The following is a 54,851-nucleotide window of genomic DNA, read 5'->3' as shown; positions in this document are numbered from 1 at the left end:
GACGGTACATTGATACTCTCATAGAGGACCCTGCAATTGATATTACCCCAGCAAAGTTATTTACCCATTTTATTTATCTATAGAGGAAGATAAATAAAGTTGGTGACAGTTTGTCTGGGAAATTATGACATTCCAGGATGGATTCGCATCCGAGATTCAATGAACCCTCCATTGCTGCACAACTTAAATTGCTGAATATCAATCAGGAGTAGAAACTAATCGAAACCATGTGTACTTGTCGTCATTGGAGTGCAAATTCCAGCGAGAAGAGTTTTGTACCTTTGTTTTGTCTTATTTTGTCTTTTACTTGGCTGATAGACAACGCATGTAAATGTCTACGAGACTGTATAATCATGACTTGTGACTAATCTGTCTCGTACTGTAGTTCAACGATCGGACTCTTTTTTTTTTCCAAAACAAACGCTACTTGAGATAAATTTATGCTGGGTATTGGCATTTGCAATTCGCCATATTTCAGTGCATCATAAAACATTTACATTCGTCAACCAAACCGTTTCTATCTCAGGACTGTGACAATCGACTTTAACAGAACTGACAAATGCAAATATAGGGGGACAATACAGGACAAGAAAAAGATGACAAAGGAAATAGGGATTAGAAGATAATGAAATATATAGCGACTCATGAATTCTATCAAACAAAAAATCATAAGATAGGTAAGTGAGAAGAGGGAGATAAAGAGAGAGAGAGAGAGAGAGAGAGAGAGAAAGAGCGTGAAAGGAAGAGAAATATATCAAACTATGAATTTAGGATGATATATCTATGCCACGGTATCATACATACACTAACTGCCTTGTTTTTACTGACACATTCCTGTCAGACGGCAAAAATTTGAACTGGCTTTCCTTCCCATATGCAAAATGCACTTTAATTTTGATATCATGCATAATGATGCTGTCTCGTAAAACGTCAAACTAAATGCGTACGCAACTGACTGCATAAGTTGAATACAATGATTGGTTTTCATTGTTAGAGGCGGTTCAGTTAAAAAGTATGGCATAAACAAATGTGAACTTTTAAACTACAGTACACTAGATAAATTATTACTGATGTTACAATAATCTTTGTTTGGTGACTACAAATAGTATATCATTGCTAATAGATAATTACCGGGGAAAAATAGGATCTGATCCATGCGAACAAATAAACGAAGCTATCGTGACTCTCTTTTTTTAAAAAAACAAATACTGAATCTGACATTTGTTTGGAATTTTTCTTCGCGTCACTCATTTTGATATGAGGATATAAGAGTACTTGAGGATGATATAGATTTCACAGTGATTAGAGCAAAGTTTCCATGAATCCATCAATAATTAATAACTTTGCTCCTAGTATTAAAGATCAAGGTACAATCGAATTTCGTCATGTATGTCATGCACATTTCTGAGAAACCATGCTCTTTAATTCGACATGATTTCACTAAAAGTCACATGATTTAATCATTAAGTGGAATCTGGTATTCGTCAAGTTTATTATCATATTTACAGACTTAATGGATCTTTTTGAAGTTGCCTCGGTTCACAGACATAGTCACAGGGGGGTAGGATGTAAATGTGCCCCTTTTTGTCAGAACGTGATATGCGTCGCAATGAAAGAGTAATGATTTCTCAATTAGTTTAAGTAGTTGCATGAAAAATCATTGAGACAATCACCCCATAACATCAGCGACATTGGATTACCATCGTAGGAAAATTTCTGTGACTTCATTTTCCATCAATGTGCCGCGAAACTCGTTTCGGATGAGGACACCAAACTATCGCCGGCCCAATACGCGTTGTTATCGGCGCTCGATCGACGCGACCCGTGATCGGATGTATCGAAATCCCGATTTATCGGTATCGTTTCGGCCTTCTCGTCGTCTGCCGCCCTGTTGACATGCTTTGACACACGATGCTTGTTTGCGGGGGATTCGTGGCTGTACCTTATTCCGTAGCAGAAGTAGACCAAGATCCCTGTATATTGGAAGTTTTTGACGAATACAGCATAACGTGGATTAATATTATAGTGGAAATGTACTCGTATATGGCAACCTCACTGGATCTAGCCCTGAGGTGTGTAATGAGATTTATCACTGTTGACATACGATGACAGTATCAATATTTATATCTAAATTTGTATATATATATATATATATATATATATATATATATGCATGTAGGGCCTTATATATATATATATATATATATATATATATATATATATTATGATCCTTAAAAATGACAGCTGTATATATTCTTCGTCTTCTTCATTCACAGTCAACAGGAATTCCACGAACAATAGCCCACGAAGTTGTCAGAGGTTTTTAAACTCCCACTAAATTCAACGACCACTTATTTTTGACAATATTTGGATGCAACGTCCTCTGTTATTCATAAGGGCTAATATGGAATAAGTCAAGTTTAAAATTCATAATATATACAGTGTTGAAGGTAGGCTCCTATTATACAACGTCCAAGTAGATCCTTGTAATTTGATTGGAGGAATGTTGGTGACGTGATATTCAATAAGTACTCCATTCAACGCGCCGTGCAGTTTTGGTTCTATTTTTGCGTGCAACTTGGTTCGATTTTTTCGTTCTATTCCACGGTTCGAGAAATTGTACGGTACTGCATGTACTGTGTGTGTTGCATATTGAGGATCGTATGCAGCTGGCGCAGTGTACTGTGCGGTACATGCATGCGCGTATGTAGGCCTACGTAGTGCTGGTGTACGTGTATGAGCGATAGCTGTGACCTGTATCTACACTGATTGCATAAGCCAGAAAGAGAATCGCAGTGGATCCACATGTAAGTATGGCTATATTTTTCATACATATATAGACTTCTAGGCCTACTTAGACCTACCCAACAATCCTCCAACCAAATAAAGATCTACTTGGACGTTGTATAAAACAAATAGTGTATGGTCTTTACTCGTGCAATGGAACAAGATTTCGCACTCGGTGAAAGATGAGGCGCACTATTCAACTCGGCTTCGCCTCGTTGAATAGAGCGCCTCTATCTTTCACCTCGTGCGAAATCTCGTACCATTGCACTCGTGACCATTCACTATTTGTATACTGCTGACCATTGGGAGCTGGCTGCGACCTGAAAAATGTGCGAGATATCACATTAATTTTGATGCATATGTGCTGGTCAGTTGTATTACAAAATATTCTACCATCTTTATCAAAATTTGGCAATAAAGACTAAAATAAAAGGAATTATCACTATTTTCACCACTAAACCATAACTGAAGATGGTTTAGTCGAGAAACATTTTTATTACTACTGTAGTTGATATTGTATATTGTAAATGTTTATTGAACAACACTTAAAGGCATAATTTAGCATTTGCAGATGAAACGAAAACCCAGCATTACTGCTTTCAAATAGTTCTTAAGTGTGAGTTAGGGATAGAAACAACCACTGTGAAAATTTGAATCAGTAAAATTGATTCTAAGTATTGTTAAATATACAAAGTGAGAACAATAGTTATAATAAAAATATTTCCAAACTAAACCGTATACCGCTACGGTTTATTGAGAAAAATGTTGACATCTCCTAATAACTTAGGCTTTATTGCAAAACTTTCACATGGAAGGGTGTTTTGTGGTACAACAGACCTACACATATACATGAAAGGCGATATCTTGAACATTTTGCAAATGACTGCTCCCAAAGGTAAACTGGACCTTTAACATTGATTGTACTGATTAACAATTTCCCATTGGTTGTTTCTATCCCTAATTCAGATTTTAGAACTGTTTTGAAGCACTAAAACTGGGTCCTCGTTTTATCTCCAAATGGTGAATAATGCCTTTAATCCTTTAATCTTCTCACCTATTCCAGTCCAGACGAAGAACTCGATAAAAGCGATGCTGTTGAACTGCACCATGAGGAAGATGTTGGAGACAAGACTGAGTAGAGGTAGATACGGCATCAGCGGGATCTGTAAAGAAGACATCGTATGTCAATAAAATTCTCTGCCGTACCACGATTATGCATCCTACACTTGAAAGTCCTATAAACGCAACCTGCCCACAACTAACGTTGATAACAGAAATGAAGACTGATAAAACAAAAGACCATGATATAGTCACCTTTGTGTAACTTCTACGTAACATATAGATGTTATACGTAGATGTAACATCTACCTCTGAAGCATCCTGAGGATTCTGCCATAATTATTATCCCGAATTTCCAGCATCCATTTAACACTTGAATGAGGAGCGATACATTTGGGAGAGGGCGGGGGAAAAGGGAGGGAGGGTTTAACGTCTTGTCTAATTTTAGCAAAACAATTCCCGAAAAGTTATATGAATGCACAAATGAATGAGCTAATGACTTCATCACCTCACATTTTTCCATCGATTGTGTAAAAAAAAATGACGAAAATTCAATTATTTAGCTATAAGAGTGTGAAACATAATGTTACTCCTGGCTGAATAACTTTAAAATAATTACCGGCCAGATATATTGGGGTTTGAGACTGAGCCATTATTGCGTTTGACCCCCCCCCCAAAAAAAAAACAACAAAAAAAACAACAACAACAACAACAACAAAAAAAACACAAAACAAAACAAAAACAAAACAAAACAAAAACAAACAAACAAAACAAACAAACAAACAAAAACAAACAAAAAACCAAACCAAAACAAAACAAAACAAAATAAAACAAAACCCAACAACAACAAACAAACAAAAAAGGAAACAAACAAAATTTAAGATCTCTTGCAAAAAGATATATGGCAAGTTGTGAGGCGATAATATTGTCAAATCACTAGTTGTGTATTCACATGACTATTAAAGAAGTAATTTTTTGAAAATTAAGGAAACTTCTTAAATCTAATAACTTCACTATTTTCACCTATTGGTTCATATTTTCACTGTTGTGTGCTTATAAGATTTTACTCTTTCTTTTGAGACTAAGTTTTATCAGGCCCGGAGATGCACGTCCTTCAAAGACATTCTGACATCGTGATCATGGTATACATGGATATGGCTCTGAGGTTAGATACTGGGGATCCTTGGATCGAGCGTGACCAAATATTGTTTTTACCCGAATTTTCCCACATTTTTCCTTCTGTATTACTGGGCATCTGATATTGATAGTGTTATTACGGGAGAACCATTTGTGGCCATCAGCCCGGTCAAGCTTTGCTTATGCTGACGGTCTTCTGCTTCCTTATTTAATCAAATGTACAGCCTTATTTGTATTATGTAACTACTAATGTTTAACAAAGATTTTTGTTATGCACGTAGTATAAACTGCACTCTTGTTTTGTATTGCTCCTTTGTCATTGGTTATGTTTGGTTTAAATTTGTCACGTTGATGTTATTCATTTTGATTTGATTTGATTTGAGAAGCACAAAAATAAATACGAACGAACGAACGAACGAACGAACGAACGAACGAATGAAAAGATTCGCTAGCATTAAAAACAATCATGAGTTTTCTTGAGCTTAAAGGGGTGGTACAGTAACTGTTCTGGTTGAGATGCGGATTCAGCTTTTAGTTTTTTGTGAGATGATTAGAATCAACTTATATGAAATAATAAAGAGCATACGATTCGAACAGCAATTACAATTTATTTGATGAAAATTGATTTTAAAATGGATGAGATAATAAAAAAGAATTAAACAAAGTAGTCCTAATAAGATAGGTGGGACCACCTTTTATTAGGATTACTTTGTTTTTTGGACATCTCAGCCATTTCAAAACCAATCTTCTTCAAACAAACTTTTAATTGCTCTCAGAATCGTAAGCTCTTTATTATCAAATTCATAAAAAGTGGTTTAAATTATCTTACAAAAAAGTTAAAACCTGAATCCCCATCTCAACCAGAACTATACCATCCCTTTAAAGTTTACGAATGAGATAGGCAATCTAATGTTTGGTCTATATGTTTGTCGGATCCAGGACCTCTTCACATGCATCATGCAGCACCCTTGGTTTGCGTATGTCTTGGTCTTTGTTTAATGTTATCGTCACATTGTGCTGTCTGTGTTGTTAGTTTTGTTAAAAATGCTTTGACTATTTTTATATATATCCATATTGGTAATCAAGGGGAAACATAGAATATGTAGGTTTGGTTTCATCAGATAAGGTGAGAAGCTTTTTGCACGGTTGGGTTGTCCATCCCCTTACTGTAATCTTTGGATGTCAGTCAATTGTCTCGGCCTTGTATGATTTCTTGTTAAAATATACGATCGAAAGCTAACTAAATAATTGATGGGGGTACAATTTAATCCCTTCCCCTTAAAACCAGTCCAAATCATGAACAACCAAAAAGAGGTGAACTGAAAGTGCGCACTCTACACTGAAAACTTAAATTGGTAGCTGGACTAGCAAAATGCAAGTCCAGTAACTCTACCTTGAAGGGGATATTATCATTGTACTGCGGCAGCTTGAAAAGTGGTATGGCGGAGAATAGAGTTAGTGCTGCTAACACGGCAAAGCTGCAGACGTAGACCACATTCCCGGAGCTGATTTCAGAGATTTTATGCGTCAGAAGGTACATCGCTCCGCAGGAGAATCCGATGAAACACAGAAGGGAAATCGCCACGGCTCGGCCGGGTCTCCGCCTCATCGCGCTGTCATGGTAACGTATCACTGACACCTCCCTAGTCGCACCATTGTTGTTGGTGTTGATCAAGGGCGTGCCTTCGGCACTGTTGTGGTATCCGTTCGGAGTGCTTCCGTTCTGGATGCTCCCGTTGTGAACTGGGGTGACTTCTGTGACCATGGTGTTGCCTCCGTCGAGCGGGGCGTAGCCCGAGGTATCCTGTTGCGGACGATACCGCAGCATGATGCACGAAGCAACAACGATGATGAATTCAACGAAGGCCACCAGGGACAAGAACTGGATCAGAGAAACGAAGTCGATGAAGATCGTGATGAGGACTGAGAGTGATCCCCCGAAGAGCGTCGCAGGCACCGGTGTACGGGATACGGGATGGGTGTATCCTAAGAACTTGGGCAGGAGTCCATCCCGGGCCAGTGCGTATATGCATCTGGCCACGCAGTAGACGCAGTTGATAATGCAACCAGTCATGCTGCACAGGGCACCCACGGCCACGATGTACTGCATCCAGTTGGCTCCCACCGCGGCGAAAGCGCTCACGAACGGGGACTCCACGACGATTTCGTTGTAAGGGACCATCGACGTTAAGGCGAGAAGTACGCCCGAGTAGCACATCATGGACACGATGAATCCGACGATGACAGCGATGGGAAGGCCTCGGCTTGGATTCTTCGCTTCCTCCGCGCTGAATGCCACGGCCTCAAATCCACAGTAACCCGTGAAACAGGCCGCAGCGCCGGTCATGACGCCAGGAACACCAAACGGGAAGTACCCGTCCGGCTCGGTGAGCGTCTCGAAGTCTGCATACACCAAACCCGCGACAAACACCATGATGACCGTCACTACGTTGATGGAGACGAAGAAACCATTAGCCCGGGCTGATATGGACGTTCCAACAGCCACCAGCACGCAGGTGAGAATAGCTATCCCAGCAGCCAAGAAATCGGGATATTTTCCAAGGATGGCCGAGTCCCAAGGCTCGCCTTGCAACACGACATCAACTGTCCAGTTTCCGACAACGCCATTCAAAACGTTGTCGAAGTACGCACTCCAGCCACGAGACACTAAAGCAACCGACATCACTCGGAGGATGACAGCGTTCCAGCCGATCATGAAAGCGAATATCTCGCCGAAGCTGACGTAAGCATAGAGGTAGGATGCCCCTGTCTCCGGAAGCCTGGTTGCGCACTCCATGTAGCAGAGCGCTGCCAGTAGAGCAACCAGACCAGAAATGATGAAAGAAACCGTACCTCCAGGACCTGCCATTTCACCAGCGATCTGAAAATAACAAAATAGAAATCTAAAGTTGTAATAATTCTTGAAGGAAATGAACAAACCATATCATGATGACTGAAACAGAGACAATAAAAATCATACTTTGTGATACTTGAATATCATTTAAAACTCCCACTTTAGTAGTATTACTACAGACATGATCAAGACGATTGAAAGATCAATGTAAAGCTTTCTCTTCCAATTATACGTTATATTCTTCTTTTTCGTTATGGTGACGTAATCGGTCTGAATTATCTTCTCTAACATCATTATATTTGTACTAGCAGTCATAATTTAAACGTTTGCTCGTTATTACACAGATGATTGCTCCATGTTCTCAATGCAATCCATGTTGTCAACAGACCACTCTATACAAGAGAACTTTATAAATGCTGAAATCCATGACATCATCGTGGTTTGCAAAGATCATTTGTCTCTGTTTAATTTGGGGAATGATTTTGGTAAGTAATCAAACACATTTTGTTTATGTTAAGTTCAAGCTCATGTCCACCTCTGTTATCTCTCTATAGGATGCGTTGGATCACGATTAGTATCAATGTTTCAGATATTTTGTACGCATCTATAGTTTCACTGATTAAATGTAATGAATGTAATTACAAAGTACTTCATTAATTGAAGAAAACAGCTTCTCAAAAGCGAAAAAAAACACTCTCCCTCTCTCTCGTGACAAAATTACTTGTCCCCCATCATCAATCAATCAATCATCAATCAATCATCAATCAATCAATCAATTGTTATTATTTTGTCAAAGTAACAGTCTTCATAGTCTAGATTTATCAGGACTGAAAAATGGCGTTAAGCATTCACCTCGCCAGTGAGTACGTACACACCGGACCCCAACATGCAGCCGATAGCGATCAGCGATAGATCGGCAGTGCTGAGGCATCGATCAAGTGGCGTCGAGCTCAAGTCGTACTGCACCTTCTTCTGCCGCAAGATGGCGCCGCAAAACTGAGTGCTCCCTGGACAAGACATTGTTGTTGTTGTTGTTGTTGTTGTTGTTGCTGCTGCTGCTGTTGCTGTTGTTCAGTCTACGAGACAACCTGTGCTGAAGGAAATGTAGCACATTTACCGATTAGAATAATTCCCTCTCACTCAGTACTATCAGTTTAGAACTCCTCTAAAATCATGTATTAATACGTTATCATTGAGAATGACGAGAGAATGTTGCTGCATGTCAGAGTGGTTCGCACTGCTTTTCCTTGCATAACAGGCCTTTCCTTTTTCACCTGCTGACCCCCCAGAAAAGTTCGTACTGTATCTGTAATGCATGCTGCACTATAATATATTCATTTTGCTATTTAATTATGGCAGGTTGGTAAGTAATTTCACAGACATGCATTTGACCCCCCCCCCATAATCAAACATACATATGTAAAGGAAATACGGAAATAGTTCTTTCAATTTTTAAGTGGGGCGGTGGATATCATCCGTTTTAGCCTTACCAGATGTCTACGCTCACATGATTAAGGCATACTTCCGATCAACTCCAACATTTTCAGGGCCTTGGGATATTTGGAAGTTTCGACCGGAGTGTTTGCAAGCAAAGTGTAAAAAAAACGCTGTAATTATTTTTTCCCCTTTTCGTCGTAACAACTCGTATTATATGGCATGAATCTTCAGGGGGAAAACACGAGTGTCACTCAAAAGCATCAGAAACAACATTTTTATAAACTAAAAGATTATCGAACTACATCGTTATGAAATCAACATTGCCTTGACAACGTACACCTGTATTCAATTTCGACACCAAAAATTGCCGTGTTGCAAACGGCTTTTAATGCCAGTGATTATGTATGATAAAGCAATCTGTATCCAAACTAGATGATAAAACTTAATCAGTTTTATTCACAAGTAGTCTATAACTGATCATCCACTCTGTATGTGACATTAAATCAATTCATTCATCCATTTATTCACATGTTTTGCAATGAAATGAAATCAGATCGACAACTTAGCAGATATCTGGATAGAATTGATTTCAGATAGAGACCTGTCTTCTTTATGGTGCCCTGCAATATCAATATAAGTTACACTATACATCCTTCAATCACACGAAACAATGCACAGTATCAACACTGAAATCATCTGATATAATTATTACTTGGATTCATCAAATGAAAATAAATGTTACATTCTTCGACTTTCTTTCAGCAGACATTTTTAACATGCTTTAATGCATGACTCTCGTCGGATATTAATGACGACTGAAAAAAAAAAACTTTAAAGTTTATACCTGCTTTATTCTGTTGGCACATTAACCTAACAACATCTAAAGCCACAGTAAAAGGTTTACCTGTTCAAGCCAAGGAGGTACAACTCACTGTTCAAGCAGAACGCAGTTGATAGAAGTAAATATTATGATCTAATATGTTTGTATAATAAAGACAGCGCGAGGCTGAGAAGCGTACATACGTTTATTTATCATGTTTTTACCTCCTTCACTTGTAGCTATCACCAGAAATCTTCATGCGAGAACTTCGCTGTTGGGAGTGTTTTCATACGGCATGCTAAATTTAGCGCCAATTATGTTCTTATCATTTCTAATATTAGAGTCTCAAACGACGTGTTATCATCGAGACATAATTTGAACCAGTTATCTGACCTCTGGTTGTTGTGCTCGAGCACGCTGTGAATTCATGGTCTGTTGGCAAGATGCCAAATTATTTTACGGCCAACAGCTGGTAGTTAGCTTTGTTCCAGATAAGGAATTTCACACAGTCAAGTATCAATGAATATTAAGCATGGTGAAATTGATCTTCACGTGAGTTAAATCAAGGAGGTACTAAGCGAGCTTGTTTCTGAAAGTAAGTCTTCTGACGAAAGAAAAAGGGACAACAGTCCTATTAGCTGAAACATCTGTAACAACAATTACTGTGTATTTACATCACATGTAAAGAATTTCATCAGGTGTATGTAACGACAATACATTTAATACTTCATAATGCTGTAACACAAACTTTACAAATTTTCAATAGAAAAAAACAAACAAACACTCAGTCATTACCAATGGCAACCTTGAGCATACGGTATGGACGCCAAAGCAATAGCATTTTCGGTATTGGTTTATAGAGAGGTAGCTACACGGTCATGTAAGCCTACCAAAATACATAATGATCCACTCGTTGAGTACGAGCTGATGATACAACACGTAATTTCCTTTGGTTTATTGCCACTTGGTCTACTATCAGATGGTCTCGTCCAACACCACTGCAGCTAAACTCATTTGGTATACTATCACTAGTTTCGTCTAATGCCAGTTTGGTCTAATCCTCGCTTGGTCTGATGCCCAGATTGGTTAATTATCGTTTTGTCTAATGGGCAGATGGTCTAATTGCAATTCTGTCTCCTTGGATTTTCCCCCGTTTTGTGTAATAAATTGTGGGTATTAGACGAAATGGGCATAGTCCGGGCATAGCCCATCTGGACGTAGACGAACTGGTAAAGAGGCTAAGTGGCAATTGGACTAAATGGTCATTGAACTAACTACAGTTGTAGACAAAACGGGATTAAACCATGTGGGTTCAGACTAATTGGCTATTATACCAAGTGATAGATCACCTTTCCTTAAACAGACATGCATTGCCTTGCCTCACTTTAGTCGGGACTGTACATCGGTCTTCAATGGGTTAAAGGTGATATCAGGCTTTGCTGGCTTTAGTTTAAGGGTTTTTGTAAGTGCATCTTCTTTTTTAAAACTGACCTAGGTCTACTATGCAGATGTCATCTCTGTTGTTTAGAGCTAAAATAATTTTACTTATTTGGTTGTTGTCTCTATAGTCGACATGATCATCAGATCGAAATCTGTAATTTGTTGCTATTTTCTCCGTTATCAGAAGAGAACTTAGCTCTAAACAACAGAAATGATACTTTCTAATAGATGTAAGGAATAAAAGAAAAATAAATACGAGATACACACAAAAGTGTTGGAACAAACTCATCGCATTACAAAGGTAAGGGCAACGTAACTCGAATTAGGCCTGTTGCAGTAAGCCCGATGAGTCAAAAATGGCGCGTTCATTCGTACTTGCCACCCTCGACTCCTTGTCGTTATGCAGTATATAGCACTGATTTTGCATGTGCTTGAAAGCAACGATTATACATATCTTTGTAAAATATATATGAAAAAAAAGTTAGTTCATGTAAGCATATAATATGTCTAAACAGATCCTACCATGGAGTCAGTTTCACCTTATAAAATCATAAAAAGCCACCCCAAAAAACAAAACAAAAACCCAACAACAAACAGGTGAGTATCGCATACTTGTGTATAATGATGTGATCAAAACGATTAATCTAACAATACAATTATTATTCACGCAGATCTTGGCACGTCTGTTTCGTGAGAACATTTTGAGAGAAAGGACGAATCTAAATAGCTTTCCAAATTATTTTCGTATCTCTCGTATCATTTCACTCGAAATTCACGGCTATCTCTGTTGCTTCGGTGATATTCAAGCATTGTTAACTTATTGCTTACTTTCGTCATATCGGGTAATGCGTTCTGCCTCCTTTTCTTTGCTCCCCCTCTCTCTTTCTCGCAGACTAAACCAAAAACCTCAAAAAGACGCACGACGTTTCAAACACAGTTCTCTCCCAATACAGCGTATCATGAAATCAGGTAACGAAGAAGACGAAAATAAACTCGAATGAAAGAAAGGCAAAGAAATAGGAGGGGTGGAAGTGCTGAGGTATAAGAATTGAAGCTGCTATTAAACCTTTACCCTTGTTTTGGACAAAATATCACAATTCCATTCATTTAACACTCAGTTTTGCTGGCTATAGGTTCGTAATATGGGTCCTATGCAACTTAATATATTGCATACTTTATGTAATTCATGTATTCAATTTCTGTGAAATATTTATATGTTTCTGTTGGAAATGGAACAAATAAATGAATAAATGAATGATGTACAATTTAGTTTTTATTCGGCGCAGTGGGAGTTTAACTTTTCTTGTTTCTTTTATTAGCATGATCAACTTCAAAGCAAAGACGAACAATGAAGTTTGAATTAGTATTCCTTCCCTAGCTCTTATGTTTGGACACTGTTGGAAATTTACTTATGAAAAGACTGTGCAAGACTTTGTTTTATTTTCACAAGATATAGTGTTTGGACGAAGAAATGGGTTTGCAGGGCAAAATCTAATCATTGCTGGATATCTATTTGTTTGTTTATTTTAGCCATATAAGTATATTGATACATATAGCCATTGCACTGCCAGTCATTCTAGACTTACTTGGTGCTAAGACGTTACATTAGTTTTGTGTACAACTTACATTTGGTGCAGTCTGTCTACTGCAGCCGCACTCCCCACAAGCATATAAAACAAATGAATATCATGTTTGAATCAACCCTCCTCGCTCGCTTCGCTCTCTCGGGTTTGGTCCATATGCTCCCTCGCTTTGTGCCCCCCCCCCCCCCTCCCCTTTATGAAATTCCTAGATCCGCCCCTGTTCTGATATTGCGCTTCACATCAAAGTAATCACTCGTGGTGAAGATTTTTTTCAAGATGATTTTTATCACGACACGTGCTGGTGGGTGCACGCTTGTCATTATTTCGAACACAGAGCGAGCGTGCCTGCGTCGTCAATTATAAGAAATGTAGTTTGCGCACGTGTTTCTTGCAGTTCCGTTTCGTCTTCCTGACAACGAAGGAAACCAGAGTTTGATGGTAATTCACTCAACAAATCTTAATGTCATTATCTGAAATAAGGAAGCCCTTTCCAAGCAGCCTCGCATCTTCTTGTTACGGCACCGGTATTATCAACGAATGGCCAGTATGTATAACAGAACAGATTATAAAAAAAACTGTAATAACATGACACACACACATAGTGTGTAGATTGATATAGCAATACAAATGTGCTGAAAAACACTTTCGCATACAAGAAATCAAGTCAGATTTTACAATCCAATTTATTTGTATCGGGGTCTTTTATTGGTTTGTGATAATTCGTATGCGCGTCAAATTATAAAGCTGAAAATGTCCTTCACTTGTTCAGTCTCAATCAATAGAAGTAGCTCCCCCAACCGACGTTTGCCTTTGATAACGGATATCACCTTCCCCCTTTTTTGTGTTTATGAAATGTCGACCTTTGTTTAAGCTGAGTACAGGATCTTTCATTCATTCATTCATTCATTCAAACTTTGGGAGGTTTCCATTGGCTGTACTGCAAGCTCCAAACATGGTCTAACAGCTTACAAAACAAATGTCGACTAAACATCGACTTATTCCTCCGAAAACATACAGCAAAACACCAGTGGTGGCCTTTCTGTAAACCTGCAAACGATAATATCTGAACACTAATTATGCGGATGCTAAATGCTAGTTTTCACAAACGATTAAAAGATGCTCTGTCTGCTTGTTATGTATCACATCTTTCGTAAACTTACAAGATGAAAGGGCATCAAAATACATCAAACGGTTCCATGACAGTTGCTCCTGCGAAAATCACGCTAAACCAAATACAGTGTCTACCCACAGACATAACCCTAAAACTTATCCTAATCCTCACATAATGGACTAAATCTAATAACCCTAAGTCCTAGAAGAAAAAATAAGACTGGAGTAATTGTTGCAGGAGCAAATGTCGTGTCACCATTGCAACCATTTGATTACATACTTCAGAACGATTGGGATTCTCTCCGTACATAACACTTTAGATTACATGTATTTCTGATTAGTTATTTGTGATTCATCAATAACAATCACGAGTGTCACTTGTGGAGAAAGCAAGTTTTCCATCGACAGATTGGATGTGTACTATGACGCAAGAAAAGAAGAATGAAAAGTATGGAGTACCCCCAGATGGATTAAGGGGGGGGGGGGGATGCTCTTGTATGGCATAATATTATTTATAAAATAAATTTATCCTGAAATCTTTTACGTATATGAAACTCAGCATTACGAAATAAAGGCTGTAAAAGAGGCAATGCTTTAGGTATGTCCGACTGTACGTATGCCTAATATTCTTTCTATCCATCGCAATGTATGCGTCATAAATCTCTGGTTCATCTCTTTTTCTTAATCATTTGTCTTATTATTCATTTATCTATCGATTTATTTATTTAATTAGTTATTCAAGCTTGCATTTATCAATTCATTTATTCATGTAATTTTGGTACAAAGCAGCTCCTCTCTGCGCATTGCTTCAGTGATTATAGCACTGACATGATCTGAAATCAGTGATAAGTGCGTATCGGTTGATCGTGCTTTTCACTCGGTAAAGAATTGGGAAATCGTTATTCATTATAATGCAGTGCATCATTCTGTTATATGTAAAAGAACTCTGTCTCAAACATGGTTCTTTAAGGATATAGTCGACCTTACCTGCGTCACGTTGAAGAAGTTGTACTAAGTAGAGCTGGAGTATTATAAATTGATGAATCTCGTAAGTTTTCCCTCAGGATTTTGCTCAAAAATCTTATCACAGCCACTGTCAGAGAAACGTGACATCCAGGAGAGCAGACACCGACATCGTTCCGGAAATCGTACCGAGTTTAGTGTTTCTCAAATTATTAGCAGATGATTTGGTGTTGAGAAGGTCGTGGTATTACCGACGGGCGACCAAGGTCACTATTTCGAGGTCAATTGTCCCCTCTGACTGAAGCGCACTGCGTACGGCGTCTTACCGCAGAATAGGACCGTGAGCAGAAGCGCAAGTATAAAGGCTCCGCCCACACGGTATGTCACGTGATGATCACAACCAGCCAATCACAACGGGCGAAGGAGCTTATCTCTGTCACGAGCTATCTGACTCCAGGATCGGACTGACCATGGTTTTGGCACGCTTCCATTATCTGCGTTCATGACGATATAATAAACCTTATACAGTAATTTCATAGGCCTACACTTTCATTGCATTTCAGTAAGAATCGTTATGCTTTGATAACTCTCTACATTACGAGATGTGCATTTTTACAAATTTTGTAATAAAGAAAAGGTCGATTTTCTTTCGAACCCGGATTTCAACAAAATAAGTTTTCATTCTGTGTTTCGGTTTCACCTCAGCAAACGCCTCTCCCCAAATGTTACGTCCTTTAAATGTGTATGGAGGAGTGGCAAGGAACTTGTCTGATATAGCGTGCAATAAATTTTCTTTTAGATAGTAAAACAAATTACCATCATTCTTTCTATACGAACTATTTCAGAAAGCATAAATAGAACTGCAGGTCATAAATGTATTGGAGATTCCCTTAAATGATTGAATGTTAATTCTGGAAAATTCTGGTTCCTGATCAGAATTCGACAATTATTGACAATCTTTATTTCATTTTATTATTTCATTTCCAACACAGTATAACATGTTACATAATGATACAAAGTTGTACGAAATCAATGCGGCTCATATCAGACTTTCTCCGACCAATGTCGGAACAACTTTGCAAATCAGGCAATTTGTTTCCTGCGTTTGTTGAAAAAAATAATTATGTAAACATTTGTTGGTTGGGATGTACGTGTAGATGAGTTATTCAAGCGACAATACGAGAATGTGATTAGTTACACTAAGACTGTATGTACTTTTAGATAGGTCACAGCATTTCTATAAATGGATTGTTGTAGCATTTAGTAATGAGAAAGTTTTAACGTCTTAGATTAGCAGCCACATAAGCCCCTCCGCTGTGATAATAAAACTACTGGATTTAATGGCTTCTGGTAGAACTACAAGTTTCTTTTGTCTTCATCAGCGTCTAATATGACTGATATCCTTTTAAACTGAAGCAGAACAGACGTATGCGTTGCACAGGCTTTGTTGTACTGTTACTTCGTGTGCAAGTCAGGTGGATCCAGAGATCACACGAGTTATTAATCGGCTTCACACTTGGCACATATCTCGCGCCTTATCTGGTCCGCTCGGAGCTGGCTCGGGCACGGCTTGCACGCTTTCCCATGACAGCACAGTCGCTACCGTTTAAATGGGACGCGGATACCATTATGCGAACAATGCCGAAAATCAGGTACTAGTAGGCATTCCAAGGCACGTGATTGTTAACGCTTAATTGGAAAAGCGCTCGCTGTTTATAATGGAACATTATGCATTGGCTGATCTTGTAAACAAGAAATTGTGCATGACAGTCATTTCACTGGAGGAAGAATTTCAAGGAGTGCAGTTTGAATTGTGACCATGGTCCGATGGCCATCAAAAATCAACAAGTTAAAAGCCATGAATATTACATATTGAAAACCTATTAAACGGGAGATCAAGGCAATTTCAAGGTCTAGCATTTAATAGTCCCCTGTCATAGTACATTTTGCCCAGTCGAAATCCAGCCTGCTCATATCAATATAAATCGTTCACCTTTTAAACGAAACATAAAACACTCCTTTAAAATAGGGACAGTGGTCTTGCTCTAGAGTAATCCCGACTAAGCAGTAACGACTGTAATGAAAGTGCCTCCATGCAGTCCAGGTGAGGATCTGTGCAGTGCTGAAACAGTATTTACCAGTTGCTAACCAGTCAAGCACCGTCCAAACCGCTTATCGACGTGTGCTATATAGTACGATTAAAGACATAATTTGTAATCCCTCATGGTCACACATTGGGAGTTCACTAAAGGCCTGCCAGTTCGTTAAAGTACATTCAATGTTAATGGAAACAATGTTCGATTCAGTTTAATACGAGTTATCATAAGCCTTTCGTTACTGTCACAATAGGTTAATAAGGACTGCTTTGGTTGATACAGACGTTTACGTTCAACTGCCAGCAAAAAAAAAAAAAAGAAAAGAAAAAAAGAAATGTAATGATATCTCGTAAAATGTCGCTTTTTATTTCGAAATGACATCTGGGCGTATATTACAGTAGGGCGCACAATGAGTGATCCCCTCGGTTTTATTTTGCATTTTTTTTAAATCCTGGCATTCATATGTTTTCTTCTCTCTGGCAAAACGCCAAATCAATGTTTCCAGCCCCAGACAGAATTAATTACAGAATTAACTTTCAGGGCTGTGGAGCACACATGATAATTATATTCATACATAAACAGATGCGATGCTTGTGTAAATACATGTACACATAAATTACAAAGTTATTACATATATGCTTACGCGCACAATACCATTTATCAAAGGAACGCTAGAACATTCTGCATTAATAACCTATACTGTGCATGCTAACAACATTATGCATAATTTTCTATGGGATCATCTAGAGATTTATCTGACCTTTCTTCAAGCTTCTCTTCTCTTCATGGACATACCTGTCCCGTCATTATCAATCAATCCACGGTGGGAGGGGGGATGGCATGACAAATAAAAAAAGTCGTATGTAAATATTTTATGATGACGGCGTATTGCAAAATAATTACGATAGAGATCAAACTGTTGACAAATTGTTGCTACAATATACAATATACAAGAAGCTAGATGAGATATGAAAAATATCCTAATGATCCTCTCTCCTTCAGGGATCTAATTCTTGGTTCTCCACCATCCTGAACATAATAACACTCTTATACTGGGCACTACCAGAGCGTTATGTCAGTACATACCATACAGATGTAGCCCAATTGGCTACTAGCACATAAAATCAACAACAGCGCAGTAACCTTTTCCCTATAGTTGCCCTGTGACGCCAAAAGTACTCAGCCCTATACAGCCCCTTCTTTGAGTTTATGAAATCCTTTGGGTTTGCTTCTTGTCAGACTTTCCTTTTTTTTCTTGTGGTCAATTCCCCTTTCCCAAGAAAAGAGATGGCAGTTTACGAGTTTAGCATAGAGATAAACTCTCCCCATAACAGGTCCACAATCTCCAGCACCAAAGCCCCACTCCAGATAACTGATAAGACAGTCTGAGAAGGCGTTTCACACCTAATTTTCATGAGCATGATGATTCATTGAACGAGGAAGTCCTTCCCATTTGCGAGAATCCCCCCTTTCTTTTTGGTCACACAGGAGTCCCAGAAGTAAATTGAGAGATATGATGACAATGTGAACACCCCTTCGAACAATGACCCCGGTTCATCATGAAAAGTCGCTACATAAAAGTCACCGCATAGATATTTTGGTTACCCCTTATCTAGGAAAAGGTAACTTGGAAACAATCGAGTCTTGTGCACTGATTCCGGTGTCTTAAAGAAGGAGTTAAAGAAATTAGAGACCGTTGGTGAGTCCTGCCCCTTGTTTAATATCGCTTTACAATTAAGCAGAAATTGAGATGAACCACGACAGCAGATTTTGCATGGAAAATAATGGGAGGAGCTAATGGGACATTAATTTACCAATGGGATTTAAGTTTCTTTTAGATCAGATTTAACCAATGAAATAGTTGTAGGAAAAGAAAATGTGAATATTTAATTAGGTATAAAAGACAATGTTTAAGCTGAGAGGAGAGAGTGACGAACAAGAGAGGAGAGCAGAGAGTGGCAAACAAAATTCGATCGAGCTCCTACACATTATGTAGAGAGGCAATTAAAAGCTGCATAGCATTTTGGAACTTTGAGAGTTGTTTGGAGCTTGAGGAGACAGGAGCAGACTTTTTGTTGGAGATCATTGTGATAAAGTTGGAAACCTCCTTCCTTTACACATCATGTCCTCTCCAAACTGATCATTAACCTGCACTGACACTGTGTACCTCGCTGACATAGAGCTTTGAGCGTCATCACGATGGTTTTGATCGGACTGTCCACATGATTTAATTCGGCTCGCCCAAAGTCAGAGTGTAATGAACTCGAGCGACAACTGGTTGATTGGCGTCATGGCCATGATGGTCGGAGCGTCCCATCCGACTGAGGCAAAGTCGGTTAAAGTGACAGCGACTGTATTGATGCGGGACTCCCCACGCCCCTAGTGACGAGTTTGTGGTAAAGGCAGATCGCCCACCGGACACCCCAGCTCATCGACGATGACGGGATCGACATGCGGCGGAGGTCTTCGTGCGTCGACCAAACAGACGTCGAGCTAAGTGGCCACATCCACTAATTTCATTTTCCCAACTAACCAAATTCCTTCCCCTCCCGTAGAGTAAAATGATCGTAAATGGTCTCCTGTTAATGAGTATTAAAGAGATGAGTGCGAAAGAGAGGTCCAGTTACATTATGTATTATTGATTAGCGTTGCAAGGGTGACAAAATGTCGATTCGTTGATATTTGCAGGAAATGTGTTATGAGTTGTATTTTTTTTTTTGGGGGGGGGGGGGGGTGAGCCATTCATAATGATTATTTCAGGCCTACGGGAAAGCCGGTGAATAAATATGCTGTTAGAAGCATTAGAGTTAATTATATAAATTGTACCCTTGTTTATATTTTGTCCTTGCCGTTGTGGAGAAATATTAGGTCCCTTCCAAATTTTGGTATTGTAAATTTGATGATGATTGGTGTCTATGTGATTACCTAGCCCCCGACCAGTGCAGAGAGAAGCTAACAGACCAGACCAACATTATTTTATCCGCCTCTGTACAACATTGGGCGCCCCTTCGGACAATTTGGGGTTTGGGAGTTCGACACAGAAAACAAGAAGTAATGCACATTAAAGTAAGGCGTCAGCCGATCATGGAACCACCTGTGACGTCACTCCTAGCTATGAAGACACCAGTGACAACAGTGACCAAGCTACAGCGTGGGGCCTGCTCAATTACTAACTTCTTCTGAATGCGAGGAGGGAGGCGACCTCCCTGATGCGAGGAGCGTGTCAAGTACAGTTTAGATCTGCGAACGCTAAGACAACGCAGCCTCCCGGGTTAGACAATGGAAACAGTTGATGTCTCGCGCATGTGCAGAACTTCATTTTCGCCTAATTAGCGTCGTCTTAGCGTCGTCTTAGCGTCTATGAGATCGCAGATCTACAGCTCGCTATGTTATCAGGCCTACGTGACCACCGGGGGCCCAGAGCGAATGACGTAAAAATTGGCGCTAACTGCAGTCTCTTGAATCAACGTAGTTTCTTAAATCATGTGATTTTAAACTAAAATTCCAATATAGTACCACTGTTATCATGATTTATCAGCGCAGTTGATTGTGTCTATAAGATTTTTAGATTATTTGTACTCTCAATTCAACGTGCTTAGGCCCCCCCCCCCCTTAGCCCCACTGTTGGTACGGGACTAAGCAAAATTTTGCAAGTGTAAAAAGCCCTTACGTTTATTCATTTTGGAATTACAACGAAATCTTGATAAGTCCTTTCATTGCCCCAAAATGAAATCTATGTCGAAATTGAAAGGAAAACCAGAAATGAAATTTGACTCGTCTGATAAACGCTGTCGCTGAGTAGTGCAAGTATGTCGGACAAGGCAAGACTTTCAATGTAACGAAGAATTAAAAAAAATGAATGAATTAATTAATACTCTCAAATCCGAATCAATGAGGAGAAATATGTGGGATATAATTATTTGACGCTTCTTCGGCGAACTGTACTACCAACAACTGTATCTACGTAGCTCAATACATGTAAGAACCGTATAGCATGATGCTGCTGCAACGTGGGGATGATGCTAAATTGAATCTAACGACTACCTCATCAAACGCTGCAATAATTGTAAAAATTCTCGCAATGTACCACTCGAATTAGAAAAAAAAACGCTTTTGTTAGCTCTGAACTCCTGAACACTGTATCTCGTCGCTTTTCTTCTCTTCTCCTCTCTTCTCTTCTCTCTACTCTTCCTATTCAGGTCCCTTATTGTCGCTTTTTTTCCTTTATACATTCCACCTTGTGCTGTCCTTTTTGGTCAAGTGACATTCAAAATACTTTAAAGAGTTACGTTAATTGTTCTACGTGTGTGTGTGTTCCGTTCCTTTATTTACAAAAAAAAAAAAAATGTTACAAGGCATTTGTGTTCAGAGGCCATTGTCCAAGTCAAGCGATTTGCTTATTGATAACGGTCTCCCCCACCTGTACACTTAAAGATCTGTAATGAAATTCATGTATTATTTCACGTGATTATATACTTGTAATGTGAAATCTTGTTTATATTTTCATGACTTGTGAATAATATGTTTGATGTTGTTATACTTATTTTCTGTTATGTACAAGTAGAGAAATAAAACTTACTGAAACTGAAACTGAAAATTCCTTTGACCATATTTTTTCTCTAATAGCTACAGTCTTATATCCACTTGCAAAAACCCTCTCTCATGTTTGGGGAAACTTTCATAATATTATACCATTTTTGCCCACATTGTTGTGGGTACCTGCTTACAGTTCCGCTCCGATTCTTTTCTAGATCTAAGGCCGATCCCTCCAGAACCTTCCTTCATCAGTTAACCGTGTCTGCCGAGTTCATATTGCATTCAAATAGACTTCATGAAAACCCATCTGCTGTCTAACTTTTAACTTGATCTATGCACCTATGATTTAGTCGCAAAGGTCCCTTGTACCAAAAGAACAGTGATGATGAAAAAAAAAAGAAATTCAATTACTATTCTACCAGGCTGTAGAATTCTTCATCGCCTTCTAAAAATATATAATTTTCATGGACCTTTACACATGACAATAGAAAAAGCTGCACATTCACTATCCTTTTGACAATTTTATAAAGGTCATCTTTCTCATTTCAAGTGAGCCTGTCTTTTTCATGCGTCAACCACATTCATGACTGGACGCACGATTTTTAATCTTGTTTCATAACCAGCGATACATTCGCCATGACTGATAATCGCAACTAAGAAAGAAAGTCTATAGTAGCTATATTTTTCCCCATGAATAGCTGCTGCGAACATTTACTCCCCTATCCATGAAAGATATTCTCCATCAACCTCTTCCGTTTTATCTGCGAGCCAACACATTCTCCCTCGGCTTTTCACGTTGCCATTATGTGAACGGGGAAGATACCAGCCACAGGAATCACTTGAATTCAACAAGTGTTTTTATGCTTTCATTCCTGCTTTTCAAATTCGCATATTCTTGGAATTCTTGAGATAGCATTTTTGCTCTCATGGATCTTCAAAATGTGTTGTTCTGAGCACACAACACTCCCTAATGGATGAAGCGCGAAGGTCCTTTTACGCCTGCAAAGGAAATAATTCAGGTATTCCAGAAATGAGTGAGAAGGGGAAAGTTTGATCGAATTGAATTGAATATTGATTCTCCACTTTTTGAAATTCACTTGCCCTGGTAGCCTTAAGATATGCTTCCATACGTATGAGTTAAAACGCAGCCACTTATACTACGCGCAAATCAAAGTTTCTTTGATTTACCTTATACATGTAAGGTTGACACGATTTTTTCCTTTATCATCATTTTAAAGGAACATTACTTTGAGTGGTAACATATAATTTTGCCCAGGCCTGTTCATTGTCTAGACAATATGTGGCAAAAGGTGATATTACCCTAAACGAAAACTGATTTCTTAAGCAAGCATTTACGTACAGCGTTATACAGTACTTGTGATACTACTATAGTCGTTTATCATGAGGAATAACGAAATGGACAGCAAACCTGTTTTTCTTCTTTTTTTTTAAGCCCTGCCGATTTTTCGGTCAACAAGTTATGCCATTTTTCATAATCACTTTTTGTGAATATGAATTCATGGAAAATTCCTCCCAGTTCTAACAGGCTGCTTTGTGTCTTGGGCAATTACGTCCCACAAGAATGGTTACACTTCGTTATTCCGAAGGTTCGTAAGTCTGAAAATGAAAACAACAATAACAGACAAATATAAGAAAATAACCGTCCGTTATACCAAAGGTTCGTCAATCCGTAAAGCGGGGTTCCCACTATCACGATTGGCGCCACGATTGAAATCGTGGTCTTAATCGTGCAGCAAGCGTGATGGTCTTATCAGATCGTATCAGATCTTAAGGTCAATCGTGGCAATCGCGTTAATCGCAGGAAAATTTTGGACGGTTCAAAAATTTTCTACGATTAACACGATTAGTTTTTGATCGTGATCATCGCATCAGATCGTCTAGGATCGTATCCAAACGCAGCAAATCTCTTCTAATCGTGCTTCTTAATCGTGTTGATCGGGATCGACTTTTTCACTTCACTTCCGCTTATTATCATTATTATTTTTTGCCCATTTGCTCTTATTTTACTCATAAATTGATTTATTTTGTATTCTCATAGGTGGTAGCCTACATCTTTAGATTATTATTTCCAAACGGTAAATTGTATGACGGTGTGGGGTTAATTGTCGTAATGTGTAAGGTACATTATCAAAATCATTTTTTTATGACTTCATAGAATGAAAATTGTATTACAGATTTTTAGATGTTTTCATAAACTATGTTAATGATGTTTTCATTAATGAGTTGCTATTACCATTATACAGACACACAAAACAGGATATGGGATAACTTTTGTAACGAAAACAAAAAATGAGCAAAAATAAAATGGCAATTGTATGTCTGCACGTATTGACTGACGTCAGTACAAAGATGAGAATAATTTAATGAATCGTGCTTGAATGGGTACATATCAATGGCAAATGATTAATTTTTTTAAGTATATTACAGAGTTGTTGGGTTTTTTTTTTGGGGGGGGGTGCAGTATCCTGCTGTTTGTGTATTGTACATAGCATATAGTAATTAAGAGTTGTTGTTTCATCAGCCATCGTTTGACCCCTTTACATCTATTTTGACACTTTTCAATGTCTTTTTTTGTATGTTTGGTAGAGCATAATTTTAGAGGAAAATTTTTATTTTCAACTCTCATTATTACTGCAAATGTAAAAGTGACCATTGTCGTGGATGTGAGATCACTCGTATGATTATGACAATGAAGATCACTCTTATTATTTTTCACAGTTAGTTATTCAATAAGTGTAGCAATATAACCCCTGCGAAATAATTTTGCATAAAACCTCCTTTTTTGTTAAAAAGTGGCATCATTTTGATTAGGGAGTCACTTTTCTGTTATGTGTGTGTATCAGTTATGTTAAACATTGTTAAGTAAAACACTAAATCAAGCCGAATAAACCAAACTTTTGATAACCCATGAGATAACGACATTTTGAAATAAAAAGGCATATGATACATACACTTTGCGAATGTGAAATCGAACACATAAGCAATACTATCCATTCGGCCAACTTTCTTATATCGAGCGTATAGACATTATAACACATAATACTATGTTACATGATATTCAAAATGATCCCATCCTCTTTCTTAGCTTCCATTTCATCATATGATTATTTTCTTCATGTATTGGAGAGAGAGGTCATTTTGTCTTGCTGGTTTTTTTTTCTGGGGAAGAGGGGCAATCATCTGATCTTATGTATTTGGGTTCGTTATTTCATTTTTGTGAGGGGGGAGGGTGAGCATGTCGATTTAATAATCTATAAATTTCTTTACGTTTAATATTAGACGAGGGAATATCTGAGGTTATGGCTGGCCTGGGTGCTGCTTTCTCTCTGATAACATAATCGTCATTAGCAATACTGCAAAGGTTACGTTGTCATCATCGTCAACCTGTCAAGCCTTGCCATCATCAGTGGTTGTGGATAAAATTAATAGGCCTAATCACTCTGCATAATTTAATGGAAACAATGAAATCCATCGTCAGCCGGACTATAATATTCCCATTCGGGTCCAATCGCGCCTTAAATGGGGGTCGCTTCTGATCCCGATCGTAAAAGATATCGTATCTTATCTCAGCAGCCCGTATTGGTTCGCGGTATTCGTAGTGGAACGTATCAGTACGTTGCTGCACGTACCAGATCGGGGATCCTGATCGTAATGGTCATGTTAGATCGGTACCAATCGTGAACTCAATCAGGACAATCTTGTCGGATCGTATTTGAACGGCAGACCAGATCGTGACAGATCGTATCGCTTGAAATAGACCAATCGTGACCATATCGCATCCAAACGTACCAACGCGTATTGACTCGCATAACCTCGTATCCACACGTGAAATTCGAAATGAGGTTAGTATAATTTCAAAGATTCGTTATTACGCACCTTCTTTTCATTTTCAGATTAACGAACCTTGGGAATAATGAACCTCGTTTCATTATTGGATCATCCACGCTTCGAAATAAAGAGCATCAGCCACTAGAATAATTTACTATGACAATAGATCTTTCGATTATAACCCCGTCATTGTCAATGACGACTTTACGATACACGAGATGTTAGACGTGATTTGCGGTATTGGTCCTGAAACGGTTGAATGAATGGGTCATCCCACGAGACCGTCACCAACGAGTCATACAGCCCACGAGTTCGACGTTGAATAAAGGTCCATAAGTCATACAGTCCAGGAATTATACAGCCCACGAGTTCGACACTAGGCAAACGAAGCTCATGAGTTCAACTCTATTATAGTTAAAATAGCCCACGAGTTTGACACTCGTGGGCCTTGTTTACTTAGTGGCAAACTCATGGGCTATATGACTCGTGGGCTGTATGACTCATGGGCCGTACGACTTGTAGGCTGTAGGACTCATGGGCTGTATGTCTTGTGGGCTGTATGACTCGTGGGTGTCGGTCTCGTGGCGTGTGAACCCGAATGAATAACATAATCTATTTCTGTAAAGGCGCATATCTTTGCCTGGCTGAGTCTTCTGTTTTTAATTTCACTGACACGATTAAGCGCATTTTCTTTTCTTTTTTTGCTTGTATACAAGGCTTATGACTTTCGACATAAATCAATAGACTAATAGACTGATAATGATGTTGTAACGTTGCAAACTACAGTATGAAGTGGCTTGTTGTGACAAGATTTTAAGTGTCTAAATGAAATGTGTTTCCCGGGATTAACGCATAATTTCTGAAGAAATGGTTCTTTTCCCCTCTCAGTACGCACGTAAAATTGCTCATCTGTTAACTTTGATTATGTTGTGGGATAAAACCGAAATATGGTAGTTCAGGTGCTTTCAAATGATGGAATACATATAATCCTAATCTATACACACAAGCATATATATATATAAATACATATATAATAATATTATGTAGGTGTATATGTAGTGGGTCTATTACATTTATTATATAACCGTTGGCATGAAATGATTTTTTTTCTCAATACACTATTTTCCACATCGGAGATTGTAATCAGAATTAAAACAAAAATAATGTGAATCATAGATTAGTTAAGGTATTGTAATTAGATTTAATGTAATACGCTACTAACCACATGTGACTAAATATAATGTTTTCGCTATCATATGAATTATATTATATACATATATGCTCTCTCTCTCTCTATATATATATATATATATAGATAGATATAGATATAGATATAGATATAGATATAGATATAGATATAGAAGTAGGTGTAGATTTAGATATAATTTTACAGCAGAAGGCAATAAAAATGGGGTCTTTACGTACTTTCGTTTATTGTCAACCTCGAATGTTTTCTATAGCCATGAAATATAACATTTGTATCAGTGCTTTGCGTGGGCTATAACGTGTTTTTTTTTTCCCTCTCTACATCGACTTAAAAAAAAGTCCAACAAATCCGAAGACTGTTATTGAAACATCCACAAATTGTCAGAGATTCAGGGCAAAGCAGGAAACTCAGTTGAATCTATGAAATCAAGCCATCCGGACCAGAGACGCGTAAAGGGTATATAAGGAGTGCAGCAAGGTCATATGGACGTTCATTCAGCAAAAAGTTAGAATATTTATCACGGTCATTCTGGAATAAAATCATTCTCTCACCCTCATTGTCATTCAGCGATAAAATTCAAAATGCTTTCCTCACACTTTCACCAGCAAGATTCCATTTGGATACCTTTTAACACAATACTCAAATTTCTGAAGGTGTCGAGAAAACGTTAGATATTTCATAGTTTCCTATCCACTCACCAATCGATGTAAAGTGCAAAACGTTTTTTTTTTCTTTTTTCCGACGTTCGTAGATTGACAATAGACTCTGATGCATCGCTACTTTATAGCAAAATGAAACCTTCCATCGATATTTCTTGAAGAACTAACGCCTTGGCTGAAGGGGAATAAGCACTGTGAAAAGAAGGAAGTTTTATTTCTGATATATATTTCTCCATATAAAAGATGAAGATACTGTCCATACTTGGATTTTGATGTGGAAAATTGAATTGATTCCGAGGCTTTCATATTGATCTGTTCAAAATTCTCCAGTATCCCACAGCGCGCGACATTCTGTTGTCGTCGAGTATAACAAAGCGTTATGTCATCCCGTAATATAATTTATTATCGCCGTGCCCATGACATTTTACTGGAATCTACCACTAACACCAGCACCACCACAAAAGCTGGTTTCTTTGATAATATATCTGCGAAGCATGAATATAATATGACAGTAGAAAAGATCTGAAATACAGCTCGAGTCACGATCTCACGATATCGCAGTCAAGGACAATCTGATTATAGGTCACGTGCAGGAAACAATCGCCAGGACTTAGAGTTGAAAAACATAAAAAGGCAAAAAAGGAGAAGAAAAGGGAAACTGGAAAGGAAAACAAATCACGTATGAGATCAAATTAACGTGTTTAAAAACGCGTTCGAAGCTGTGACGCGTTTTCCTTTAATTCGTGGGTGACTGTAAAATCATAATTATTAAGGCTGGTTCGCAATGTAAACTTTGTAAAAGCCTGCTTCAAGATGAGTTTCACTTAGCTTAACTTTACCAAAAGAGCGATTGGAGTATCAAAAGTGATAGATGATAACTCTTTTCAACACGACGTCAAAAGTCCCCGGTCACATCAACATTTGATGATGACATCGACCAACAAGTTTACCTCTTACTATATATAATATAGTAAAACTATATAATACAACGAAATAGTTTACATTGGACATGCATTTTAAAGTAAACAAAATGGAAAAATAGCATTATTTTTTCTTGTTTAACTGAATTAGTTAAATTAAATTTATTAAATGAAGAAGTCATCTGGTGTGTCGTCCACCAGTAAGCAAAAAGTAGTGCCCTTTAGTTGTTCATGGGCAATGAAAGTATCTTGCGAGGTAACAGATCGTTTTTGAGTATGTCTTTCAAGATTTTTCGTATTACTGACCCCCCAAAATTTACAAAATGTAATTATTTTAGAGTTTTTATTACCTATGACACACCATGTGGCACAGAAGGGCGTTCTTCATGTCCCATAACCCATGAAAAGCAACGTGAATAGTGTGCAGTCAAAATAATCTTCAGTCAACTTACAGTTTAAATTAAACGAAAGTCCAAATATGAATATAAATTGAGAGAAGGGAGGAATGGTAATAGAATAAACATCGTTTAAAGTCTGAGGAAAATCGGACTATTGATTCTTAAGTTCTTTTAAAGTTAATCACTTAATACTAGGGAAGACTCTTACATTTCAAGACGTTTTTATGGACAACAATCTATAGATAATGAAAGTAAAACTTAAACATATTTTTACTTTTCTAGCATATGAAAGGGCACTTGACTTACTTCTTTCAGAAAGCAGGGGGATGATATAAGCCTGAACATAATAACAAGTCGATGGAATGCATACTCTTCACGAAAAGTGAAATTTTGTTAGATTTTCTCGATATATTCATTATAATGTTTTGCACATAACGGCGCCATTAACTGTAGAAGTCTTCGTATCCAGCAATGACGGCACCAAAACTAAAAAAAAAAAAAGCTTTGTGAATCGATTGTACAATTCTTGCTTAAACTTTACTTGATGTGTTCTGTTTTAATTGCAATCTACATTCATCTTTAACACGGGCTCTTGTTTCCTTTAACAATGATCGATTCAATTGAGTATATACAGTTCATTTTTGTTTGTACACCCTGTGTAGTATGAATGAACAAATACTATCTAATTCGTATAAGAACATTACAGATAAAATACAATTTTTTTTTTCATGAGACTAAAATGGATAGCTTTTAATACACTGCGATAAATATATGAATATATAGATATGATATATGTATATATATATATATCAAAACATGTTGAGGTTTCACGTTTTGGCTCCATGAAAAAATGAAGAAACAAACTGGTAATGTATTTGTGGCCAATAAAGCATGAGTCAAGACTGCTGAAGAAGGCGTAGGACGCCGAAAATTTGAGTCGAATAAACTCACGCTTTATTGGCCGAAAATGCAATATACCAGTTTGTTTCTTCACTTGAATATATATATATATATATATATATATATATATATATATATATATATATGTGTGTGTGTGTGTGTGTGTGTGTGTGTATTTAAAATTCTCATCTCCTATGTAGCTTGATTTTGAGCTATAAGGCAGACTGGGAAGTGATATCCCTGTTTCAGACAAGTTTCATCATCAGCCTACCTTGGCAGTTGATATGAAGTTTACCTCGCAAAGTATGGCAGTGTTTGGTAAATCACTTGACAAACCAAAATGAAATTAAAGATTTAAAAATTTCGACGCCAACTTTGAATAGAAAAAAAACCCAAGAGATTCCCACACAAACAACAGTTCCCCACCTCGAGATGAAATAACAAAACTTGTCGTACTAGTAAACGTGACGTATATGGCAAAGGTTTTTATGTCGTTTAGGCAAAGGAGGACATGCCGTGAACTACTCTACGGAATACTCATCTTTGATTTTCCCCCTCTCATTGGGAGTGTCAGAATCACCGATTGGCTGCTGGGTTTCAGCATCTACCATTTTAGAGAGGATACTGCAGGGGAGGGGGGGGGGCTGTGCTTAAAATCAAAATGACCTTCTATCGAACATATAAATTGAAATTGAGACCAAGATATTCTTATATAACTGCTCTGCCCTGGAAAGCTTCGCAAGTCTCGCATATTGCTATATCGCATATCGCTGCTCCATTAAAAGATTCATCGACAATCACTCGTGTGCAAGTTAGTGAAAGAAGAAGTACCAGACGGGATAAATAGACATAAGCTGATTTCAGGTGAGTAAAATATTTCGATTGATTATTTTTATAATTTTCAAATTATGATAAGCAATAATCGGATGAAAAAAAATAAGACGATTATCGGCCTAGCCCTCTGGGGCGTAACTTTCGATCAGCACATGTTTGTCGCCGCTGGCGCCACAGGCAATCTACACTTTGTCCACGTACAGCCAAGTCATTCGGAGGGCAAACAATTTTTTTTTTTTCAGAGGCAAGCAACTCTTTTGACTTTTCAGTTAACTTTGCTTCTCATTTTCCTATCACATTTCTGTGGCAAGAAAATAAGATTCTCCGTAAATGGGAATGTAGGGATAAAACTGAATGTACTCTTTCGAGAAAAAAGAACCGTCTTCAACATTATTCATGGCTTCACAGTAGGATTTACGCTCTCCATGACGCAAGGAACTTTTTGGTACTTATGTAAGCTCTTATGGATGTGATTACAGCAGAAGAACATTACTTGGCATGTGATTATCCTATACCATGTAGGTCAAATTATTTCCCTGAAATAGATCGTGTATAATTATAGTTGATGCATGTGAGCAGATTTAGTTAATGAAATAAAATTGATCGATCAATATCATTTACAGGGTTAATTTTGCTAGCATATACCGAGTCATATCTGATTTTTCATACTTCAACATATCCTATTGATAGGTGTGCTTATAGCCAACAATTGCCACTGGGAATTTCGGGAATTTTGTGAAGATTCAGTATCGCAATTTAATCGTGACTTGTTCGATACCACCTCCCCTGTCTAGGTGTCTTGGGGTATAATTCCTTTACGTTGATAATTGCTGTTCATATATTGTTTGTTATTTGTTCAATTTCTTATCATTTTTGTGGGCCTGTTTGTATCCAACAAGCTGTGACGACAGTGGTAAACGAAAGTTTTCATTCGTTTCCCTATGATAATGTCCAATAATTCCGTTCAATTGAATTCACACTAATTACTTCCCCTTTCATGCATGAACATGGCACAAAATGGCACAAAATGGCACAAAAAGCATCGAAGTTTGAAACATGACTGGTTATGAACAACACATTAAAGAGAGTTGGAAACAGAAAATAAAAACAGTTTAGAAGCAGATATTGCCAGCTCTGAAGAAGGCTAATTCACAACTTATAAATTGATACAACCTGAAGGTTAACGAAGTTCAATAAGACGTAATAAAGAAAAAAATGGAGTATTTGCAATATTGCAGTCCCAGTGGGAGGAGCCTACAAAAAAGCTAATCACTTTTTATAGAGTAGGTTCCGTGAAAGAGAGAGAGAGAGAGAGAGAGAGAGAGAAATGGAACGTGTAGTCAAAGAGACACTGGGAAGAGTCAAACGTAGAAACATACAAACGCTAAACAAAGTACATACATAGACAGGACAACACACAAGCGTTATTTAACGAAACTTTGGTTTCTGCAGGGAGAATAAAAAGTGACCATTTCCTCTCCATGAAATAAAATTGTTGTATATGTTGCATAAAAGTAGTTGATATGTACCAGATTCAGTGTGAAGAAATGAATACGTGGTGAAAACTCTGTTTGAATATTTCTCTTTTTCAATAACGCAGATTTATTGCAAGATCAAGGAGATCATCTAAGCGTGGCATACTAAAAGTTGTACCTTGTCGAGATTGCCAACATGATCAACTATAATTTAATCTTCACGTACCTCCTGTTCTCATTTGGAGTAGTAGCAACAAGGTTTCCTGACGACCAGACGACGCTGTGGACCGTCCATCAAGACTTTAATGTCTCGGCTGGAACAGCTACCATGGAGCTACTCCAGGTGAATGCGAGTGTGCAAGAATATGAAACTGGCAGCATTCCGGACTCAGTTGCCATCGCTACTTTGACCTCTCAAGTTGTCAACTTTGCTGAGGTTCAAACTGAAACCCTATCCCAACAGCCATCTACTATTTTTCACGACCTTACATCAACAGCGTCTCTGTCAAGCAGGACGTCAGAAACGAATGCACTCCAGTGGTGCTGGGTTCCTGTGTCTTGGACGTGGCGAACCTCGCTAGAGCTGGTGTCATCCATAGTGGGCGTGGTCGGTAACTTGTTGGTGATGCTGGTCCTCTGGCAACGGCGATCAGCGCTTCGTTCGACCGACACCTTGATAGGAGCGCTGGCAGTGGCGGATTTCTGCACCTCTCTCTTTATCATCCCGCTGCCGGCGGCATCGGTTGTACCCAGCTCCATTCTGGGAGAGCTCTATTGCCGCTTGATTTATACATCCTATTTCATGTGGCTGTCTGTCGGCGCATCCATTTACACTCTCGCCTTGATTTCGCTGGAAAGACTCGTGGCTGTCCTGTACCCCATCCACTTCAATCGTTTATCAAGTAGACGGCACACCTCTTATGCTATTTCCTTGGTGTGGTTGGCCATTCTGATCCTCGACTTGTTCATAATCATCACCTGCTCTGTGGATGATACCACTCACACGTGCGCCGTGCAATTCTCACCAGCCAGCGCGCAGGCTGCCGTCGGGATTCTCATTTTTGTCTTATATTTTTTCGTTCCAGCAATTATAATGCTTGTCGCCCAAGCTCTCACTGCCTGTAAACTCCATCGCCAGTCATTCCTATTTCAGAACGATTCGCTAGGACAGAGCAAATCCAATCCGTCTAAAAACCTCTATGTGGCAAAGAACCGTGTCCTCAAAATGTTGTTTCTTGTTGTTCTCATTTTCATCATCTGCTGGGGACCGAACAATATCGCTTATTTCCTGTACAATGCCGGTCTTATAGGAGATTCGTATCTCTACGGTAACGTCAACCAAATTCTAGTTCTCTTGGCGTTCTATAATTCATGCCTGAACCCGATCGTGTACACCATCAGGTACCCCAAATTTCGCGAAGCGATTCGAGGACTACTTAGGGGATCAAAAACACGTGACATTGCAATCTTTGAAGTGAAAACCGACGACAAAGGACTTTCTGATGTCAATGGAAAACACGGCGTTTGATGCGAAGAATCAAGGGCCAAATTTCAAAGAGGTGCATCCCGCAAGTTAATTTCTAGTTTCAATCACTACTAAAATTGACAGAATAATTCTTGAAATTGCTAGAACCCATTGTAATGTATGAGTGCTATCTATTTACATCTTTTCTTTTTCAAGTCTGTTAAACGATATTCCGTACAACAAAAGGCAATACAGCTTGGACGTAATTCAGTTCAGTTCAATTGAGATTTATTTCCATTCGTTCACACAAAAAAAAACCGTAATAAATGCAAAGTATATCAAATCAACGTTTAAAATTGACAAATTGTATTGCTTAAACAATTTATAAGAAGTACAAATATACATGTACATGATGTTACACACACATACAACATACATATGTGTGTGTGTGCCTTAACTTGCAGACAACCTTAAATACTTAATTGTGTACATAATATATATACTAGGTGTTTCAAAAAACATTTCCCACTTTTGATTCTTAATAATTCAAAAAATATTTATTAGATAACACTGTCATTGATATGAGTGATAGCTGAATAGTGTACAATTTGGTTGAAGGTGGTTTAAATATGAAAACGTAAATCAATTTCATGAAATCTGTGATTAATTTCACAGTTAGGTTCCAGACTTTGCTCTATTCTCAACCCTCTGTACAAAATTTCACTTTGCACAGGGGTCAATGGGTGTGTATGGGAGTGTGTGCTTACACCCTGACAATGGTCCTGAACAATGGCCAGGGTTTGAATGCTTCATTATTTATTCATGAGAAATTCCACTATCACAACTAGTCTTTATTCAGCCTCTGGCAGTAACTGTGTAAAGGCAAACGCCTGTCGATACTGTCGTTGAGTCGCGAAATTACAATGAATCCTTCTGCTCTATCATAAACGTGATGACAGGAAGCAAAGAAAATAATTAGAGTATATAATATACTTGTGTATATGGAACCTTAAATAAATCTACTGTGAAACAAATTGCCTCAATGACAAATGCTGCTGAACTCTTTACCAAAAGTGATCTCTTTTTATCGAAAAAGCGAAAAAATTGTCAGACTATCTAATCAGTAGATAGTTGTATTAAAATGAGGAACTGAAGATCATTTATGCTTACTTATATCCCAAATTTAGTGATATGTGAAGCAAAATTTGAAAATGAGTGCCAGCTGGAATGAAATGTGGTGTTTGCAAGCACTTTACCGTGCATGAATTCAGACTAGCAATGCCCACGGCAATCCACATGAATTATTGATTAAGCATTCATGTGCCAGGGAGCGCGAGACTGACGCCTAGTGAACAGGTGGTTCAGGCATGTCCATTGTTCAGGGCCATTGTCAGCACACACTCACATACACATCATTGGTTCCTGTGCGAAGTTCAATTTTTGTACAGAGGGTTAAAATTTGACCAAAATCTGAAACCTTACTTCAAAATCAATCTTAGCTTTAATGAAACTGAGTTATGCTTTCACGTCCAAATTACCTTCAACCAAATTGTACACTATCCAGCTATTACTCATATCAGTGACAGTTTTATTGGATGAATAGTTTTTGAACTATTAATGATCAAAAGTGGGAAATGTTTTTTGAAACACCTAGTAACTATACATATGTATATGTAATGTATGTATCACATACCCATAGTTGCATGTTTTCACAAACGTTAGAAATCTTGCTTATTGTATAGTGAGAGAGCATTTTTGAACGGCTGCCAAGCTGCGTAACACTCTTCCTTGCCTGCGCAAAGTGCCCGATCGCTATAACAGTGGCAATTTATTAAGCATTGCTGAAAACAAATGTGGATACTTCTGTGTAATTTGGTGTACAATATCGTCGAGAATAAGAACCTAAGATCATGAGCCTAGTTCAAACGGGGTCATCTCGCGAGCCCGATACCCAAGTTATACGGTTCGTCATTAGCTCGACACTGTCAAAATGTCCATAAATCATACAGCCCACGAGTCATATATAGAGCCCGCGGATCATACAGCCCATGAGCTCGATACTTTGCAAAATAAAGCCCAACAGCTCTACACTAGGCAAATAAGGCCCTTAAGCTCAACACTAAACAAATCTTAAAGGCCCATTGGTCCGACACTAGGCAAACAAGCCCTAACGGGTCTGATACTGGGCAAAAAGGGCCCACGAGACCGACATTGCATATTAAACCCTGTGATGTAATGTCGGTCTCGTGGATTTTTTTTTCGCCTGGTGTTGGACTCATGGGTCTTTTTGCCTAGTGTCGAGCTGATGGACCGTATAGCTCATGGGCCTTTTTTACTTGATGCCGAGCTTGTGGGTCTTGTTCACTCAGGGTCTAGCTCGTGGGTTGTATAACTCGTGGGTTGTATGACTCGTGGGTTGTATAACTCGTGAGCTGTATGACTCGTGGGCTGTATGACTCTTGGGTGTCGGACTCGTGACGAGAACCTGTTTTAGACCTGTGTATAATACATGAGCCCTGAATCTTACCTACTGTATTTTTTTTTTCAATTTGTCATGGCGCGTCGGTCTTGTCGTTGACGTTTGACTTCAAATGTACTGCCTTATTTGTATTATATGTAACTATCAATGTTTAACAAAGATTTTTGTTACGCATGTAGTATAAACTGCATTTTTGTTTTGTATTGCTCCTTTGTCATTGGGTTATGTTTGGTTTAAATTTGTCACATTGATGTTATTCATTTTTGATTTGATTTGATTTGAGAAGCAAAGTAAAATACGAACGAACGAACTTGTTAGGACGAACCCGTTATTACAAAAGCTCATATACGTAGTTCCAAGCACATCACACAAAGTACATATGTGTAGTTATAACATTAGTATTAGTATCATTAGCAATATTGATATCATTGTCATCAAAATGCTGACTAGGAAACTGTCATTGTGTCAATTGTTTGTTTTTTCCCTCTTGCTTCTTTTTATGCTTACTCTTAGTTTGGTTAAATTGAATGAGTTTCTCATCAATGATTAAATAATGATTAATCATGTTCATTTTGTACTTTCATTCGTAATTTTCCCTTACCCTTAATTTAAGTGATTCATGTTCACTCGTGCGAAGAGACACGTGCGAAGAGCACCATAATAAGTACCAATATTTCATCGTGTCGTACATTGCAAAGTCAAGAGAGAACACTAATGATGCTTGCTACTATTCCGCAATCAACAATTATGGACAACGTCATGATATTACAGGTTTTCCCGCCCAATTTCATCAGATTTGCATTCGATTTAATGATGCGAATTTGAATGATCACCGAGATCAACATTCAAAAAGCTAAGTAGTTTATTCAATTTAATTTCATCAGCATTCGAATTCCTGATTTTGTCACTTAAACGTGTAAACAGCGCGTTCAAATTAAAAATGCACGTGAAACGCATTCAAATTCGCACCAGCACAGCTGCGATGAACATTAAGGAATTCAAATTAATGAATAGGCAAACATTTACAGCATCTGAGCAGTGCTTTTCGTTGCTGCTCATGTTCTTTGTAAATTCTTGTTGAATAACTCAGGTACAACCACTCTCAGACGTACATGCCAAGGTGCCTGGCGCGTTAACAGATCGACGGCTGAAGAGACTAAGAGACTGAACATCGAAATTATGAATGATTATGTGAAAGAAAGAATATCTCAATGCAGTGTATCTCACTAACATTTCAAACCTCAAACGTCACTGAAAACAAAATCTGTATAATACGACTGTAATCACACTTGACATATCGATGTTTTCATGTGATCTCTCATTATGTAAGCAAAGTTGGAGTTTAACCATTCTGTAAAATAATGTGATATCTATTTACTTATGGGGATATAAAGTGAAACTAGCCGAACAAAAAAAAAAAAATTAAAAGGAGATGTTGAAACTGAACTGATAACACTGAACGTTGATGAATTTGACATTCATCAACGTAAGAATATTCGTAAGAATTGCATGGAATTAACAGGACTTGGTTATGCTATAAATTGAATTTGAACGTTCAAAGGTCGAAGTTGTGTGCCCATAAATTGAAACTGGTATTTGGTGCGAATTTGAACGTCTATCCAGCTGGCGCGAAATTGAATGGCAACTTTGAGCCGTTAAATTGAATGAATTTCTCTCTAAATTGAATGAAATCAAATCTAAAAGGAATGGCATGAAATGAAATTGAATGCTCAAAGAATTGAAATGAACCGTGTGAGTAGAGCAGTGACAAAAATCCCGTGAATTTGAACGCCTTGTCATTAATTCGAATGCAAATCTGATGAAATTGGGCGGGAAAACTTATATTACAAGAGTTTGCTGATTTCTCTTGAATATTTTTTTTTCATCTCGCTAAATCATTAATATAAGGGGTTTAACATTAAGGGGCATTTAAATATTACCCATGCAATCCTATATTGCAGTTTTAAGTAACAATAAAACATTTACGATGGAACCTTTCAAAGAATCTATTACTATTTTATTGCACATCTTCAACAATCAACTCTGTTTTCACGATTCTGCTATACATAAAGATCATAATCCCTCCATTAAGATTGAATCTTCCCTGAGCCTATAAACCCTTATCTTTCTATTCATTGACATAAACAGGTTGGAGTGATCGGACAGCGATGTCTTTTTGCTGTCACTTCAGAAGCGACCTACATAGTCGAAGCAACACAGCATCTCATCTGATCATACCATCCGCAGTGCCTATTCAAAGAAAGTTGCTTTGCAAATCTCTTATTCTGTTCTAATAAAGCGCCCAAATCGAGGATTGTAGAATTTCATTTGGAGATGTCATATTTCTATCATTCTGTCATACACTATAGTCATTAAAGTAGATGTCCGCTGAAGAGAAGGCGGTGTCACGAAGGAGAAGGAAATGAATTATATTTGTTAAAGATTATGAACAACCAATGGGCGACGCTCTAACAAAACATGCATTTCCGGCCATCTTTTACATAAAGATTGCCTCTTTTAATTGGTTCGTGCAAAGTATACTCGTGGCGCCATTGGAGATTTTTGTTTTGTTTTGTTGGATGGGGGTGGGAGAATATGCTCTCGAGTTGTTTGGCTTCCTACTGGAAAAATAATAACATAAAGAGAGCTTTGTCGACCGGGGATCCTTCGGCAGTTTTGGTCATTACTTATTGAGTTGCTGTCGTTAGTGGCACATTATAATGCCATCAGTGAATGAACGGATGCACTCTTGTGGAGCGGAGCAGACGGAAAACATTCTTAGTGATTTCTGGTGAGTGTTAACGATGAGGAAAACATATCCATATCGTTTTATGTTTGTGGGGAAAATCTTCACTCTTTAATAGGATCGATGAGTCCCTTACCTTCGTACAAATTGTTGATTGAGCTGTAGGGCACGGCTCAATTGTTTTCACGTAAAGAAATACACAATACATTGTGGGATCTTCACAAGACATTTTCGTTCAAATGCCACAGAAGGTATATACTGCAAAAGTCGTACTTATGGCCATACGCTGATATTGTCAATGTATGAGAAGAGAGAGGAAAAAAAAACATGAAGAAAACGTTCGAAAAGCTTGTTTATGTGTTGATATTGCAGGTTTTGAAGGGAAAGTAGTGAGTTCTTGATATCAAGATGGATACAGGAAATGATTGAGAACCAACCAAAACGAATATGTGATATATATATATATATATATATATACGTGTGTGTGTGTGTGTGTGTGTGTGTATGTGTGTGTTTATAACACCTTGATAATCTCTGTCAGTAGTAGAGCACATCAATTATGTAGAGAACTACTCTATATTTAATTTGGCTTTGTGTTTAAAAGTTCGTCCCATGCAGTTGAATTATGCACAAAAGTGGGTAAACATCCAAATGTTAAAGGCATTCTTTACCATTTGCAGAAGAAACAAAAATCCAGCTTTAGTGCTTCAAAATAGTTCTAAAATGTGAGTCAGGGATAGAAACAACCGATGTAAAAATGTCAATCAATATAATCAATATTAAGTATCGTTAAATGTACAGAATGTGAACAATAGAATAGAATTGTTTCTAGAATAAACCGTCTACGGTTACGGTTCATCTAAAAAAAATAGTGATATCTCCCTATATCTTAAGCTTTGCTGTGAAATTTTTATATGGTAGGAAGTTTTGTGATACAACATATACACATATGCATCAAATGGTAAACAGTACCTGAAAACAAATAAAACAAAGGCTGTTCCTAAAAACGTAAAAGCCTGCCCTATGAATACCGTACATAGCAATAATCAATGCGTGCAAACGTATTCTCAATAGTTGCGTGTAAGTCTGGGTGCCAAAGGCTGAACCTTGTTTTACCGTTCTCCCAATGTTTTTTAATGGTTTTACCCTATTTCGGGGGTGCTGAATCCAAATCTGGATGATGCAACTCTTGCGTCCTTGAGGGTTTTGAAATATTCAAGATGGCCGCCAAAATGGCCGCCCAAACCGGAAATTCCCGTGTATTTCCTTCTAAATGGTGAGAAATTGAAAACTATTGATGGTTTTACCCTATTTCAAGGGTGCTGAATCCCAATCTGGCTGATGCCACTATTGCATCCTTGAGGATTTTGAGATATTCAAGATGGCGGCCAAAATGGCCGCCCAAACCGGAAATTCCTATGTATTTCCTTCTGAATGGTGAGTAATACAAAACAATTGATAGTTCTAAGCTATTTCAACGGAGGTAAATGCGAATCTGGATGATGCAACTCTTGCATCGTTAAGGGTTCTGAGATATTCAAGATGGCCGCCAAGATGGCCGCCAAAACCGGAAATTCCCATGTATTTCCTTCTAAATGGTGAGAAATTGAAAACTATTGATGGTTTTACCCTAGTTCGAGGGTGCTGCTGGCTCAGAATCTTGATAAAACTCTTGTATCCTTCAGAGTTTTGAGGTAATAAAGATGGCCGTCAAAATGACCGCCAAAAATGGAAACTTACCTGTAGACTCCATTTTTCCTTCTAAATGGTGTGAAATTGAAAACAATTGATGGTTTTGCCCTATTTGAGTTTGCTAAATTTGAAGCTGCATGATACAGCTCTTGCACCCTGAATAGTTTTGAGATGATAAAGATGGTGTAATGGTGTAAAATTGGGAAAAAAATGGTGGTTTTACCCTATTTTTAGGGTGCTAAATCTGAACCTGGTTGATACAACTTTTGGGTGGTTTTCATTTTTTTTTTTTTTGGGGGGGGGGGTGAGAATTCCAAGATGACCGTCAAAATAACTGTTAATATTGAATTTTTTGAGACCCTAATCAGCACCCTCGACATTTTTTTGTTGCAATTTTTGCACTCTTTGGGGTTTTGAGATGTCCAAGATGACCGCCAAAATAATTGGCAGAAATTGAAATCCCAATGTTAATATTTTTTCTAAAACGGTGAAAATTTGAAAATAAACTGATGTCCTTACCCCATTTCGAGGGTGCTGAAGGATTAGAGATATTAATAAATGTCATGTATAAACGGAAATTCCGTAATATTTTCTCATAAATTGTGAAATATTGTGCTCTAACTTGAAGCAAGAGATTAAACCCAAGGTGAAAAGCAATAATCAGTATCTTGAATTCAACTCGGTTGAGCAAATTTGTTAAGTCAGTCAACAATGGAATCCGAAATGACTGTCACATAATGGTGTGATACTGATATATTCCGATATGTCTAAAACGGAACTTGAACACGTAATGGAAAAAATGATATCGACATCATACTGAAACGTACAAACACAAAGATTCGACTGAAAATCTCTTTATGCGCAATTGTTATAAAGCAATGCCTGTAGTAGCCAATAAGGGCCCCACAGACTGTTGTGAAATTAATCCTTTTTGGCTATAAGAGTAATATCAAATTCTGGCCTGCTGGTATTTGGTGTTGAAATTTGTCTTGTATTGTTATGAGTCTCGCCGCGTACTCTTATGAAACTTGTGTCATATTCTGATTACGTCACTAGAAACGGTTGCATCCATGACCACTACAGTAGATATCAATATAAGGGTAATTTCAAAAGCGCTCTGCGTGATTATGATATTCGTAAGTACTGGATTATCAACTATTACATTTCATGTTGTCGTTTGTTTGTATTTTATTCTTATTTTAACGGCGCGTTCCCTGTGATTCTTCCATCCCCTCGTGTGTATTGTCGCTTGGGTGACAAGACCCTGTATCTGAAATTTTGGTGAAAAAAAGCTTTTTTGAATAAACAGTCAGATAATAGATTAATGATGTCTGGTCCAAACCTTAGCTGTCTTACCCAAAAAATGAAGCTACCAAGGCATGTCAAAGGAAAGGTTCTCTCATTTGTTATAGTGCTTTGGCTGCCATGTTTGTAAGGAAAATATGAAGCATAACTATAAAAACGTCCAACTCGTGTCTTCAACAATGTCATCAAGACCACCAATATAAACCAATTAACCAATGTGAGTGTTCATGGATGAAACTATAAACTGTTCATGGATTAAGACAGGTAATGTTGGGAATAGTGTTAACTTCTCTACATCACTATCACAATACGATCGAGATGGGCACGTCTTGTTCACTGATTGTTAGTGTTCAAAACATATCCATGATATGTAGATAAAACAGTGTAATCTTTCAAAATATTCAACCGCATCTGTAGTCTTGCAGAATTCATTGCTGGTACAGCTGTATCGTACCAACTCCAAGATATCCGGTAGAGCTGGTTTTACTTTAGAGCAAGTTCAAACTGGGATAAAAGAACTACAATATGCGTTCGTTTTTCAACAGAGTATACTTGGGTTTAGATTTTGTCATTGACGAAAACCTGAAATGGGGTAAAACCATATATTGTTATCAATTTCTCACGATTCTGGCGAGCAATTTGGCGGTTATCTTGAATACCTCCAAACTCTCAAAGATGAAAAGGTTTCATCGTCCAGATTCGCATTCATCACAGTGATCGAAATAGGGTAGAATCATCGAAAAAGAAATGTTCTCAACTTCGAGCCATTAAAATCAAAATACGTGTAAATTTCCGGTTTCGGCGGCCATTTTGAAATCGGAATAGGATAGAACCATCAATTGCTCTCAATTTTGAACCATTGAGAATGAACTACGTAGGAATTTCCGATTTTGGCGGCCATTTTGGCGGCCATCTTGAATATCTCAAAATCCTCAAGGATGCAAGAGTTGCATCATCCATATTCGGATTCAGCGCCCTTGAAATAGGGTAGAAGAATCAATTGCTTTCAATTACTCACCATTTAGAAGAAAATACATGGGAATTTCCGGTCTTGGCTTCCAATTCGGCGGCCATCTTGAATATCTCAAAATCGTCAAGGATACAAGAGTTGCACCATCCATATTTGGACTCAGCACCCTCGAAATAGGGTAAAACCATCAATTGTTTTCAATTTCTCACCATTTAGAAGGAAATACATGAGAATTTCCGGTTTGGGCGGCCATTTTGGCGGCCATCTTGAATATCTCAAAACCCTCAAGGATGCAAGAGTTGCATCATCCAGATTCGGATTCAGCACCCCCGAAATAGGGGAAAACCATAAAAAACATTGGGTAGACGGTAAAACAAGGTTAGGCCCAAAAGTGGCTTTGGAACTCAATGTGGAAATGCACCTCACCAGTTCCCCGCGAAGAAATATTCATAGCCGCTAAATGCACCAGCAAACTGGTTCAACCTGTACTGCCCAACTCCGGCAAAAGGAAACGAGTGACAATGTCATATTTCTTTAAAAATGAACAAATATTACTTTATGCTGTTGTCATCGTTATGACATCAATACACTAGTGCATGTATGACATCTTAACTTAAATACATTCTCGTGCCTTTAAAAGCAAATACCAGGAGATGGGTTCATAATCAATTATCGCTTCTAACTGTCTAATGTGAGCATATCTATGAGACTAGAAGGCTACGAGATCTATGAGGTTGGCAGAACATTTTCTATAGGGGGAGGGAGATATTCCCGCAACTCCCGGGATTCAAATGCCGATATCTTGGAGAAGGTATGATAACTATTGCTTTCATTCATAAAGATAAACATTTGTCAGTTTAGTGGCAACTTCCCTGCTCTCCTCCTTTGAATACGTAATCTTTTCTTTTTATCTTATGGATATTATTCGACACTGGTAAGCCCTATACCCATCATTCCACATGGTGCGTTATGTTTTTATCATTTTTTAGTATGAGATTTGACTCGGTATCTTAACGAAACACTTACTTGGATTCTTGTTGAGCCTGAGCGTGTGTGCATTGTCATTTTTTATTTCAGACTGCAAGCAAAAATTAGTCATCTTTATACCTGCTGCAGCTGGTGGATTGCTGAAGTATGATTCGATTCACCACTATCCCCATTGTTCTCTTGGCACTGGGAACTGCTACGACAGGCCTTCTTAAAGATCGGATCACGGCATGGGGTGTTCAAGAAGAATACAATACCACAACGAAATCTTCATTCACTTACCAAGATATTGATGAGACCAGTACAGTAGAAGCTGAGTGCGTAACAATAGCTGACTACAGGCCTACTCCTGTAACGCAATTAGGTGATTCCTCAAGTTTCACGGCGTCGGGAGCCGATGATGTAACTTACAACGAATCTGTCAAAGGTTCTCATTCCCTGAATGGAACCATCACCCTCCAACAATCGGACCACGATGGGGACAAAGTCAACGGTGAAACAACATCTAATCCGGAGAGCCAGATAGAGAACACAGTGCGTTGGAAGTGGGCATCAATGATATGGACATGGCAAACCTCGCTAGAGCTGGTGTCATCCATAGTGGGCGTGGTCGGTAACTTGTTGGTGATTCTGGTCCTCTGGCAGCGGAGATCTGCACTCCGTTCGACCGACACCTTAATAGGAGCGCTGGCAGTGGCGGACTTTTGCACCTCCCTCGCGATCATACCACTGCCGATGGCTACGGTTGTGCCAAGCTCCGTTGTGGGAGAGCTTTATTGTCGTATAATATTCAGACCAGTCCTAATGTGGCTTTCTGTCGGAGCATCTGTCTACCTTCTCTCCCTGATATCAATAGAGCGGCTGGTGGCGGTCATGTATCCCATCCTCTTCAGTCGCTTCTCCAGCAGGCGCCACACTTCCTACGCAGTCGTTGGAGTGTGGTTGGCTGTCCTACTGCTTGATCAATACATTATCGTCACTTATTTCGTGGATGCGACAACGCATAAGTGCTCGGTTCGAATCCTATCGACGAGCGTGCAGTACTTTATGGCCATTCTTTTCTTTCTCTTTTACTTCCTCGTCCCAGCGAATATCATGCTGATCGCGCAAGGCTTCACTGCGTATTTACTTCATCGCCAGTCTCTGGTCTTTCGAGACAGCTCGTACAGGTGGAACAAGTCCGGTCCCACCTACAACCTCCTTGTGGCCAAGAACCGTGTCCTCAAGATGTTGTTCATTGTCGTGCTCATTTTTATCGTCTGCTGGGGTCCGGCCAATACCGGCTACTTGCTTTTCAATCTTGGCGTTGTTCGAGGCAGAGCATATCTACAACAAAGTATTAACCAAACTCTCGTTCTTCTGGCGTATTACAATTCCTGTTTGAACCCAATTGTTTACACCATAAGATATCCCGTATTCCGCGAAGCCGTTCGAGGATTATTCCTGGGTTCGACGTCACGAAACACTGCACTCTTTGGCATGAAATCTGAAGACAAATCGCGTACTAACTTCACAGAGGACGTGTAGCAACTTACGTGCATGTCATTCATTTGTAGTATTTCGATAAAAATGTTCTTATCTATTTTTTCTTTATTTCTTAATCCTGGTATAGTGACAAATGGATGTAAATATTGTATAAGGAAGTAGAATGTAGACATCAATATAGAATTTTGAATCTAATAATAACATTCCCTGATAACACAGCATCCAATAAAGAAGCGACATTCCATACTATAGTTATACATAAACGAAGGAAACAAAAGAGGAGACCGCCAACACTTTACATAAGGAGAGATCGACATGGATGGGGCCTCATCATTCATTTGCATTACTCTGTTGTTACTTACACAATGGTCATGCTCACTGATCGAGGAGCCTTAACCTGTACATCAAGGCAACTTTACGAAACCTCCAAATGGATCGGTGACAAAATGTTGGACGATAATTTCTAATTGTTGACGTGCGTGTGCACACCAGGAATGTATTTACTACGTTTAAAATGACTACACAGAGAAACCACTGGAAGCTTCGCCAGGTGTTGTCGGTACTCCGAGGCTTTTCATCCGCCTATTCCAAAATTCAAGTCCGGACCTTCATCGTGCCTCATCTCCCCCCTGGGAGAAAAAGGGTTAAATAAGAGTTCCTGCACAGCTCTCTCTCTTTGCTTTAATTCCTCAAACAGGTCAATGGGGGAAGGGTGTATTCGAAGACCTGTTGATAGAGAACGAAAGTGTGACGTAATAGCCATTTATCGCCATAGAAACTAGTTCTAGGCAATTTCAGCTTGCCCGAAATATGAACACTCTTATGGCTAACCATGTTCGCACGTGGTTCCGACCCAAACTGCAACAAAATGTGACTTATCATCACTTCGGTACTTAACAAGGGAATACACCAAGCATGGGAAAGCACCCCCTGTCGTAGAAAATGAGCAATGTGCCGTCTTCTAAAAGAAAGAATGAAATACAACATAATATATTAGAAGCAAAATCTGTATTAAGTTTCTTGACCAATACGTTAGGCAAATATTCGATATCTCGTAGGACGTGAACGATATGACTATCTCGCCTTCTCTATACAGTTATAGGGTCTATATATACATACTCTTGATTAATCGGTGGTTTGAAAACTATGTACAGTGAAATGTCAAATAGATTGACCCTTTCTAGGGACTTAACCGATATTTGCGTTCTCTAAGTGTTTCCACTTTGACGTCATCTATAAGTGAAATTGTGAAACAGCATCACGTTAGCCCACCCAATATTGTAATTGACATGAACAGAATAGAATGTCTGTAGACCTAATGGCTGTTTAAAAATGCTTCTAAAACTTTACTGTCATAATCTTTTTAGTGATATCACGAATAGGAAACAGGAAAAAATGGATGTCAATATCAATGAATAAATCAATAAATTGTTGTAAACGCGGTACGATTAGTCTTTATTCAAGGCAGCGAAGGGAATATTTAAAGGTTATGATATCCACAGCACTTAGTCTTTATTCAAGACGGCGAAGGGAATATCCAAAGCTTATGATACAGAGTATATCCCTTTATCTAAAAACAACAACTACAAAAAAGCAATTCCTCGTGAATTTTAACGTATGTTTCAATTATTTATCATTTTCCGATGAAAACGCTACCACGCCACCACGCCAATGTCGCTTTATTTCTGCCTAACAATGAAAGAAAATGCAAAAACAATGTACCGGTACACTACAATACATTATAATAAATAATATTGTAAATGAACATAGTGATTTTTGTTTAAAACTGGTGTATTTGTTTAGAGGGTAGTATAAAAACAGTATAGATAATCCCTTTTATTAGGAACTTTAGATATGATAACGGTACATTGTTCTAGATAAAGACTAAGCGCACCGTGTGACAGCTGTAGACATCATTACCCTTTGGATATTCCCTTCGCTGCCTTGAATAAAGACAAAGAGAACCGCGTTGTGGACATGCAGAAGACAGTGCTCTTCTTTGTATAGCGGTTAGTTTCGATTCAGAAGTATTGGGATATAAAAACGAGACCAAATTGGTTAAAAATTCATTTATTATGACTAAGCTACTCATTTGGAAGTGCTATCATAGCTTGATAACCATATCTATGCCCGACAAACAAAATGACACCAAAAAGGTTTTGCCACCTCAGGTGGTACCAATAACCTATTTTTCGGGTCTTGGCCCATGGACTAACGGGCCCCTGAACTGATATTCCATGGAATAATATTTATTTGCGTGATTATCTTCTACCAGTGTATAGGGGAAACTATATAAACAATTTGATGTCTTCTCAAAGCACAAAATCCATGCAATCCGAATCATCATCGGTTTTAAAGAATTCCATATCTTATTTTTTGTGATTATTAAGCTTTTGATGTGAGAAGTGATCATAGATATACCTTATCAATATTTTGTGTCTAGTATGCAATGAATTCATCTCGAAGCAAGAGGCTTGGTCATAAAAGCACTCGGGGATCATGTTTAATTGTAATTAACAGGATTTTTTTTACAAGATTTTTTTCCCCACTATGCCCCTCTATACCTGGTAATGTGTATGCTAGGATTAGTATTAATTAACAAGATTAATCTATAGGCTTCACATGCACATTTTTCATGATGAACCCATAAGTTTATCCAGTATTTAGTCACTGTGCACACCTTTTCAATTACTACGTAGTGTAACAGGTGTTTTGTTTGTTTGTTTGTTTGTTTTGTAATGAAAATGAATATTCCACTCTACCGTTCACTTCTCAGTAAAATTACCATATAAACCCCCGGAGAAACAGAGAGAAAGGTATTTGTTTTCCAAACTTCAAACTCAGGAATGGCAACCACCACTGACAGGCACCTGGCATAGCTAATGTAATATGTACTTTTGGTTCACCATCTTCAAGCTCACCATCTTCGATTGGCTAGAATAAAGCAAGAACTTCTTTTGATTTTAGGAGCGTTCATTGCAAGCTATCAAAATTTTTTTATTGAAATGTGAGTAAGTGCGGAAGTCATTCTTCAGAGCCTGAGTGCCAGTCAAGCCGGAACAATTTGACAGCTTCGATTCCTTTCATCGACCTGCTGTATTCAGCCGCACTTTTAAAAATCCACCACGGAATTACCACAAGAGACTAAATCTTGGAGCCGAGGACAAGTAAAAGACGTCGATCGATTTTTTTTTAAAGTATAGAAACGATATGAGAACATCTTTGGAAATTGTCAAGAGCCTGATCGTAGTTTCAAGGTTTCTCTTTGAAACAGACTCTGTCGGTTTCTAAGACGCTTTCATAATAGTTAGTTTCTGGTCAAATCATTTCAGTTTGATACTTGGAGATAAACAAATTCGAACAAAAACCAAGGTAATAAGCTTGAAAAATAAATGTATGTACACACACACACACACACACACACACATATACACGCATATATATGCTCTAAAAACCGCAACACGGTAAATGAACATCTTAAACGTTGTCACTCCTCTAAACTTTTGCTCAATGTTTAATCTATAGGGGTCAAAATATTCAATCATCCTTGGTAAACACAACATTGACTGTTGAATTCAACATTTACAAATAAGTTGGAGGAGTGTCGGTATTTAGGATGTTGATTTACCAATTTAGAGTAGCATGTGCATGAAGTGGTGGGTGGATGCTGCATTGTAAGTTGTCGTGACAAAGGCGGAGGGCTGCTAGCGGACGTTACAGTGATTAACTTATTGCCTTTCATTGTTATCAGGCTATCGACCCTTTCACAGGTCTTCGTCAGAGATTGGGACATAGACAAAAAGCAAACACTCTGCAGACACTTGAACAGAATAAGGCAAAACAAAGCAAAATAAAAGAAAGCCAAAAGAAAAAAAACAGCAACAATCATGGTGACATTGAGTACACCAGTACACCAATATGACATACATTGTGACATGCATGGCGGTGAAAGTAATAGGACAGTAGCAGCAGTATGGCATAAGTAATCAATAGCAACGGGTTATAATTGCAATGAAATAAATCAAACCAGCAAAATTAGATTGCTCGAACAATTTACATTGTTCGAATTGTTGAGACCAAAGTTTTATAAGGACCACTTTGCATTACTTTGTTTTTAGACATCTCGGCCATTTCAAAACCGATTTTCTTCAAAACTAATAATCGTTCAATTCCTCTTGAAATGAAGAGGTTTCTAAGTATCTCATCAAAAGTTAGAACCTAAATCTCCATCTTGACCAGACAGATTGCCAGAATTATACCTTTCCTTTTAATGCAAAAAGTTTCAGATCAGTGTTGCTCTCTAATCATTGAGAGAAATCTATTGACAGGCTTTTTGAAAAGACTGTCACTTGATTCTTGATGCTGAGTGTAGTTGCCAGAGTCCAAAGAGATTGTCCAACGGGTGTGAAATATTTAGTGACCTGCATGCGTATAATTTTTCGTCAAAAGGAATGAAGGTGAAGGCGATCTTACAAATGTCATTTGTAGAGAGAGACAAACTGAAGAAAATTTAAAGCCTCAACCTTCACCTCTCTACGTAATATTCTTTTGCATTTTACATTTTAGTTTTCACTCAAATTTTACTTATACAAACTACAGTCATGACAGTGTACTTTCCTCAAAAAAGATTCCATGGTCATTCTAAAGCTTCATTTTTGTTGCTTGTATGGATAACAAAAGCAAAAACCCTAACCCCATTTACTCTTGAAGTAAACTACATGGCCATTTTCTCCAATGAACAGATGAAGAACCCATTCTATTCATTCCTTCATACTGTATACACTCACTTTGTTTGAGCAGGGAAGTGTAATACCCCAGTCACGTAGACATCCGGATCACCCCGGACCACCCCGGATCTGATCCGGGAGAGATCCGTGTTGTGATCCGGGGAGAGATCCATGTTGACGCCTGGAGGCCAACACGGCAACTTTTGGAGGTCAGAAACATCCGGCGTCATCCGGGGATTGCCGTGTTGGCAGAGCAATCCGGGGTGGTCCGTGTGGCTGCCGTGTAGATGCCGTGTTGATCCGTGTAGCTGCCGTGTTGATCCGTGTAGATGCCGTGTTTGTCCGTGTAGACGCCGCGCTCTTCCGGCCTTATCCGTGTAGCTGCCTAGTGGATACCGTGTGTACAGTCATACCAAAATCCCGGATCTCCCCGGATCTCCCAGGACGTCCCGGATTTCCCCGGATCACCGTGTAGATCCTTGAGCATCCGTGTTTATATGTGACTGGGGCATTAGAAAAGGAGAGACAACTCCTGCTCTCCTTTGAAGGATGCCGAGAAGTTATGCGCCTAACTACAGGTGGAAATCAGGTGCTTTGACAACAGAGAGCATCAATAATCGGGACTAGCGCTCTCACATCTAGAAATACTTGCCCCTACTGCATTTCGCTCTCTCTCTCTTTCAATGTGATGGCAACAATGAATTTGTGTACCTTGAATTGGAGCAGCGAATCAAAATGCAGTGTAAAACTGACAATTTTAACAGCAAATAGTTTAAAAGCACGCTGGTGCACGCTTTAGCGGAGTAATTTATTTGGAAGATCAAAATATCCCAGATTAAAGGATAGAAAACTAACATGCGGAAATGTGCGCATTATAGAAAAATATTAGGTTTTAAGAGGGCCTTATTTTATTTCATTTCGATTTGCGCATTACGAAGAAACTGGAAATACATGTTTATGATATTGAATTCTTTCCTAAACTACTCTTAATCAATTCGAGTATTTCATTTAAAATTTCACGGGGGAATAAAGCTTGTAATTCAACGAAAGGTGAAATGCGTTCTTCGTCTCCGAACTTCGCCTTGCAACTAGAGCGGTGCAGAGCATGACTTCAAAGCGCAAAGTGGAATGATAGACATCCCATTGTAACGCTTTGAAACCAAACACGTGTTTGCATGAATTACGAACGAGATGGCTCTCCTTTTCTTACACCTCCCTGGTGTCGTTGACGTTTGACTTGCTAGGACGAACCCATTATTACAAAAAGCTCAAATACGTAGCTCCAAGCACATTACAAAAAGTACATATTTGTAGTTATAACATTTGGTGTTAGTATCATTAGCAGTATTAATATAATTGTCATTAAAATGCTGACTTGTTAGTTGTTTCCCTCTTGCTTCTTTTCTGTTGACTTTTAGTTTGGTTAAATTGAATAAGTTTCTCTTCAATGATTAATTAATAATTAATCATGTTCATGTTGTATTTTAATTCGTAATTTTCCCTAATCCCATAATTTTAGTGTAACATTATTTTTTTTTTCAAGTTCAGTGATACATTTTCACACTTACGAAGAGTGCTATATAAGTACAAGCGTGCCAATATTTATTGTGTTGTACATTGCAAAGTCAAAAAAGAACGCTTAAGATGCTTGCTATTATTTTGCAATCAACAGGATCATACAGTGTCATGATATTCATTGCAAGAGTTTCCTTTCGACATTCTTTTACGATTTCTCATGTCATCGGATGGCTGGATCGATTTTTTTCTTCATTTCGTTAAATTCTTAATATAAGGGGTATGACATCAAGGGGCATTTACATATTACACATGCAATGCTATATTGAGGTAAACATTGTTTTTGCGTAAAAATAAAACATTCACGATGGAACATTTCACGGAATCTCTTATTATTTTATCGCACATCTTCAACAATCAACTCTGTTTTCACGATACTGCTATATATCAATAACTTAATCCCTCCATTAAGATTGAAATACAGTATATTCAATCTCCCTTGAGCCTATAAACCCTTATCTTTCTATTCATTGACATAAACAGGTTGGAGTGATCGGACAGCGATGCCTTTTTGTTGTCACGTCAGAAGTGACCTATAGTCGAGGCAACACAGCATCTCATCTGATCATACCATCCGCAGTGCCTATTCAAAGAAAGTTGCTTTGTAAATCTCTTATTCTGTCCTAATAAAGCGCCTAAATCGAGGATTGTAGAATTTCATTTGGAGATGTCATATTTTTATCATTCTGTCATACACTATAGTCATTAAAGTAAATGTCTGCTGAAGAGAAGGCGGTGTCACGACGGAGAGGGAAATGAATCATATTTCTTAAAAATTATGAACAACCAATTGGGGCGACGCTCTAATAAAACATGCACTTCCGGCCATCTTTCACATATAAAGATTGCCCCTTTTGATTGGTTCGTGCAGAGTATACTCGTGGCGCCGTTGGAGATTTTTGTTTTGTTTTGTTGGATGGGGATGGGAGAATATGCTCTCGAGTTGTTTGGCTTCCTACTGGCAAAATAATAACATAAAGAGAGCTTTGTCGACCGGGAATCCTTCGGCAGTTTTGGTCATTACTTATTGAGTTGCTGTCTTCAATGGCACATTATAGTGCCATCAGTGAATGAACGGATGCACTCTCGTGGAGCGGAGCAGACGGAAAACATTCTTAGTGATTTCTGGTGAGTGTGAACGATGAGGAAAACATATCCATATATCGTTTTATGTTTGTGGGAAAATCTTCACTCTTTAATAGGATTGATGAGTCCCTTAGGCCTACCTTCGTACAAATTGTTGATTGAGTTGTAGGGTACGGCTCAATTGTTTTCACATAAAGAAATGCACAATACATTGTGGGATCTGCGCAAGACATTTTCGTTCAAATGCCACAGAAAGTATATACTGCAAAAGTCGTACTGTAGTGGCCATACGCTGATATTGTCGATGTATGAGAAGAGAGGGGAACAAAAAAACATGAAGAAAACCTTCGAAAAGCTAAAGCTTGTTTATGTGTTGATATTGCAGGTTTTGAAGGGAAAGTAGTGAGTTCTTGATATCAAGATGGATACAGGAAATGATTGAGAACCAACCAAAACGAATACAAATATATATATATATGTGTGTGTGTGTGTGTGTGTGTGTGTGTTTATAACACCTTGATAATCTCTGTCAGTAGTAGAGCACATCAATTATGGAGAGAACTACTCTATATTTAATTTGGCTTTGTGTTTAAAAGTTCGTCCCATGCAGTTGAATTGTGCACAAAAGTGGGTAAACATCCAAATGTTAAAGGCATTCTTTACCATTTGCAGAAGAAACAAAAGTCCAGCTTTAGTGATTCAAAATAGTTCTAAAATGTGAGTCAGGGATAGAAACAACCGATGTAAAAATGTTAATCAATGTAATCAATATTAAGTATCGTTAAATGTACAGAATGTGAACAATAGTTAGAATAGAATTGTTTCTAGAATAAACCGTCTACGGTTACGGTCTATCTAAAAAAAATAGTGATATCTCCCTATATCTCAAGCTTTACTGTAAAATTTTTATATGGTAGGAAGTTTTGTGATACAACTGACCTACACATATGCATCAAATCGTAAACAGTACCTGTAAACAAATCAAACAAAGGCTGTTCCTAAAAACGTAAAAGCCTGCCCTATGAATACCCGACATAGCAATAATCAATGCATGCAAACGTATTCTCAATAGTTGCGTGTACTCAATGTGGAAATGCACCTCACCAGTTCCCCGGGAAGAAATATTCATAGCCGCTAAATGTACTAGCAAACTGGTTCAACCTGTACTGCCCAACTCCGGCTAAAGGAATACTCTAGTGCATTTATGACATCTTAACTTAAATACATTCTAGTGCCTTTAAAAGCAAATACCAGGAAATGGGTTCATAATTGATTATCGCCTCTAATTGTCTAATGTGAGCATATTTATGAGACTAGAAGGCTACGAGATCTATGAGGTTGGCAGAACATTTTTTATAGGGGGGGGGGGGGATATTCCCGCAACTCCCGGGATTCAAATGCCGATATCTTGGAGAAGGTATGATAACAATTGCTTTCATTAATAAAGATAAACATTTGTCAGTTTAGTGTGTGGTGAATAAACGGAGGGGGAGGCAACTTGTTCCCTGCTCTCCTCCTTTGAATACGTAATCTTTTCTTTTTATCTTATGGATATTATTCGACACTGGTAAGCCCTATATACCCATCATTCCACATGGTGCGTTATGTTTTTATCATTTTTTTAGCATGAGATTTGACTCGGTATCTTAACGAAACACTTACTTTGATTCTTGTTGAGCCTGAGCGTGTGTGCATTGTCATTTTTTTTATTTCAGACTGCAAGCAAAAAGTTGTCATCTTTATACCTGCTTCAGCTGGTGGATCGCCAAAATATGATTCTATTCAGCACTACCCTTATTGTTCTCTCGGCACTGGGAACTGTTGCGACAGACCTCCTTACCGACCACATAACGGCATGGGGAGTTCATGAAGAATACAATACCACAACGGAATCTTCCTTCACTGACCAAGATATTGATGAGACCAGTACAGTTAAATCCGAGTGCGTGACAAAAACTGACTATAGGCGTACTCCTGTACCGCAATTAGGTGATTCCTCAAGTTTCACGGCGTCGGGAGCCGATGATGTAACTTACAACGAAACTGTCAAAGGTTCTCATTCTCTGAATGGAACCATCACCCTCCCACAATCGGACCACAGTGGGGACAAAGTCAACGGTGAGACAACATCTAATCCAGAGAGCCAGATAGAGAACACAGTGCGTTGGAAGTGGGCATCAATGAAATGGACATGGCAAACCTCGCTAGAGCTGGTGTCATCCATAGTGGGCGTGGTCGGTAACTTGTTGGTGATTCTGGTCCTCTGGCAG

The 54,851-nt window shown here is 38.4% G+C and overlaps 1 protein-coding gene across 1 annotated transcript; it reads right to left on the bottom strand.

The window, feature by feature from the left end:
• Window positions 1-1,734: 1,734 nt before the first annotated feature.
• On the bottom strand, window positions 1,735-8,857 carry LOC139727302 (cationic amino acid transporter 4-like). The gene is made up of 4 exons (XM_071638257.1): window positions 8,690-8,857; window positions 6,377-7,864; window positions 3,842-3,950; window positions 1,735-1,973 (listed from the first exon to the last, which is right to left on the bottom strand). Exons 1-4 carry the CDS (start codon window positions 8,855-8,857, stop codon window positions 1,735-1,737), a joined length of 2,004 nt encoding a protein of 667 aa, XP_071494358.1.
• Between the last annotated feature and the right edge of the window lie 45,994 nt (window positions 8,858-54,851).

This window comes from Diadema antillarum, unplaced genomic scaffold, assembly GCF_040938485.1.
Source record: "Diadema antillarum isolate AM-2024a unplaced genomic scaffold, OU_Dant_1.0 seq00000124_RagTag, whole genome shotgun sequence".
NCBI classification, from domain to species: domain Eukaryota; kingdom Metazoa; phylum Echinodermata; class Echinoidea; order Diadematoida; family Diadematidae; genus Diadema; species Diadema antillarum.
The sequence above is the reverse complement of the archived record's forward strand: the minus strand, read 5'-3'. Positions and strand labels throughout refer to the sequence as shown.

Bases quoted from the DNA above. Each gene is read 5' to 3' on its own strand.
- LOC139727302 (XM_071638257.1), bottom strand. From the start codon at position 8,857: ATGTCTTGTCCAGGGAGCACTCAGTTTTGCGGCGCCATCTTGCGGCAG. The intron at 3,951-6,376 runs GTAGAGTTACTG...TCTTCTTTACAG, and splicing joins ATGATAATATCCCCTTCAAG to ATCCCGCTGATGCCGTATCT. The intron at 1,974-3,841 runs GTGAGAAGATTA...TCCAATATACAG, and splicing joins CTTCGTCTGGACTGGAATAG to GGATCTTGGTCTACTTCTGC.